This window comes from Castanea sativa, chromosome 10 (genome assembly GCF_040712315.1).
Source record: "Castanea sativa cultivar Marrone di Chiusa Pesio chromosome 10, ASM4071231v1".
NCBI classification, from domain to species: Eukaryota; Viridiplantae; Streptophyta; class Magnoliopsida; order Fagales; family Fagaceae; genus Castanea; species Castanea sativa.
In genome coordinates, this window is record NC_134022.1 from 4691471 (window position 1) to 4763559 (window position 72089).

The following is a 72089-nucleotide window of genomic DNA, read 5'->3' on the forward strand; positions in this document are numbered from 1 at the left end:
TTGAGTTGCCTTGAACCCCCAATACTCCACCTTGAAATCCCGCTTCACGCCCAACTTTGATACTTAATTATTTGATACTTCTCATTACTTCTTAATTTCTATGATCTAAATGTACACAAAATCAAAAATGAAATATTGTTTAGTTGTTTATTTTTTACGCTTGATGCTAATCTTAGTTCGGTCAAAAAAAATTATAAACTGTGTTCTATCCCCTTAATGGCGCCCACAGGTGTTGATAACTGGTGCTAAACAATAATCATTAGCAATTTCTTCCCTTTTAAAGTTAATTACCACGCGCATTACAAATAGAAAATATTATTAAGATACATATATATATATATATATATATATTTTTTTTTTTTTTTTCGATTTGGTAGAATATGAACCAATGACCAGAATACTAATGAATTTATTTTTGGTGGAAGGAATTATTCAATCCCAAATATCTCATTTGTGAAAGAGCAAATTGAGACCACAGATTAAGAAGTTAATTAAGCACCATGAATCTAAAACAAAACTATCAAAAAAGAAGAGTGCGTGAGAGAAGAAAAGGGGTTGAATTAAGTTAGTCTGGTAAAAAAATTTCACCTAACTCCGTGATGCTGATGTGGTAACACAATACCCTTTTTTTTTTTTTTTTTTTATATATAGAAGATAGAATTCTACTCTAGTCTCATCTATGTATATATATATATGTGAAACTCTCTCCTAAAGACTTAAACCTCATAGTGCAATGGAACAAGACACAATTTCTTCTCCTCAATACTCTCAAACTAAAAATTACTGTATAGCATACAAAAAAGATATATATATATATATATATACACACACGGGGGATTAGCTAAACTACGCTAGCGTTAAGCAGGGTGCTCAGGTAAAAACTCATAGACCAGCTCTTATAGATGTCTATCAATGAAAAATTGTTAGCAGCAGAACTCCAATACAAGTGGGTTAGACGAAGCGAATTTTTTTTTTTACTAACCTGAAAAAGAAATAACTCTTTATAAATATGAGTTTGTTTTTTTTTTTTTTTTTCAGAAGTATCGTTTCTCTTTGGAGCGAATATTCGTTGTCCCTGTGTGTACCTATAAGAATAAGAGCAATTCCTTCTCCAAAAAAAAAAAAAAAAAGCATTTAAGATAAGGAGAGAGAAACGAAAGAAGAAAAAACAGCAACAAGTAACAAGAAGAGAAGTGTACCCAAAGCAAAACAAAAAAGGAAAGCGAAGGCTAAGGCGCAGTTAGGAGAATAGAGAGGTTCTCCCTATTTTCCCATCTCTCCTTTTCTCTTCTTCCCTTGGGAAAAAGCAAAGAAACTCAGGAAAAAAAAATGAAGAAGGGAGAAGAGAATAGCAAAGGAGTAGATGTGGGATCCAACTCCAACTCCAACCCCAAGTTTCCGCTGAGCTTTTGGGAGGTTACGGCGGCTTCCACCGTCGTTTTGGGCTTCCTGTTTGGCTTACTTGGTGTTTATCTCACCATGCCTGCGTCTGATTATAGCTTCCTTAAACTTCCTCGTAACCTCGAGGACCTTCAAATCCTCCGGTATAATCTCTCTCTCTCTCTCTCTCTCTCTCACTATTTTCTGCAAAAATTACTACTTTTTTTTTTGGCTCGAATTCCATATAAATCAGCCAAATGGGTTCTGTTTGATTTATTAATTTTCCTGGGAAAGATAGTAGCTTTAATTGATTTTGGGTTATTGTGTATCATTTTTGAGATGGTGATAATGTTAGCATATCTGCATCTGGGTCTGATTGGCTGTATTAGGTTTTACATATAAAGGTTATAGATTTAAAGAAATATTGCTTCCCTAAGGGCTAACCCAATTGGAAAAAGAAGAAAAACGTCATGATTTTCCTTGATTTTGTAAAGTAGCTGTGGTTAAAACCTGAGTCTTAGAGAGGAAAAACAATTGGTTTATACGAAATAGATAAGGGGTTTGGTTTCTTAGTTGGATTTGTTGCAAGACTTTTACATGTTCATTGCAGATCTAGCTTGTTGACTTATGTAGGTTATTTTAGGATTGTTAACATATGTCCAATGATTAATATGTGCCTTACCAGGGAGTCCTTGGGCTGTCTCTACTCTCTGTCTAACTGGAAGAAAGAAAATAAAAACGAAGTTTAATGAAATATATGCTTTAATGTAGCACCCAAAAAAAAGAGGTCTAATCAAATGTATTGTGAGTCTTCGAGTACGATCTGCAGCAGTTTGGTGGTTTGTCATGTTTCTTTTTATTAGTGCTTGAATTGTAGGCTTGATAATCCTAGAGAGATTGTCAAGACGAAAATGGCTTGGTCATTCTTTCTTCATGCTCTCTCTCTCTCTCTCTCTCTCTCTCTCTCTCTCTCTTAAATTGTACCTGTTCAGATTCTGAATAGTGATACTTGGATTCCAAAACTTAGCAAAAACTGTTAAGAGCTTAGAGGCTGGTTGACAGATAGGTTGCTTTGCCTTGGTTGACAGATAGTTGCTTTGCCTTTGCTTATTTGCTTTCTGTTGATGTTGAATTGGATTTCATGGTAATTTGGACAGTCATTAGATATTGGCTACCAGCTGTTCTGCTAGATAAGGAACTTGACCAGCTTACCATGTTCTGACTGCAGTGGGGGAGAAAGGTTGACTGAAAAATTGGACATAACTTGGTGCTGGCCCCACCTAAGTGAGCTTTTGGAAGGCTTGGTCTGGTCCATCTACTCTTTATTTATTTACATTTTCAAGCCTTAGACTTTTCCATTACAACAAACAATGGCCTAGGATTTGACTGAAAGAAAAATTATGGAAGTCAACCGTTCTGTTGGTGTCACAAGCACCTAATAACCACTAACTGATGTGTTCTGATATATGTTACCAGATTTTTTTTATACATGTTTCTCTTTTTGTTGATCTTTGGCTTGTTCTTGTTATAAAAAATTAAAATCCCTTCGTTTGACAAAATGCTTATCCCCTGCCATAAGTGCTTTATTTACAGAGATTGTTGAATGCTTTGCTGATATAATTTTTCCTCCTCTTTTTTCCCCTCCCCTTCTTCTTTAGAGATCACCTTGAGAGTTACACGAGTGACTACACTGCACAAGTCCTGGTGGGGTACTGCGTGGTTTATATTTTCATGCAGACTTTTATGATTCCTGGGACTGTGTTTATGTCATTACTTGCTGGATCCCTTTTTGGAGTCTTCAGAGGTGTAGCTCTGGTTGTCTTCACTGCCACTGCTGGGGCTTCTTCTTGCTATTTCTTATCAAAACTGATTGGCCGGCCCATTGTCTTCTCTCTTTGGCCTGACAAGTTAAAGTTCTTTCAAGCCCAGGTGAATCTCAACACTTCCAGTAACTGTTTTTGGTTAGCTTAATTCTCAAACTGGAATAACTTATTATTGTATTTTTACTTCCAGGTGGCTAAAAGAAAACAGGGGCTATTAAACTACATGCTTTTTCTAAGACTGACTCCGACATTGCCAAATACATTTATCAATTTTGCTTCACCAATTGTTGACGTGCCTTATCATATTTTTTTCCTGGCAACTGTTATCGGCCTCATACCTGCGGCTTTTGTCACTGTCAGGGTATTCTCTCTTTTAATATTTTATAATCTTGAATATTTGGATTTATTTTTAATCTTTTGTGTGTGAAAGTTTTGTGGTCATAGAGCCAACTGAGTTTAGGACTGCCTCAGATGTGAAACTGATTCCATTGCAGCACATGAACACACTTCTATAGAGAGAACTGAGACCTTGTTGGAACCTCCAATAATGATGTAATGAGTTCTTCTGATATGATTGTGTTAGGTTGTAGACAGTGTGTTCTCTTTGTATGGTAGTTTGGAGGAATTAAAGAATCTTACTAGTAATTCAACAAATCTGGTTATTACCCACTTGTTGGAGATTTTGTTCTTATCAACTTTTTATTGTCTAATGGAGTTTGGGGGAATTCCCAGTCGACTTCAATGCAAGAAGTCAGGAGCCCAAGTACTACAAATAGTTTCAAGTATTCTGAGTTGTTGAATTAATAGCACTAATGTCACTCATATCTAAAAATCTAAAGCTTTTCTTTAGTGCCTTAATATTCCCGACTCTCTTGGTATGTGTAGGCTGGATTAGCTCTTGGAGAGTTGCAATCTGTAGGGGATCTCTATGACTTCCAATCAATTGCCACTCTGTTCTTCATTGGAGTTGTCTCTATTACCCCCACGCTGGTGAGGAACAATAACTCGTAGTATTCCACTGGCAGACCTTGATTAGTGTACATCAGCCCTTGCTCTCACAGCAGCCATTTGGGTTTCGCTACATTTCCGTACAGATTCGCTTTGTATAAAAAGCATTATATTGACAATTCTGCAGCCACTGGAGATGATTGTGTGGGAAATCTAATGCTGTGAATGAGATTTCTGCATTGTGGCATATTTACTATTGGGATTTCAGGGGCTTGGGGGAGGGGAGTGGAGGGGATGGAAGGAGCAGGGCAGGTCGGGGGATATAATGTTTAAATTCAATTTCAATGTAACATTCAATCTACATTTTTATAGATGTGTATATTATTGTTTTGAATCTGAATGCAAGTACAGGCATTCTCATGCTGTAGATTATTGCCATTGGTTTGTGTTTAGCAAAAAAAGAACAAAAAAAAGTTTAACTGGTTTGTGTTTTATTGCCAAAAAAAAAAAAAACCAAAGCTGTACTTGGAAAATATATTTGTGATGTGCTGGCGTGTCCTGTGATCAGTGACCGGTATGGAATAGATTGATTGTTTGATCAAGCTGTGTAATGCCAGGGAAATTCTGATGCCTATTGTTAGTAGGATATTTTCATTTTATTTTAATCCTTTTTTTTTTGAGGAAAAATTTTAATCTTAATCCAGGATTGAAACAAGAAATTAGCAGGTGCACATTGGCTGATTACGTTTGTTGACTAACCTAGATCAGTTGTGCCGTCATGCTTAATCCCAGTGTTTTAGCCAATTCCTTGAAGGGATTAGTTCCTATTTAGCCAGTAGAAAGAACATAATATTACATTATAGGGAAAAATACCATTTGAGTCACCACATTTTGAGGTTGTTAATTTTGATCTAGACATTTTTGTAGCAGTTCTTGTTATTTTCAACTCATAATAATTGAGTCATTATTATTTTCAACTCGCAATAATTTGGTGCCTATGGTTAACTAATAGATTGATAGTCCATAAAATATAAAGACCAAATTGATAGTAACCTCATAATGTAAGAATTTAAATGGTATTTTCACCAACATAAAATTAACAAGGAACATGACAATTTTTTTAAACAAAAAGAGAAAAAGAAAAAACCTAGTGATCTCTTTTAAGTAATTGAATACTATGGCGGGTAAAAAGCAAAAGAACAACTTTAAGTATGAGTTTACTATATGCTATCTCAATTAATTTCTTTAGAGACGAGAAGTCAAGTCTATTTTAGAATATCCAATACAGATATTAAGAAGGCTTATGTCATAGAATTAAGAGAGATATGGTATTTATTTCATTGATGTTCATTTGAAAGTTGATAAAAAAAAAAAAAAAAAAAAAAAAAAAAAAAACACACACACACACACACACACAAGTGTTGGTCCAAGAGTCTATTCTGAGCAAGATGTTACAAAACAGATGAACTCTTTTTTTTTTCTCCCCCCACTTCAGATGTTTTATCTTGCTTTATATATCCAACTTAAATACATCTAGATTTTACACTTGGAAGGTTGGGATCACACTCCTAGCATTCTTATCCCATCCGGAATATACCAGTAAGTTTTACATTAAAATCTTAGTTGTGCCACCACTGTTTATGGTCACTTCCTCATTAATGCGATCAGAGAAGTAGTTATCTTATATTTAATGCGGAGGGGATGACTTCTATTCCATTTTTTCTTCACCCTTCTAGCATTCCCATTCCGTGCCAAGTCGGTTTTCTTTCCTTTTGGTGGTTTAGCTCTGTGCCCCTTATACAACTAGTGCTCGTCCTTCCGAGGTTCGAAGTATGTCCTTGGAATCTTCATCAAGTAAGTTACCCCAATCTCTCTTCAAGTCGTGAGATCTCCGCCCTAGATTATTTTATGGATTTTAGCTCATCGAAAATAACCTTGACTGCCTATTTACCTATTTTGAATCCTTGTCCCCCACAAATATCTAAACAAATTAGAGTTAGAAATTATTCTAGGGAAGAAAAGGATTATATATATATATATATATATATTTTGTAGGGATAAAAGAACCGAGTAGGAGTATTGGGCCATGGGCCATGCCCGAGGATGCAGAGGAGCTCGAGGATGATCAAACAATAAGATAAATATGTGGGTTAATAGGCCGAGGACAATAACAAATAGCAACGAACAAGTGGTGTCTCCAGAGGAGCCAAACGTCCTCGGGGAGCATTGTGGAAGGTTGGCACCCGATCGCCTAGAGAATACCGTGTAAGAGGCAACCATACTTTTGAGGATAAACTTCAGAGAAATGGGTCAACAGTAAACTAAGAAATATCTTAGAAGAATGTTGCTACAATCACATTAAATGTTCTACACCCAAACAACTGATCACGTTTATGTGAAAATGACATTTGAATAGTGATATTTAGTCTTACAATTACACACAAAGTTTCCAGAGGGGTTCTGATGAGACAAGCATCTAGAAGATCATTTATATAATTAACAAGTGAAAGGCTAGGATCAAAAAGAAGAAGACTATATAAGGGGATGACCTTCATGAAAAATGAGGCATCTAATTTGGGAGAAAAAGAAATAACTTCTTGTACTTTGAAAAAGCTTGATTAAATATAAGAACATCTCATCCTCAGACTTGACCAATGAGAGTTACTCCTTTCAAATTGTGTCTTTTTTTCTTTTTGGCACGAATCCAATCCATTGTGGCCTAGACATGATTTACTGAGTCTTTTACCTGTGAAATCCATCCTCTAACAAATATATTGTTTTGGGCTCTTTGGACCATCATCCATTCCCATTAGGCTAAGGGTCTAAATCCAATCCTTACACACACACACACACACACACACACACACACACACACACACACATATATATATACATATATATATAATCGAATACATTTAACTTTTAGTTTTGTTCGACCACGTAATATTTTGCCATAAGTTTTTGAATCCTCGCAATTTATACATTAATATATATATTTTTATCTTATTTTATTTCTATTATATATTTAAATGCTTAATTAAAATAATGTCGCATTAACTTTTTTTTTAACGATAGATTGATAGTTTAATATACAAATACAATCATAATATCTATTAATAATAATCATAATTACATAAATACCAAATGATTTTTTTATAAGTCAGTAAATACCTATTAATAACTACCATAATTTTATATTACTAGTTCCATTAAAAACACAACTTGCTAATAAGATAAATAATTATCAAAATTTAATATTAATATATTTATTTATTTATTTAAATATCAAATTGTATATTTATACACAAGATAAAATATTTTCTTAAAAAATACACAAAATAAAAGAAAGAGAAAATTATCAAATTGTTATTTATTCACAAAATAAAAGAAATAGAAAATCATTTTTTAAATAAAATAATATTTTATAAATTGGGGCGGCAGTGAAGGGATGTTTTCTCTTGAGCTTGGTTGATCAATACTGAAAATATTTTAATTAAATTACATTTGGCCTTCTCTAGTGGTGTATTTGTCGCGTAGGGATTATGAATGGGAATGGTAAGGTAAATTCTTAAGAATTCCTGAAAATTTAATTTGTTTGATTTTTTTTTTTTAAATTATGATTTCTATGAATAATTCTAATTCTCACATTTTAAGTACAAAATGTCAATTTTCGTATATCTTATATTTATAAAAAAATATTAATATGAAATTAAAAAATATATGGAATTAATTTTTTTAAAATAAAATGTTATTTGTATCCAAATATGTCAATATGATGTTTATTGACGTTAATGGGTATTTTTTTTTTCTATTTAAAAGCTTATCAATAATGGTCAAATTATTAATTGTTTTAGTTATTGAATGGTTTTGCATAAGATTATCCTAAACAATTGAGTTTATATTTCTATTTAAAATATGATATAAATTTCAATTATTTTTTATCTTTTATTTTTATTTTTTGAGATAGATAAATAGCGCAGGAGAAGGAGGGATTCAAACTATACATATGAGATTTCTCAGAAGACATCATTAATAGTTTAATACTGGACTATAACTAAGCATTTAGTGACTTCAATGTGTTTCTCCCCCCACCCCTTTTTTTTTTCAAGATCTCAAAAATAATAATTATTATGGCTCATATATTATGTATTATTACTTCTGAGTTTTTTTTTTTGAGAGAGTTTCAACCTATGACGTCCGCTCTTAGTGATAGCTCTTTATCATCAGACCAAGACACTAATCAGTTTTTGGTGTAGACGGGGATTGAACCCCAGATCTCTTATATAAGCAACAACCAACAAAGACTTTACCAGTTGAGCTAACTGGAACCCACTATTACTTCTGAGTTGAATCAATTTGAACGTGCATTTTATAAAAATATGTTAATTTGATTTGTTTAATTAGCTTTCTTAAATATTAATACATAAATGATGATTAAATTGGTCATTAGTTGAATATATTCTGAATTTATAATGAATATACCTTTTATTTTATTAGGTTTTTGTGTATCTTATTATACAATATACGATACAAAAAATCAAAAATCAATTCACAATATGATTCACATTTTAATAACTATGTCTATATTTCATGCCATGCTTATATCATATAGCTCAATATAAATGTTCAGTGTTGTGCAACACGCTCTAACATGTAACTTACTATAAGTAAGTACATTAAAATCATTTAAATATATTGCTTTAGGTAAATATTTATTATTAATATTTCAAAAAAAATAAAAATCTATTTCAATTATAACTCTTTATTATCAAAAGTTTCAAGAATTTTAAAATATTTTTTTAAAAAATAAATATTATCTACTTTGACTTTTGATTTTGATTATATATAAAAAATTGTGGTTCTACACAAATATGTTTTCGTTACAAAATTTGGGGGTTTGTTTTTTTACTCCTGAATTTGTTGTCTTAAAAATTGTGGTTACAATAAGTGGATGTTCTCTCTCTTTTTGGCATAAATCTTTTAAGCAATACTGAACCTATTTTAATTAAATTACATCTGTTCTTCTCTAGGGTGTATTTGCTATGTACACATTAGGATAGGAATGGTAAATTCTTAAGAATTCTTAAAAATTTAATTTTTTATTTGACAGAATTTTCAAGAATTAAAATTTCAATGAATAACTTTATCTGCGTATAATATGTGAATTCTAAATTTCTAATTCTCACATTTTTTTTCACATTTTTATCCATCAGTAACAACTATTAACAACCTACCACTTAAGTTTTGTTGTAAAAATTTTGTTGACATATTACTTTTCTTTCAGATATCCTACATCTATAAGAGTTACTAATATGACATTTAAAACTAACCATTATATTCTTTCTTATAAAATTATTATAAAATTTATTTTAACAATAAAATGTTTATTTTTACCATTTAACAACTTATCAATAATAATCAAAATTTTATATAGATAAAAGGGTCAAACTATGCCATCAAAATAATAATAATAATAATGGCCAAACTATTAATTGTTTTAATTATTGAATGAGTTTGTTTAAGATTATCCAAGTAGTACCCTTTTTAAAAAAAGGTACAGTTTTATTAAGCGAAAACTTCCAGAAACTCATGACAAGGCCCGTTATAGAAGAGACAGATATGATATACTTGCTAAGATTGAGCTATACACTTGTATTTTGAGCCCCATATTTCTGAATTCTGAAAAATTTGGAGGTCAACCTTGGGAAAGAAAGCGAGAAGGATGGTTATAATAAAGGAGGAACCAGGTACGGGAAAAGTGTTAAAAAGAAGGGAAAAAAAAATCGTGATTCAAGGAACTTTAAACTTTCCATTTCAATTAAAAAGTAAAAATAAAACATTTGTAATACATAAAACATTTGTAATACACCCAAGCTGAGAGTTACATTCATGATACTCTCAAGTCATGTCTACAATACAGAAACTTTCGTTTTGTATTCCTACTTAGATTTCTTGAATTTCTTTCTCTGCTGGAAGCTCTCCGGTGTTTGGCTATCTAGCTTGCGTTTGATCCCTGCTTGTCTTGAAGAGCCACCATCCCTTCGCACTGTTTCTTTTGCCCTTCGGGCAGCAACTGCTGGTCTTTTCCGCAGCCGTTCTTTTGACTTCTCTCTCTGATTTTTAGAATTCAAATGGCCTGGCCTACTGCTTTTGTGATGGTCGCTCTTTTGTACATCAGATTTGTAAGCACGCTTGCCCTGGTAGGACAGGGGAGCCTTTGTATTTGCCCGGTTATTGCTTTTTGGAGTCCTAGGATCCATGGCCAGCCTCTTGGCAGGGGTAGTAGGAGCTTCAGCAGGTGATGAGTTTGGTCTCTTAGAAGGGGTGGAATCTTTTCTTGCATGAGAGACCCTTAGCTCTCGGTCTCGAAGCTTCCAGTTTCGTTTTTTAACAACCATATTTGCAGCTTCCTGCAAATACACATGTAATTATAATGTAATTACTAAGTAATATAATGGCTATACAAGTCCCATTATTTTTGAAAAGTAATGGCAACAAAAGACTTTAGAAATAATAACAGAACTTTGAAAGATTTCATGATCAGACTGAATATTCTGTTTACAGTATCAGAGGTTTTGCTATTTCTTAATCTGTCTTTGCCCTTAAATTGATCATAAGCCTTCCAATTACCACCCACCTTCAACCCAAAGCAATTCAACTCTCCTTCACAAGAAAATAAGGCATGCTCCCCTAGAAACATTTAGCTAAACGCCTAAATCTAATTCCAATATTCACATCTTGGCCAGATAAAAGAGAAATCAATATCGTCAACAATAAAACATGCAAGATATCATAACCATTCTATCCAAACAATTCCTTTCGCTTGATCTCCAAATATGCTTTGTCCAAAAGAGATCCTCTAAATGAAAACACAAGAGAAAGGCTATAACGCATTTCAGATGGATGCTTTAGGGTCCGTTTGGATAGAACTTATTGCTGAAAATTGAAAACTGAAAACACTGTAGCAAAATAATTTTTAAATGTATGAATAGTACTGCGAGACCCATTTTTAATAAAAAATTGTTAAAAAAATACATAAACAGTGCGCGCACAGTACACGCACAGTGCGCGCACTGCACGCTTGTCCCCCCGCAGCAGAGGAAAAAAAAAAGGCAAAACGTGGACGCAGCAAAAAAAATCTGAATCCAAACGCCCTCTTAACCTCCAAACATGTCCACAAGCAATTAGTGACACAACAAACTGTTTATAGCCTCCAGAAATTACTTTCACAAGGTAAGGAGAAATTCACAAAAAGAGTCCCTATGACTATCCCTTGAAATCGATTATAGATTACAACTCCAGTTCTCATGGTATTCATGTATAAAATGACAAACGGTGGTGCAGTTGACATAGGTGTATAGAACCAAGTGTGACTGGATATGCCAAAAGCAAACTTTGTATCATACTATTTTCGGGAAAAAAAAGCCTGCCAAAAGTATTAAATTTTTTTTTTGATAAGTACCAAAAGTATTTAAATTAATGAACATCACAAGTTTTTGACTATCTTGTACTTTCATAAAATTACTTAAGGAGAACTGAACTTCAACTAAATAGAAAGGTAGAATTCCATCTCAATTCCCACTAACATGGACTGAAACATTTCCAAACTCAATAAACATTCACAATTAGGTAAAAAATTATAAATGTAAGATAATTTGAGATCATACCCTTGTTTTGAACAAGACGTAGGCGATGCCCTTTCCGAGACTTATATGTGAATGTCTAATGACCCTAATGGCTTCAATGCAGGATCCCAGATTACCAATACCAGAAAACAACTGATAAAGTTCTTCATCCTGAAAGAAAAAATGAAGAAAGAAAAAATAACAATGTTTCCAAATTACAACAATAATGCGGAATTGGAAGTCCACACATGCAGAAATCAACACAAGCAAGTTACCTTTACATCATATGGGAGGTTACCCACGAAAATAGTTCTCTTGCTATCATAAAGTGAACCAATCTCCCCTTTCAACTTCTTACGAGGCGGGCATGCCCTGTCTACACGAATGTGATTTCCAGCAACCTAAGATCACATTAGGAAAAAAAAAAACTTTCAACTCACACACACACATATATATATAGCAACAAAAATAGAACTTAAAATAGAATCATGGCAATTGCAAAAGTTGAGATAAGAATGTACCGCAGCCATGTTATGGGACAAAGAAGCCTGGGCGGATTCCTCAGTTTTAAAAACAATGTATGCATGGACACTGCAATAATAAGCTTTGTCATAAAAAAAAATTACACTGAGAAAAAGACAATAAAATATCTAGAATAGCATTAGGAAAAAAAATCATAACAAACGTATCATTTATCAATTATTAAACGTAAAGGGATCATAAATTCTACCTAGAAGCGATCGATATAGAACAAAACATATTATTGCCTCATACATGTGAAGATAGCAATTGTATAGAGGAAGGAGAGAGGTCAAGTTTCCAAGATAAATCGAATAAATTATTTGAACATTGAACAGCAAAGAATGAAAATTTTAATATAACAAAGTAAAAGCAAAGTTAGAAAACTTATACAACCAATCCACCCAAAATCTAAATATATAACATGATTAAACGCTTATAGAGAAAAGCACATTCAAATTTCAAACAAGTTAAATGAATCAAACTTGTACAAAAACATTTATGTGATTCAAGATAATCACCAGTCAGCAGCTTCATTGATTTTCTTCGAAAGTATGGCTCCCTTTCTCGGTAATTTTGTCTGCAAAAAACATAGCCATCCATCAATACTCACCCCATACAACATGTTTGCTCAAAATCAATCAATAAAGAATAAAATGGTGATTTGAACACTCACATCCAAGACAGGCACAGACCGAATCCTCACAGACTCAATCTCTCCAAATTGTTTGAATTCCTTAATCAAGGCCTTCTTCTTTATCTTCAGTGGCAAGTTGCCAACAAACACAGTCCTCAAAAGCTTGCTTTCGTCGTCGAAACCAGTATTGGAAACCACCATATCCTCCACACTATCCACTGTTTTCCTCTTCACCCCAACCACCACTTTCTTCTTCTCCTGTTTTTCTTCCTCTTCTTTTTCTTCTTCCTCAACCGGACCGAATTTCTTCGCCTCGTACTGTCTCTCAAGCTCATCCCTTTTCCTCTTCTTCTTCTTCTTCTCCTTCAAACCCAAATCAGGGTTTTCTTCCCCTTTTGGTACACCAAAATTAGGGTTTGGGGTTACCTCTTTCTTCGATTTCTTAGCCTCCAATGGGGCCTCGGCGACCAAATCTGAATCATCATCACCATCATCATTACGATTAGGGTTTTGCGATATCTCTTCCTTCGATTCCTTGTCCCTCTTCCTCTTACTCTTCTTTGTCGTCTCCTCCTCCTCCTCCTTCAAATTAGGGTTTTGAGAAATGAGAGATTCAGCAGGAGCAAACCCTGACTGATCATGGGAGTTTCGCTTGTAGGGATTGTCGGAGGAGAAGATGGGAACGGCGGCGTCTTGGGGGTTTCCGAATAGGGATTGGAAAATGTCGGTGTCGTTTTTGGGAGATTTTGCTACTTCTTTGGATTTCTTTGGTTTTCCCATATCTCAGAGCTGTAGGCTGCAAAAGAGTTTGGAACCCTAAGGGCAATTTTAGGAGGGAGAGGGAAGACGTGTGTTAAGTCAAAAAAAACTTTGAGGCCCGGGTTGCCATTTTGAACTTCTAAGCCCATGGGCCTTATAAATATTTACTACCATATGAGCTCGGCACACACACTTTAATATTACTTATTAAAGATTTTGATTTTTTTTTTTTTATAAATTTTATGTGGTAGTATATCTATTTATGGTGTATAAATTTGTTTATCACTTGGAATACTTACTACTTAGTAGTTACTTCATTCTCAAAAAAAAAAAAAAAAAGTTAGTAGTTACTACTCTACAAGAGGATCCCTTAGGTGATAAAGTAAAACAGACATATACCATATAATTTTCAAATAAATAACAATAAAAGGAAATGAGAAAAGACAACACTTTCATAATAAATTTTAAGTGATAAGTTGTTATTAGTTATTATGAGTGGGTAAAAAAGTAATTTAAATTGTGAATTTAAATTAAAACCAATAATAACTCACCACCTATGATTTGTTATGAAAATATTGTGAACGTAATACTTCTTAAAAGAAATAGCATATCTCCACTCGAGAAGATCATGCAAATCTATCACCACCTTAAAAAGGAAGGTGATTAAGATAATTAGCTACAATCAAAAGCAAAGATTCCCAAGGTCAAAACTCATTCATCCCCCCCCCCCCCCCCCAATATATAGATGATCAGATCATATTTTCCATGGGAAAAATCCTAATGAGATCAATTGATTTGGTTGGAATTTAGAGGTGACTACAAAATTCTGAAGGTTTATATATATGAGCTCATTTGAAGCAACAAGTGTTTTATTTGGATTCATAATTGCTGTATTAGGAGTGCCTGAATAAGGGTCAGAAAACTACTTGTTTGGATGAAATTTAGATGTGACTATAAATCCTGGGAATTACAGGTCCAATTTGAAAGCAACAAGCATAAGGTTTCATGAATGTGTTCTTGACGCAAATAGAGAATAAGATACATAGACCAGTTGCAATATTGACTTGTCCTTATTGATTGCATGTGTTGTATACTGCATGCATCAGTTATGCAGAAGGGGTTCGGCTTTTGTATTGAGGCTTATTCTTAGGATTGTTCATTACTCATTAGTAGCAAAAGCTATATGTTAACCTTATGCAGTTTATAAAGGAGACAATCTTATATTCTAGTTTTTGATGATCATTGATAGTTAGAATCTTATTAAAGGGTAGGCACATGCAGTAGTACAATATCCAATTGAAAGAAGGAAAGCACGGACCCGTCAAATTGCTTGTCGTGCGCACTACAAAAAATAAGGCCTATAGTTACACGACATATGCTTGGGACACGGCAACATGCGTGTCCCATTTTTGTTTATGTATAAATATACTAAGCGCCCCAAACTTAGAAGATGTAAGGCTGTCATGTAACAGTGTTACGTACGATTGGAAGATAATGAAATATTGTTCCAAAGATTAGTATATATACCGTCTAAAATAATTATTTAAACTAACGAGTTACTTAGCGTGCGTTTGGCTAACACTTATGTTGCGTTTTGCGTTTTAAGTGCTGGGTCCCACAGCATTGTTCATGACCAAGCCAACAAATGAAAAACGCAGGAAACAAACCCACGGCAACACTGTTACATTTTAAAAATTATTTCGTTACAATATTTTTAGCAATAAGTTTTTAATTTTTAGCAAAATAAGTTGTATCCAAACAAATCCTTAGTTGAATTTATAACTACAAAGGTTAGATCATTTTATAGTTGTACTCTGGTTATGTAATGTATTATAAATCTGGTTTAAAACACTATTATTACTATTTTCGTGTATGTTCTAATAAGTATTATTGTTAACAATTAAAAAAATAAAATAAAATGAAATAAAATGAAATCATAGCTATAATTATGATGAGGAAATACTTCGGAAATGGTGTCATTACTTCACATGGGAAAAATAAAGTAATTTTTAATAATGAAATAGCCTTTAGCTAATTTCTCTAGAAAAAAAAAAAAAAAAAAAAAAACCCTTACCCAATTGTTTTTACGTAAATGATAAAATAAAACCTTAAAGTAACGTATAAGAAATATATGAAATGTGTGATTGAAAGGAAATTTTTTTTCCCTTTTAGACAATGATTGAAATGAGTTAACCTCTGATTGTGGCCCTTTTTTTCAAAGGATATGAATCAGAACTAAAAAAGTTTAAATTTACAGATCTGTGACATCAAGCCACCAAGGTTGTAGAACTTTTTATTGGCAAAAGAGGTCTTCCAGCGCCTAACTACATATTAACATGCTGAGCCCAATTAACGATTAAATTAGAGATTTAGAATTCAATTTTCGCCTACATAAAAATTAATTGGTATCTTGATCTGGTAATAAAGAGCTATTATTAGAAGCGAACGCTATAGATTAAAACTCTTTAAAAAAAATGCTAAGCCCAATTGACGAGGCATATTAAATATGATTGTGAGACATGTTTTGTAAACAGGAATGATTCTTAAGAATCTAAATTACAAATTACACTTCTAAAATTTAGGATATATAGATTTTATACCCTAAAGTTTTATAATTTAGATTTTACCATTTATAAGTTATATGTTGCTTGGATCATTACCCCTTCGTCTATTTTTGCCCACGTGTATTTGTTGATCTAATCAAATTTTGACACATAGATTTTACTATTATATATAATTAAGTAAACTTAAAATAAATTTTCTAAAACAAAAAATTACGTAAATTAGAAACAATATATATATATATATATATGTAATTTTTATTTAACTATTCTATGCAATGCATAGGTTAGTGCCTAATTAAGATATAATTTTTTTAGAGATAATTTTAACCTATGACATCTACTCTTAATAATTGTGCTTTATAAAATTGATCTGTGCAAAACAGTTGAAATATCACATTAGCATTTTTAACCAAACGATGACTCACTTGAAAATGACCAATTATGACTTGTGAATGTAGTAGAACGGTAAATGACATAGTTGGCTCAAATAAGTTAGGCTATGAAGTTTTTTTTTTTTTAACCATTCATTTTTCTCATTCATGAATGGTGTACTGCAACCATATATAGTAGATAGCACAATAACTGTGCTATGAGTTTTGTAATTCAACTGGTTGACATTTTTTTTCATGGAAATATTTAAAGTTCAAATCTCTTCTCCTATGTCGTAACTATTTTACTAAGTTCAAGCTACCTTCATAGTTGGTAAAATATGGAATGAACAAAATACAACAATGACAAATGTTGGGAAATTTAAACCCCGGTTGATAGAATTAACAAGTTTTAAACCCAAGTTGTTAATTAGATTTATTATGAATAAACCTTGTTAAAACAAACAAATATTAATACCATGTCAATATCATGCACAGTGGAATAGTAAATAAAACAAAATATGATGACCCAAGAAAACTAATGAAATAAACTAGTTTCACAGTAAAAAACCTGAGGGGAAACCTTCCAGAAAAGCAATTCACTATAGCAAAGAGAAGTTTCAGATATAGTACAAAACATTTGTCCCTAGACTCTACAATCTCCGTAAATGAACTTACAACAGAAATCTTCTACCGCTTCAGAACTTTTGAACTATTCAATATATGAACGCCACCCTTTTACACAAATCACAGTACGTGGCTAACTCCAGCAATTTGAAGATGCTTTTGGCTGCAAAGTTTTTCACTTCATCAACAATGAAAATCAAGATGTACTTGGTTACAAAACCTTAAGGCACAAAGGACGCAGTAACTTCTTGCAGAGAGAATAAGACACTAGGTCACTTTCTGCATGTGTTCTCCATGTATAACGGCCTTTAAAATAAGTCTTATATATGTCTAGGGTTGTGAAAAAAGAAACCCTACACATACATGTCAACTAGAGCCAAAAATCAAATCCAGAAATTCTGATTTCATAGATCTCGATAGATTCAACTTCTGTTGAGCTTCGTTCTTGAATCTCGATAGATACTGTTTCCGTCGAGGTATCTGTAGAGCTTTAATGAACAGCTTTTCTTCACTTGTTTCTTGGCCCAATTTTCATGACTTTAATACTTTACTTGAACTCTTATTTTTGAAGTACTAAACCCATCCTAGATCTACCCAATTACAAATAAAGTGCATTTTTTCAAAGGATTAGCCAATTACATAAAATAAGTTTTTAACGACAAAAACTTTGGAATCAAAATTAGAAATGTTAAAAACATTAACAGAAATACCCACTACTATGTTTCAGGAATCTGAGAAGTACCTAGACAAAGAAATATACAATTAGTTCTACAATAGCATTGCAGGACTGCAAGAGGGAGCTAATTTACCCATTGAAAATAATGGGGATTGTAGCCAAGCAGAAAATGCCAAACAGCTAAGTTGGTTCGAACTAACATCTAAATTAATCGTTACAATTATCAGCGACTCGAATAGCTAAAGTGTTACCTTTCCCTTCATATTAATGAATTAGAGAAGAAATTAAAGGGCCACTCCCATTTGAGGCTATCACTCCTATTCTCATATGAACTGTACGTATTGGACAAGAAAGGTATATGGCCGAGTGTAAATTAAAATTGCCGGCCTAAAAACACTTGCAGTAGAATATAGGCGGAAATGCACTTTTAGTCCATACATTTGACCCAATTTCTATTTTGGTCCCTACATTTTATTTTTACCACTTTTAGTTCCTAAACCAATTAACACATGACATTTAAGTCCTTACCGTCACCCAACTAACAGAAAATGCTGACGTGGCAAACAGAGTTTACTGTTGGGTTGACATGGCCAACAAAATAATATTTTAAAATGCCACGTTAGCATAAAATAATAATTAAAAAAGACACGTCAGCATCCACTAATCTTTTGATTTTTTAAAAATTAATTTATCAATTTAAACAAAATGAAAAATGAAAAATGAAAAAAAACAAAACAAAACAAAATTAGAACCCAAAATTAGGCGTAAACGCATCTAATTTTTTTTTTAAATTAATCAATCAAATTCAACAAATTAAAAAAGAAAACAACAGAATTAAAATTCAATACATAAATTTAGATCTGGGCTGATCTTCAATAACACGAATACAACACGAAACAAGTCCTTAAAATCATCAAAAGAATGGAGAAATCCATTTCCGCCACCGCTAATCTACACGCGGCGTTGGAATCTTTAGCAAAATTGGAAGCATTGGAGCAGAAATTCTAATTTTTTTTAATTTTTCATTTTGTTTAAATTGATAAATTAATTTAAAAAATCAAAATATTAGTGGATGCTGACGTGTCTTTTTTAATTATTATTTTATGTTGACGTGGCATTTTAAAATATTATTTTATTGGCCATATCAGCCCAACAGTAAACTCTGTTTGCCACGTCAGCATTTTCTGTTAGTTGGGTGATGGTAAGGACTTAAATGTCACGCGTTAATTGGTTTAGGAACTAAAAATAGTAAAAATAAAATGTAGGGACCAAAATAGAAATCAAGTCAAAATATAGGGACTAAAAGTGCAATTACAATATATAGAATAAATCTCCAAATACTTGCCAACATTTGTAGACAAAGCCATGGAGCTGCTTTTACTGCTAACATAAGGCCTTGCAGTTGCTGCCACTTGCACCAATTTTAGAACACGAATAGGTTTGACCAACCAATTAATATTTTTTGTTGATATTATTCAATGATAACTTCATGATCTTTAATGCTTTTACTATTGGCTTACTAGATTCCCCAGAACTAATATTTAGTTTGGAATTCAGTCAATACAAATTAAGCATTTTATTTCAAGAGAAGGAGAGGAAACCCAAGGTTAGTTTCCTCGTCCATTTCTATGTCACAGTCTGGCCTGTTTGGTGTGTGATTCCAAACAATAGTTTCCAATACTTGATATATGTCTTATTCAATTATGCTGCATATAGAGGCGGCACTAATATTGAATTTAAAAGTTCCTCACAACTTTCTTTGAAGTTATTGGGAAAAATGCCCATACACCTCCTAAACTTTCAATTAATGGCCAAAAGACCCCCTCAACTTTTTTATTGGCCAATTTACTCCTTAAACTATTCAAAACTGTCAAATCAATGCTTCAATTAGTCTCACGTTAAAACACTAACGGAATAAGCACGTGAGACTCGCGTGACTTTTAAAAACAAACTTCAATTACCCAAAACTCCAAAACTCAATTGAAAGAAGAGGGAAGAGAAACAAGTCTGGCGGTGAAAGAGTTCAGGCAGTCAGTTCAGAGCCACTGTGAGCTTTCCCCTGCCGTCTCGCCGTCCTTGTCCCTGCAGTGCCTTGGTGGTTCTTTGTGGATTTAAAGAAATGGAGAAATAGAGATTGCAAATCCACAAATTCCCACCCACCAGCCAAGCCAAACCCATCTCCAAAGCCGCCATGAAAGTCTGGTCAGTGAAGCTCAGGGAGGCCCACAATGCCTCCTCCTTCAGCAATGGTCGTGGCGACGGCTCCCTCTGCTTTGTGGCGTGGAGAAACAGAGATTGCAATACCGGGAAACTTGTAGAGCTTGACGGAGTGATCGATGGATCCAAAAGCTAGGCAAGTGGAGTTGGGGCTAATGGCGATGGTGGTGACGCCGTCGCAGTGGTGGCAGAGGATCCTGGGAGTGCTTGACAGAAGAAGAGGGTCGTGGATGGAGATAGACTCATTTTGAAAAGTTTCTAACAACTTGGTTTTGTTTCGTTTCATTTCACAATGGCTACTCTTCTGCCGATCAAATTGAAGCAATCCCAAACCAGCGCGATGGCGCAAACTCTATCGGTGGCTGCGGCGTCGTCTTCTTCTGCTTCGCACGACACTGCACGGCTACTCGTCCGCGAAACGCTGCGTATAAGCGCCAATCTCGCTTCTTCTTCACCTTCGATTCCGGCCGAGCCACTGCTTTCTCTGGCCGATTCGCCGGAGAGTCAGAGTTTGAATCGGTGGAGGCTGGGGCTGGTGGAGGAAGAGTATGTGAATTCGAGCTTGAGGCTGATTTGCTGCGAGGAAATCAACGGTCACAGATGGAACTACGTGGCTTTTTTTAAAAGAACTACGTTGTCTTATTGGATGTGCACTAGAACAGAGAGTTTGTTTTTAAAAGTCACGTGAGTCTCATGTGCTTATTCCGTTAGTGTTTTAACGTGAGACTAACTGAAGCATTGACAGTTTTGAATAGTTTAAGGAGTAAATTGGCTAATAAAAAAGTTGAGGGGGTCTTTTGGCCAGTAGTTGAAAGTTTAGGGGGTGTATGGGCATTTTTCCCGAAGTTATTTATGTCTGGCTATTTAAACTTTCTCTCTACATATAGGGCCAGGTTAAGTTCAGATAATGGTTTACCCTTCTTGTCATACCTAGATTCAATCTATTAATTCACAACTATATGATTTATGACTATGATCATGCCTAAATGAACATCTGAATTCATCTTACTGTTTTATAATTAAGGGTAAGTTGCATTTTTTTTTGTCCCTAAAATTTAGGATAAGTTCAATTTTAGTACTTCCAATTAAAAAAATGTCATATTTGGTTTGTGAAATAAATTATAAGGTGTATTGAGGGACTAAAAATCCAATTTACCTTATAATTTATTTATTTATAATACCTATGCGTTCCAAAATAAGGCTGCTGGGCCTAAGGGGAGTTTGGGCTCACAATCTATTTGTATGGTGGGCTTTTGGATTTCCTACCACGGGTGGCGCTATACTCGGCTGCCTCGTTTCTTGAGTCTCCCCCCTTTTCTCACTAACACTCCCCTTTCTTCCTTGGGGATGATTAGTATTACTTTCTCTAGTCTTTCCACTCCGGAATTGCCAACCTCTCCAACTGAGTTCCCCTTGCCTATTTATAGCAAAGGTTAGTGGAGTGATCGTCATCATTCCCCTGGTGGGTGGAATGAGAGGTCCAATACCTTCTCCCCTAGGTGGAGGTTTAATGGTGAGTAGGGAAGGTGGCAGTGGCAGTGGCATTGGAACTGGTTCCACCACTGGATTTGATGCTTGGCAGGGGCGTTCCCTAGGCAATGGAAGGGAGGTCCAATGCCATTTCGCCTAAGTGGATGTTTGGTGATGGGAGGGAGAAAACGATAATGGCGTTGGGACCAGCCCCGCTAGTAAGTTCTGTGCTCGACAGGGGCACGCCACAGGCTGCTTCGAGCACTCCGAGCTCAAACCCCTCGGACGACATGTGCGTTACCATGTGTGATCAGTGCGGGGCTCTTATACGAGTTAGTCTTCATGGGCCTTAGGGCGATTAGGCTTGATGGGGGGTGAGGCCCGTACAATACCCTATAATTAATTATGACATGCTTTGCATGTTACTATTATCCTATAATTAATAATGTGTATAGCCTTGCTTTTCTGTTAGTTAAACAATTCCGTAACACGAAAGAGAAAAGAGATATTAAACAAAGTCACCAACAAGAAGAAAAGCCTGATAAACAAATCGAAGCTAATCAAGAGGAAAAAGACATTCCAATTCTTAAAGAAATAAATTATAAGGCTGAGCCACAAGCTGAAAAAGTTATTAGAGAGAATCAAACAAATACATCAAAGAAATCATCAAAAGAAGGTTAACAAAAAAGCACAAGGCAAAGCACACAGTCCCTCAACCATTTCGTTTGGCGACTGAAAAAAGGATGTCTAGGGAAAGACGAGATTCAATGGATTTTTCTACAGCAATTGAGGAGAGAAGGACAAAAGAAAAACGGGGTTCAATTGATTTCAAGGATTCACAGCCCAAACTCTCCACTATCACTTCAAATCACAAGTACGTTCCTGAAGGGGAATAAAAATGAATGTGACGGGTCTATTTGAACAGATGTGACGGTATAAGGACGACGGATCCAAGGAGCACTAACCCACAGTGGACGAATGCAAGCAACACGTAGCAGTCATCTTTCCAGATTTGGCCCCAAAGGATTCCTAAATGAAATTGACTTGCGTCTCACGTTAGGTTTGATGTGACTTTGCTTAATCCCCACGCAAGCGTATATAAAGAGAATTATTGCGTGACACGCTTAACCCTAACCAGGAGACTCCAATAAGGAAAAGAACTCTAGAGGACATGCAAAGTCGAAGAGGTTCTATCCCAGAAGGAAAGGAATTCGTGGCCAAGGCATGGATGTTAACCCTACACTACTATAAATACCCCAAAACCCTCACAAGTCAAGGCACGCATGATTGACTCAACTCTGGCACTCTAGGGTTGTAAATAAAAAGTTCTAACTTGACATTCGGAGAGTTTTTGGTCAGCACCACACCGGTGCTCTCTATTAGGTCTTCTCTTTTCGTTTTGTAGGTATTGTTTCGATTTGGGTGTGTGCGCAGCTTATTGGTGATTTTTTGGCATCATCAATTCCAACAATTTCATTAGAAAATATTAGTAAAATAAAGAGAGGAAAAATGTTTTTACAATTTTTTTATTATTATAATTTGATAACTACAACAATGAAGAAGAAAAAAAAATCAACTAATTGGCCAAAGGAGGCAAGTTTATTTTGATTTCAATTATAATTATATACTAGTTGTAGGGATAAAAGGCCCAAATAAGGGTATTGGGCTGTGGGCTGCGCCCGAGGATGTCATAAACCCCAAAGACAAACACGTAGTAGGGCGAGCAAATAGATTACTGGGCCGAGGAAGAGGAAGATGACTGATCATAATGAACATGTGACGTAGTTCGAGGAGCAATCCCTCCTCGGTCAAATAGAGCAGAAGCCTAAAGTCCAACTACCTATCAAACACTGAGCAGTGGGCAACCATGCTTGGGTGGATAAACTTCAATGAGAGGCGAGTCACCAGAAAGATTAGAAATATCTGGAAAGAAAGCTGCTACTACCGCATTGAATGCTCTGTATCTAACCCCTTGGCCGCATTAATGTGGAAGTGATATTTGAACAGTAACTTTCATTCTTACAGCTACCCACAAAGACTTCAAGAATGTGCTGATGGGACAAGTATCAAGGTTATTAGCAATCTGATCTACATGTGGAGGGCTGAGATGAAAGGGGGGGAAGGGAGTATAAAAAGGGAGAATTTCATTACAGGAAGGGGCATCTAAGATTAAGAGAGAAAAAACACTGTGTAACTAAGAACTGGAATATTTGTGTAAGTCTAAAAGAAATATATAAGAACATATTATCATCGGACCTGACCGAGGAGTATTTTTTCTTCTTAAACTGTTTATCTTGTTCTCATACCAACTATCCCGCTATGATTCATATTTGACTCCTTAAACGTTTAGTTTCTAACACACTCTCTAACAAATTTATTGTTTTGAGCTGTTGGGCTATCATCCTAACATCTTGGGCCAGTGGATCAATTTGAGTCCTTACACTAGTATAATTGAGAAAATTTGTTACATTTAGTTTGACCCTCTTTGAGAAAATTTTATCTCCGCCAATGGGTATATATATGTATGTGTGGTTTTTAAAATAATAATAATAAATTGGGAAAACAAATTTATAAGAATTAGAAAAACAATTTGATCACTTAAAATCATTTTGTCAACATAGAGTTCGATGGTCTCCATAAAAAATAATAATGAATTAATCCTTTGGTTTCACAGTAGCAAGTTGGCTACTGAAAAATGAAGACTTTTTTTTTTAATGGAGAAAAATGAAGACATGTTGAGAAATAAGTTTGTGCTTGAGTTAATAATAGGTTTTGAAACTATAAGATTATTTGATTAATTTTAAATGGGTGGTGCATTTGGAGAGATATATATATATATATATATATATATATATATATATATATATATATATATTTATTTATTTATTATTTGATGATTTATAGAAAGTAGCCAAAAATAGAAATACTGTTATTAAAAATATTGTAGAATTTTAAAAAACTGTATATAGGCAAATAAATTAATAAGCTTTAAAAAATTAATCCAAACACATTAAGTTGAAAAGACATTGTTTTGACATAAAATTAAATTAAATTTAAAAGCTAATTTAGAACGGTTGACACAAAAATATAAGTAAATTAACTTAATTCTCTGTTGACCTGAATTATTTAGTAGACAAATCTCGATCAATTGGACATGCAACTTTCTTTAAATTGGATCTTCCAATGATACAGGCCCCACAAGGTTCAATCTTCAGCTAGTGTTGGAGAAACCTCTAAGCTGAGGCGTGCAAATTCCACTAATCACTAATGCCGGTATGAGTACTGAGTAGGATACCTAAAGCAACAACCGCTATAAACGTGTTGGTGGAAGAATAGAGGTGAGTCCTAATGCAATTCTAAACTTAGCCATTAAATCAGACTAAAACTATTGGGGTTGAATATCTCCACCTACACTAAAAATCAACTGGTGTCTTGGTCTGATAATAATGCACTACTATTAATTAGAGTGGACGTCATAAATTTTGCCTTTCAACTTAGATTCCTATAATATCTTAACTTTTTGCATGCTGCAAAAATTAGCCTAAACATTTGTAATGTATTCATATACAGAAGCAGCAAGGATAGCACATTTAAAGCAGCACCGTTGCCAAACTTTTACAATCAAAAAGATCATCCATCAAAAACTGAAACAAAGAAGGTAAGATACAGAACACTACTGTCAACAGTAATCTTTTTAAAATAAAATTGAAAAGTATGAAATTGTATGTTGGACACAGTTTAGCTGAAATATTGGTTGTAGTCTAAGTCTACAATCTTACTCAATATCTTTTTATTGGAGGTAGATTTTAACAAATCCATCATTAGATTATATTTCTTCTTATATCCTCTATGTTTGCAAAATTTCTAGAAAATTGAAGATTAATAGTTATGTCATCAATAAATTGTTTAAATTGCAATTTTTTGTAGTTTAAAATTATGTATAAAATATAAACTTATAATCAAATAATAAATAATATCCAACTGACACAAAATTTGACATGCGTATTAAAATTGTAAAGAACATGCAATTCAACAGTTAGATTTTCAAAATATTTAGTAATATTTATTTTATTGAGTAAAGTCATAATTTTAGATTACAACTAATTTTGTAGCTAAAATTTTTCCTTATATGTTTATTAATTAGAGTTTTCAGAAGGGAAAAAAAAGAAGAAGAAGCAAATTTGAAATCTACATTTAGAATTAGCATCTCGGGTTTTGTGAATGTTAAAACCATGTTAAAACTATTACTTGTTTAGTTGTATGCCTAAAATGATAAGTTGAGAACTTTGTTTGGTTTCAATTGAAAAAAATATATATATATTTGAAAGAAAAGAGCAAAATATAATTTTATACATTGGTCGACAATTGAGTTGGAGAAATAAATAACATTCAGAAGTCAAAGTTTACTTACAGAATATATTACATTTCTGCTGAAGTTCCCAAGTAGTTTTCTTTTATTCAAAATTTTTAATTTTTTAATTCAATAGTTAAAGAAGGGGATAAAATCATTTATAAAATATGAGTATACTCATATTTCACCCGCCACCGTAACCATAAATAAACAGTAGAAATCAATATTGATTGTGAAACAATTAATGATATTTACTTTATACTAATAAATATAGGGTCATGTTAGTGGGTGTCCTTAGGCAATTGTTAATAAAGCATATTATAAAAGTTTTAACCACTTTCATGAGAAATATAAAAAGATGTCAGAAAAATTAATTGTTTTATCATTTTTCATTAAAATGTTTCTAAAAATAATTCTTAAACCAATGCCCTTAGAGCATTCATTAACATTTCTCATAAATATATCACAATAATACCGTTTTGTTGTTGTAAGAGCACAATTTGTACCCGGTCCAATCACCAGATGGACTCAGGCCCAAAAAGCCTTATAGAATGAAATTTGTAGAGCGTGTGCTTGAAACCTAGGCTTTATAGATATTGGACAACAGATAGGCGAGCTAGATTGCCACTATCTACACAATCAATAAATAAGAATAACAGAAATTCTCCTCGGACATAAGTCGAGGATGGTTTGTATTGTCTTTCTTTCTTCGAATGATAGACTCCAGTTAAAAATGAGGTGTACAGTGTTTTCTTTCTCTCTTTTTCTCTCTTTCTTTCCCCATCCCCCCCCCTCTCTGTTCTCTTATATCCATCTTCCTCTTCCACATGTAGCACAAATCACCTAATTAGATACTTGTCCCATCCACCACCTTCTTGAAGTCTTCAGACAATAGTTGGAAGGTTGAACATTTACTGTTCAGATGTCATTTCCCCATTAATGTGGCCAGAGAAGTAGGTGCAGGGTCTTCAATGCGATGGTAGCAGCCTTTTCCCTTAATATTTCTCATATGTTTCCCCTCTCTATAACCGTGTGGAACTTATCTTTACCCAACAAGCTTTCCAGAATCCTCTCCCCAAACATCATGACGTGTCATACGATCTTCATTTGACTTAGTCGAGGAGATGCCTCTCCTCGGACGACCTCACCAATCTTTCTAGCAAGAGTTGGCTTGTGGGCCTCAAAGGCTCTGCTCGAATAGGCTCACACCTCCAAATCAGGCCTAAGGCCCAAATGCGTGTTTTGACCACTTTACCCCCATAATAGCCCCTCAAAACTTCGTTTTTCTTCCCACCTGGGGAGGAAAGTGAAGTTTTGACACAACGCCACAACCTTCACACGCCTTTAAATCAGCACGCGTGAAAACATCAACTCGCCTCTTTTAAACCGCCACTAACGCTTCGAAATCCACCAGGCACGCATTAATTGCTGTAGGTAATGCCTTGTCCCCCACATCCAATGGTGAGACACACATCCAACAGCTCGGGTCTTTTACTCAGATTTGGGCGGGTTAACTCCCACTCAATGCCGCTTCCCATACGCCAAAACATCTAGGAAACCGAGTTTCAACCTCTCACTTCAGAAATCAATCAAATCTCAAAAGTTCATATTCTCTTTCCTTTCAAGAAGCTCGCGAAGAACCATCTACCTATTTCCCATAAGTTCTCAATCTTTTAAGTTCATTTCTCCTCGGCTACTGTTCTCGGCCATTAATTATATCCCTTCCTTCTCCAAATCTCTATTCTTACCATCGCCAAATGGGTAGATTCAAGTGTCTGGTAGATATTGATGTCGGTATGGAGGGTTTTAGGGCCAAATACCATATTCCCTAAGACGTAGGTTTGAGGTATTGTTCCCCTGAAGCTATAGCCAATGATAGGAAAGAAGGAGAAGTTGTCATCCCCATCATCGCCTTTTTGGAGGGTGGGATGACACTTCCCATGAAAAATGTAACCAGTGAATACCTCCGTAACCATAGGCTATGCCCAGATCAATGCACACCCGACATGTTTAGAGTTTTAGGTTGTGTCAATACTCTAAATGAGCAAATAGGTCTGAATCTCACATGGCACGACGTCATCTATATGTACAAGTGTCATAAACTTAAAGATGTAGGGTATTACCTCAAATCTAGGTCTAGTATTGTGAGACTCATATCTTGCCTTCCCAAATCCAATAAAGGTATAAAGGACGACTACCTTATTATTTCTGGAATATGGTACGACGGTCCTTATTTTCCAGTCGAATGGGGAGACCCAGGTGTGACTCCATAGGAATTAGATTCCATAACCTGTGACTTGGTTCTATTAATTTTATCATTTCTAGTTACATTGCATGTTATCACTTTTGTTATTTGGTATTCATCACTGATCTAACCATGCTTGTATTCTCGGATGTTTTTGCAGACAAATAGCACGTACGAACCCGTCTAAGCCTTTGCAACGTCGCGGACCTCAATCGCGTTCTACGATCCGAGGTGTTTGTAAGCGCAGACCTGCAAGTGAGGGCAGCCCACCTCATATTGGGATACGACCCTCTATCAGAGGACTTCCAAGATATCGGCAACGCTATCATTACGGGTGACAAGAGACGCAGAAGGATAGACGTCTCAAGACCTGGCTTTCTTTCTGCCCATGAACTACTGGACGATCCCTTGGTCATCCTCTACGTCCGCCCAATCACAGCAGTTCCTCTTTCGGTACACTCTCAGGCAACAGCTATCTAAGAAGAGTCAACATCTTCACAACAATCATTCGAAAAGTAAATAGATCAGTTCCGACTTGAGGAAGCTGAGAGACCCCTAGAGAGCCACGTTGTCACCATTTCGGATGAAGAAAACGAATCTTCTGAGAGTTCAGGTGTAAAGGGCTTAGTGACTGCGCAAGCCGACATTAGCGCCGAGGAAGAAGAAATGTCCAGCCTAAGAACGCTGATGACTAGGAGGGGCACACGAGCTCCCAAAAAGGACGCAATTGGATCTCAACCTCCTCCGAAGCTGCCACCACATCCTTCTCCTTCCAACCCTAAAATTCACGCCCCAGACCCCAAAAGGAAAATGAAAAACAAGGCCGAGGAGGCAGAAATAGCGAAACAGAAGAAACTAAAGCAGCAACAACAACAAAAAGTCGCCAAGGGTGGAATGTGCGCTCACTTTGTAGAAAAGGGGGGAAAGCCATGACCTGGCCGAGGTGTACTGCACGCAGGCTAACTAGTCTCCTGTGCTAGAACTAGATGGGGCTCCAATTCTTAGCCACTCCAGCATAAGGGAGTTCCAGCGAGGACATGGCCACCACCTCGCCAATGCACTGGAATAGCCCCTTCTTTTAACAAAGGATATGGAGGCTTTGGAGAATATGACTCAACCCCACATTTTCATCTCCTTAAAAAGAGACTTGGCTCTAGCATGCATCCTCCAATTACTTCTATCTCATTATTTCATTATATTTTCGTACAAAGTCTTTCATATGTATTTCTATGTTGTTTCAGTCATAATATGCTTGTTCAATATTTCAATGCAGGCCATTGTTGTCGAGAAATGGGTAGAGGATTCTCGAAAACAGGCTACAGCTAAGCTTCAGGTTAGAGTCGAGACCGAGAAGGCCTTAGGTCTTGCTGTGGCAGACAACAAGGATCTGGCCAAAAAATTGGCCGACGAGAAGAGAGAGAGGAACAGTGCCGAGGCCGACCTCAAAACTACTAAGGCTCAAGTGGAGGGGGAGCGCAAACTTCTGCGCCAAAAAGAAGAGGATTTGTCCAAGGCTCAACAAGAAAATTCAAACTTAAAAAAGGAACTTACTCAAGCCAAGGAAGAGGCTCAGATCCTTAGGGAAATCATGGAGGCTGCCAAGAAGGCTTTTTACAATGAAGGGGTTGAAGTAATAGAAACCCGGCTGACTGAGGAGCTAGCAGAGTTGTGTAGGGAGTACTGTCAACAAGTTTGGATAGAAGCCTTAAACATGACAGGAGTTCCCACAACTTCTGAATGGAGGAAACCCGAGAACATTTGGATTCCACAAGACATCCGAGTGTTTGAAGACCTTCCTCCCGTCACAACTACCTTCAAGACAGCGTCTTCGATGCAGCCATCTCCAATTCAAGAACCTATTCCACCTCCTAAAGAACTTATAGGTTCCGATAAAGAGAGGGAACAAGGTGACAAGGCTGAGGATCACCTGAGAGAGAATGCTGAACAAGATGCTCCTCCACAAGTCCAAGCCCCATCCGAAGCTGAGCCCAAGCATACAAAGGAGGAGGGCAACATGAAAGAGGCTGCTAGGAAGTCCGAGCAAAACCCTCCACCTAAACTTAAGGCATAGGCTATCTAGAACCTTTTTTCTTCTTCTTTTTTTTGTTTTTTGTTTTTGTTTCAGGACTCTTGTTTTGATCCTTTTATTCTAGGATTTAACTTTCAATGTACCCAACGACAGTATTAAACGACAAGTTCAAAAGATTGCTCTATATTGCATTGCCAATTTTCTTTATTGAAGTATTTACCTCTTTTACCTTAATGCAAATTACATGCGTAGCACAATTGACTTAATACCCCAACGTACAGAGAAATCTTCTTAATGTCTCAGCCAATACTAATAATTTGACATGAAACTATTCTAACTTTATCAACTTAAATTATCTAGACTCATAAACCATGTATTGAAATGGTAATATCTAAAGTGCAACAGCATACAGTTGAATATGTATGGATATATCTAAACTCAAGACAGGAGAAGATAGTCTAAGACTTGATTTGATGTTTAACTTGGACATAAAGCAAACCAGTAAACTTATTATGATATATGGCCCAAGAATCAAGGCTTATTCAAATCTCTGTCAGATACTTAGAAGAATAAAGTGAAATGTTAATTTTCCCAAGGTGGATGGTTTGAGGACCAGACGTAACCAAAATTTTGTTTAACACTTAATAAAATATCAATTTTTACGAGGTATGTGATCTGAGGAGCCATGCATGACCAAGTTTCTGTTTGATACTTATAAGAATGAACGGTAATATTAATTTCCCCAAAGTAGATGGCCCGAGGACTAGACATAACTAAGGTTCTGTTTAACACTTAATAAAATATCAATTTCCACGAGGTATGTGGTCCGAGGAGCCATGCATGACCAAGTTTCTGTTTGATACTTATAAGAATGAATGGTAATGTTAATTTCCCCAAAGTAGATGGCCTGAGGACCAGACGTAACTAAGGTTCTGTTTAACACTTAATAAAAGATCAATTTTCACGAGGTATGTGGTCCGAGGAGCCATGCATGACCAAGTTTCTATTTGATACTTATAAGAATGAACGGTAATGTCAATTTTCCCAAAGTAGATGGCCCGAGGACCAAACGTAACTAAGGTTCTGTTTAACACTTAATAAAATATCAATTTCCACGAGGTATGTGGTCCGAGGAGCCATGCATGACTAAGTTTCTATTTGATACTTATAAGAATGAATGGTAATGTTAATTTCCCCAAAGTAGATGGCCCGAGGACCAGATGTAACTAAGGTTCTGTTTAACACTTAATAAAATATCAATTTTCACGAGGTATGTGGTCCGAGGAGCCATGCATGACCAAGTTTTTGTTTGATACTTATAAAAATGAACGGAATCATAACACAATAATAATATAACAAAGAATGGCAAAAGAGTCTTTCATTAATAATAGTACATTCGTAGGTTATTTACATTCCATGGACGTTGTACAACTTTTTCATCTAAGTCTACTAGACGATATACCTCTATGCCTGCGACAGAAATGATTCGATATGGTCCCTCCCAGGTAGGTCCTAGCTTTCCCCATGATGGGTTCTTGGCATTATCCAAGACCTTCCTCAATACTAAGTCTCCAGGTGCAAGCGGCCTTAACTTCACATGAGCATCATACCCCCGTTTGAGCTTATGTTGATAATAGGCTAGTTGAACCATTGCATTCTCCCTTCATTCCTCAACTAGGTCCAGACTTTTCTCTAGCAAGCCATTGTTATTATTCGGGCTGAAAGAGCTTGTCCTTAACGTCAGATACCCGGTTTCCAAAGGGATCACGGTCTTGGCCCCATAAGTCATGGAGAATGGTGTTTTTCCTGTGGATCTTCGTGATGTAGTCCAATATGTCCACAAAACATGTAGCAATTCTTCCACCCATCTTCCATTTGCATCATCTAGCCTCTTCTTGAGTCCACTTACTATAACTTTATTAACAACCTCGACCTGCCCATTTCCCTAAGGATAAGCTAGAGTGGAGTATCTATTCATGATACCTAGGTCGCCATAGTATTTTCTGAAAGCTTTGCTATCAAACTGCAAGCCATTATCTTAAGTATGTGAAGTATCCCAAATCTAGTGACAATGTTCTTCCAAACAAACTTCTTTGCGTCCACGTCCCTAATGTTTGACAAAGGCTCAGCTTCAACCCACTTGGTAAAATAATCAGTTCCTACAAGCAACCACTTTTTATTTCCTACAGCCTTTGGGAAATGTCCTACAATATCCAATCCCCATTAAGCAAAGGGCCAAGGACTAGATAAAGGGTTGAGTACACCACTGGGCTAATGGATGTTAGGAGCAAATCTCTGGCATTGGTCGCACTTTTTCGCATAATCCTAAGCCTCTCTCTGCATGTTGGGCCACCAATGCCCTTGGGTCAGAGCTCTATGAGCTAAAGACCTTCCTCATGTATGACTTCCACAAACCCTTTCATGCAATTCCTCCAACAGTAACTCTGTTGCTTTAGGGTGTACGCATAGTAAGTATGGCCCAGAAAATGAGTGTTTATATAACTTCTGATCCTCGGTCAACCAGAATTGGGGCGCCTTTCTACGAACTTTATCAGCCTCAGATCTCTCCTTGGGCAGGACATCGCTCTTAAGAAAAGATATTATGGGGTCCATTCAACTAGGTCCGAACCTAACTTGATGAATATGGACAGTATCAACAGACGTCCGAGCAGGTTTCAATAAGTCTTCCACGAGGATGACCCTAGGCAGACCTTAAGCTAAGGATGTTGTAAATGTGGCTAACGAATCCGCATGCGTGTTTCCACTCCTAGAAACATGCGTCGGGACAAAAGAATCAAATTTGGATCGTAAGTATCTAACCTTGTTCAGATATTCTTGCATTCTTGGATCTCTAGCCTTTAATGTCCCTATCACTTGGCCCACGACTAACTGAGAGTCTGAGAACATTTGGATTGATTTTCCCCCCATTTTCTGAACCAGATCCATCGCAACTAATACAGCTTCATACTCAGCCTCATTATTAATGGTCGAGAACCCCAATCTTAATGATTTCTCAAAAATAATTCCTTTAGGGGATACCAAAACTAGCCCCACACTAGATCCTCTCTGATTTGCTACTCCGTTAACATATGCCTTCCACATCGGAAGTTCCTTGCACGAGATCATGCCAACTGATTTTCCATCCATGTGCAACCCCTTTGTACTTTCTTCAAATGAAGGTTCAGCGAACTCTGCCACTAAGTTGACAAGGACTTCACCCTTGATAGAGGTGTGAGGCATATACCTGATGTCAAAAGCCCCCAAGATGGTCCCCCATTTTGCTATCCTCCCTAAGCAATCAGCCTTTCGCAATACCGACATGAGTGGGAGCTGGGTTAAAACGACAACTGTGCGGGATTGGAAATAGTGAGGAAGCTTACGCGTAGCATGTACTACGGCCAAAATCGCTTTCTCCAACGGCAAATAACGCACTTCAGCTTCATGTAGAGATTTGCTTACATAGTAAACTGGTCTCTGTATACCACATCATCCCGTATTAAAACCAAGCTGACGGCGTGAGTAGCCACCGCTATATACGCAAACAGGATTTCATCCACTTTTGTCCGAGACATGATGGGTGGCCAAGACAGATACTCTTTAAGTTGTTGAAAGGTTAAGGCACATTCCTCAGTCCATTCAAATCCCTTCCACTTATTCAGTAATTGGAAGAATGGTCCACACCTATCAGCCTATCGAGAAATGAACCTGTTGAGAGCAGCAGTCATCCCCGTTAGCTTCTGAACTTCCTTTGGATTCCGAGGAGGTTACAAGCTGTTAATTACCTTAATTTGTGCCAGATTTACTTCTATTCCTCTATGAGTCACCATGTAGCCTAGGAATTTACTAGAGCCTACACCAAAAGAGCATTTAGAGGCGTTAAGGCGCAACTTATACTTCTTGAGCGTTTAGAAGGTGTCATCCAAATCTTTCACGTGCATGGACACGATCTTGCTTTTCACCACCATGTCATCCACATACACTTCAATAGTCTTTCCTAGCTGCGACTCGAACATCCTGGTCATCATCTTTTGATAGGTAGCCCCTGTATTTTTAAAACCAAAAGACATCACCTTATAATGGTAATTCCCTGTAGGAGTAATGAAGGTTGTCTTCTCTTGATCACCCTGGGCCAAAGGTATTTGGTGATAGCCTTGGAAAGCATCCAAAAAACTCATCCGAGGATGTCTGACTGTAGCATCCACCAACTGATCTATGCGAGGCATCGAAAATGAATTCTTAAGACAAGCCTTTTTAAGATCAGTGAAGTCCACACATACTCTCCACTTTCCATTCTTCTTCTTCACCACTACTGTGTGCGCTAACTACTCCAGATAAAAAACTTCTTTAATTGCCCTAGCCCTTTTAAGCTTGAGAACCTCTTCCTTGACAGCTTCAGCGTGCTCTTTAGAAGAACGCCGAAGGGGTTGCCTCCTCGGAACAACAACAGGATTGACGCTTAAATTATGACAAATGAAGCTTGGATCAACCTCAGGGGCCTCATAGGGATCCCAGGCAAATACGTCAATATTGTTTTTCAAAAACATAACCAATTCCATCTTCTCTTGATGTGGTAGCCGAACACCAACCTGAAAGAACTTTTCGGGATCGTCACCTATAAGAAAATTTTCTAACTCTTCGCATGTTGCCTCCTTTGTTGTCACCACACTAGGCGCATCCAGAGGCATTAATTGCTATAAGTTTGCCGTAGCCGAGGTTGAGGACTCTGGTTCACCCTGATGCAGTATTGCAGCCGATATGCATTGTCTTGCTACTGTTTGACTCCCAAGAATTTCTTCAATCAGTCCCCCCGATGGGAACTTCACCTTGACATATAGGGTTGAGGAAACAGCACCCAGGGCATACAGCCAAGGCCTTGCAACGATGGTCGTGTATAGGGAATAAGCATCAACCACAATGAAATCCACATCAACTGTTTCCGGACCTGACTGCACAGGCAAGCGAATTTGTCCCTTTGGTATGACAGTTTTTCCTTCAAAACTTATTAGTGGTGAATCATAGGCGGTAAGATCTTCGAGCTTTAAATTAAGCCCCTTGAACAAATCAGGGTACATGATGTCCGCACCACTACCTTGATCAACCACCACTCTTCTTACATCATAGCCCCCTATCCTCAGCTTAACCACCAGAGCATCGTCATGGGGTTAAATGGTCCCCAACTTGTCTTCATCCAAAAATCCCAAAATAGGCGAAACACTTCCTTTAATTCTCTTTGCTTCGAGCCAGATTCCTCGGCAAGAACATGGGACACAGACATCACCCTAGTAGGACAGGAGCCAATCCTTCCAAGGGCAGTGAAAATGACTTTAATCGTCCCCAGGGGAGGCTAGGGTGAGTTATTTCTTTGATTGATCGAACTTGAATGGCTTCCTTGTCCATTGGGCTGATACAAATATTGCTTCAATTTTCCTTCACTAACTAGCTGCTTCAAATGGTTCCAAAGTGTTTTGCAATTCTCGGTGATGTGACCTACATCCTGATGATAGTGGCAAATGAGATTCTAGTTCCACTTCATAGGATCTCCAGCCATCTTACTGGGTCATTTGAAGTATGGTTCCCTTCGAATTTTCTCCAGTAATTAATGTACCGATTCTCGAAACACGATGCTGACTACCTGAGGAGTGGCTGAACCAGATTGCCCAGCGAAATCTTTCCTCACCCTATTGTTATTATACCAATCCAACCTGAAATCCCTCCTCTCTTGAGGGATAACCTTCACCTTCCCCTTCCCTTGTTGTTGATCCTCCTTGACTCTTTTGTACTCGTCAATACGATCCATGAGCCGACGTACACTACGTACACTCCGCACTGGCTTTTTGGTTAGAGATTTTCTCAAGTCATGATCAGTTAGAAGGCCCACCTTAAAAGTGTTAGTCGCCACCTCATCAAAATCTCCATCGATTTCATTAAACATCTCCCAGTATCTATCAAAATACGTCTTTAAGGTCTCTCCCTCCCTCATAGCCATGGACAACAATGAGTCCAAGGGCCGGGGAACCCTACTGTAGGTAATGAATCGAGAGCCAAATGCCTTAGTGAGCTTCATGAAAGAATCGATAGAACCCGCCTTCAGGCCATTAAACCATCTCATCGCTATAGGTCCTAAGCTTGAAGGGAAAACTTTGCACATTAAAGTTTCATTTTTAGAGTGCACCGCCATCCTCTGATTGAAGTGACTAACGTGCTCTACTGGGTCTGTTCTGCCATTATAGATAGTGAACGTGGGCTGAGCGTGGGCTTATACACCAGATGGACTCAGGCCCAAAGAGCCTTATACAATGAAATTTGTAGAGCGTGTGCTTGAAACCTAGGCTTTATGGATATTGGACAACAAATAGGCGAGCTAGATTGCCACTATCTACACAATCAATAAATAAGAATAACATAAATTCTCCTCAGACATAAGTCAAGGATGGTTTGTATTGCCTTTCTTTCTTCGAATAATAGACTCCAGTTAAAAATGAGGTGTACAGTTTTTTCTTTCTCTCTTTTTCTCTCTTTCTTCCCCCCCCCCCCTCTCTCATGCCTCGTTCGTTCTCTTATATCCATCTTCCTCTTCCACATGTAGCACGAATCACCTAATTAGATACTTGTTACATCCACTACCTTCTTGAAGTCTTCAAACAATAGCTGGAAAACTGAACATTTACTGTTCAGATGTCATTTCCCCATTAATGCGGCCAGAGAGGTAGATGTAGGGTCTTTAATGCGGTGGTAGCAACCTTTTTCCTTGATATTTCTCATACGTTCCCCCTCTCTATAGCCGTGAGGAACACATCTTTACCCAACAAGCTTTCCAGAATCCTCTCCCCAAACATCATGACGTGTCATACGATCTTCATTTGACTTAGCTAAGGAGATGCCTCTCCTCGGACGATCTCACCAATCTTTCTAGCAAGAGTTAGCTTGTGGGCCTCAAAGGCTCTGCTTGGACAGGCTCACACCTCCAAATCAGGCCCAAGGCCCAAATGCGTGTTTTGACCATTTTACCCCCACAGTTGTATAATCCATGCATTGCATGGGCATTTGACCTAGAAGAAAATTAAAGTATCTAATATTTGTGTGTGTGTGCGTAAAAAACTTTATTGTTTTGTTAACTTCTTATAATGTTGCCATTTAAAATTTTGAAAATTCACATTTTCTTTGCACCATCATTATAAATTTATAATATATTTTTATTTGGTTTATAGAGTTACAAATCATGTTTTTTTACAAATTGTTTAAGAGATTAAATTTAATAAGGACGGGGTGTGAACCCTTTGGTTTACACTAGCCAATAAGTACATGCCACATCAGATTTTTACTTAAACTCATGGTAAAATCAATACATGCTACTTCACCTAATAACGTCTCAACAAACAAATAATCAAAACCTATTTCAAGTTTCCCTAAAATCTCATATCACTTTTCAGCTCATGCGTCTCCAACCCATCCTCGTCCGGACCAACATTTGCCGCCGCACTACCTCACCGGAACTCCGTTTGCCACTGTGCTATCTCGCCAGACCTTCGTCCGCCGCCGCACTACCTCGCCAAACCTAGATGATTTGTTCTTATTCTCAAAATTTTTTGGGTTTTGCAATATTTAGATTGATTTTGCCGTTGCTATATTTTGATATCTTCATGGTTTGGGCATGTTGCTCTTTTGAAATAAGGACAAATATGGGTTTGATCCTAGTAGGGACGATTTTTTTTTTTTTGATTCATGCTATTTTGGTTTTCCAACTTCATTATTTGAGTTCTTCCATTCTTTGGCTGCGTTAAGGCATATATGGAAATTCAAATTGATAGACATAGGTTAAGGATTGACCTCTTGAGAAATTGCTTACTAGCTGTTTGTCAAAATGCCTAACAGAAATAATTTTGTGACACGAAGACTTTGACAGTGTATTTTTGGGATTAAACCTACAATATATTTTCTAGTTTAATATCAGTAAAAAAAAAAAAAAAAGGCTAGTAAAGAAGCCAAATTTCTTAAATTGTTGAGATGACAATGAGCATGCCTCTTACCACACTTGTCTAGCTAGTTGAGCAGCTTATCCTTTTGTGAGTCTTTTATGGAGCTTGGATTAAGAGTATTTAGGACAAGGACTCAAGATAGTTGGCCACGACTGGCCTCAGGTTTATTGATTAATTGGAGCCATTGGTTAAGATCCAAAGTTGAAGGATTGGCCATATAATCTTTCCAAACTCATTGAAAAGTTGTACTAGCATTTTTAGCATGTGCAATGATCTCTTTGTAAATTATAACATCATGTTTACTGTGGGTAATGCAATAGAGTTATATGTTGATAACTGACAGAGGTTGAAAATTCTGGAAATTTTCCCTTTCATCTCTTGTCCTTGGAAACCCAAATTCTATGGATAAGTAACATAGAATACATTATTTGTTATTTTCCCACTCAACAATATGTGGCTCATTCTGTTTTAATTTTTTGGTAATTTAGGTAATTTTATGAACAACACACAAAGAGTCTAAAGACTCATGTCAGGACATTACACTCTTTGTTACAACTCACTAGCCAATCTAATGAACAAGACTCAAAGGAGACAATACCAAACAAGGGAAAGACTACAAGCAGAGACAAGCTTGATCACTACTTAGATTAAGACAAAACAGTTGTGGTTGAGCAGGGTGTTCAAATGAACCTTGCCATTGTTGTTTGTTCTGAACTTCTAAGAAGAAGAATGCAATTAAGGATAGCCCTTTGAATGAGAATCTTGATACTATTAAAGGCGGTGTCAATAGTGTTAAGGATCTACGTTTATTACAATCTTGTGTAGCCTCCTTGTTGTATGTTCCATTTTAGATTGCTTCCTTGTATTAGCAATGAAAAATTATGTTGCTAAAAAAATCATTGAAAATTTCTGTTCTGTTTGTTGCTAAGATTGTCTTCTTCATTAATTTTTTCTTCTTGTTTACACCTGTTATGACTCTAAACTAAAAAGACCATCTTCTCAAGTATGAGATTCCAAATATTTTTATATTTAAATTTAGAACCCAAAAGCAGTCCCAGTTGTTTCAAAGGCAGATTAGATACCCAAAAGCATCGGTGGATTGAATCTGAGCCAATGCTTCCGCTTCTAGTTCAGCTGCATTGTTCTATGCTTTCTATTTTTTTGCCTTAGATGGCCATTGTATCTTATATCTAGTGAAACTAAATTGTTGACTATGTCGGAATGCTTAAACCAATAAGACAGTCTACTGAATTTTCAATGTTAAAGGCGCTACATATGCTGAGATCTTGTCCTGCATTTTGTGATTCTTCCCTTGGGAAATCAGCATATACATTAATTAGCATTTCGGCAAAGTAAAGAAATTAATGTTTGGCTGTGTTTCCATTTCAGTTTTCACACCAGAGTAGTTGGCAGAGAAGTATAGCAACACTACATTCCTTCTTTACTGTTTGGTTTTGATCTTAGTTGTTGCCTTAATTTTTCAGGAAGGTGTAATATAAAACCTGTCACAATTGAATACAATGTAACTTTAGAATTTTGAATACATCTCAAAAAGCTTTTAATACATGTCTTCCATGTAATATAAAACCTGTCACAATTTTTCTAAAAGTTTCTAATCTAAAATGCATTCATGTGAAAGAAAACCAATCAAATTCAAAATATCGGAAGCTAATTCTCTCCACCACAATTAAAATAGTATATAACCAGAAACTGTTGTTAGGTAATCCATTTTCTTTGAACAAAATCTTGTCTGTACTTCACTTCTCTTGGAATTGTTGGTGATTGACATCTAACAATCTTGTGTAAAAGAACGTATAACCAAATTAAAAACATATTAGAATGAACACAATTAAAAAGAAAAAGAACAAAAGAAGAAGATAATTTATACTTTTGTGATAATTAAACAATAAATGGTTATACCATAAAAGATGAAGAGTGGGGACCTTGAGGCATAGAAGTTGACGTTGTAAGAGGATACCGCATAGATGGCAAAGACTCCTAAGGATGTTTTACAAATAAAAGGAATGAATAAATATTGATTATAAAATCCAATTGAAAAAATATATTAATAATAAAATCAAATACATCTTGTACCTATACAGAACTGATGGATGGACAAGTTCTTCTAACATGGCCCGTTTCCTTGCAAATGCTGCATTTTCTTTTCTTTGCTGGTTGGTTTTCTTTTGGATTCTTTTGTCTTAAAGATTTAGGTCTTCCCTTAGATAGAACATACGGAGGGTCTTGTAAAGCACCTGGAAGATTTGATAATACTTGGCTGTTTAGTATAGTATTATCAGAACTTACTAAATCATCAACATCATGCAGGGCTAGAAGCTCCACATGAACCTTTTGTAGAGCAAGGTCAAGATGTTCATATTTCTTCATTGACTGTGACCCTACTTCTGCAACTTCCAAAAAATGAAGCAATAAACTATTTCTCATCAAAGTGGAAGAAATTCATGGCAAAAATTTGTGGCTCCACCTATATAACATCACTAGATATGTCATGTATAATATTATTCTTGACCTTGATTGTCTATCTTTCTAAAATATAATACGGAGGAAGAAAGTCCACAAGAGATTTTTTCACAAAAATGGTTAGTATGTGCCTACAAAGAATTCCAACAAATTCAAACATATGGCATGTACAAATAGCTTTTTTCTCAGAAATTTCAAATAACACTTCATAAATTGGACTTTCTTTCCCATGAGGTGCCACTTTATATATTTTCTTCACTCCTTCTTCACGATATTTGGATGCCTTGTATTTTTTATTGCAAAGTAACTCTTCTTGAAATTTTATAAACATCTTTCTTGTATAAACTTTTGCCGCCTCTCCTTCCATCTTGTAACATGTTTTCAAAATTAGCATTGAATTTTTTGTCTTTACATCTTGCTATTTCTCTTTCAAATAACGCACATTTAAGGCTTTCTCATATTGATGCACAAAGTCACTTATCATTGTACTTGAACGAACATAACCTTTAAAGAATTTATTCATGCTTTCACTCCTTTGAGTTGTAGACATCCCAGCACAAAAACTCCTACGTAAATAAGCTGGAATCCATTTTTCACGCCGCATATAATGATTTATCATCCAATCGTTATCCCCCAACCCATTCTTCTCTACAAGCTCACTCCATTCTAACTCAAACTCTTCAATAGTGATTGTATCATGAATGCAATGGTGAAATTCTCCTTGAAAAAGTGGATATTTATTATAGATATGAGCCAATTTTTCTGGAACTTTCTGTAAAATATGTCACATACATAATCTATGAATTGTATTCGGTAATATCTCTGCAATTGCCTTACCCAAGCCTTGTCATCATCTATGATAATTGTAGAAGGAGCACGTCCAAGCATTGCCTCAAGCCAAGTCTGCAACAACCATGTCTAAGATTCTTCTGTTCCATTCACAAGCATAGCACATCCAAACATAACAGATTGGTGATGGTGTTTAACGCCAGTAAAAGGAACAAAAGGCATCCCATAGCAATTTGTTCAGTAAGTAGCGTCAAAAGTAATGACATCTCCAAAATGTTGGTATGCAGTTTTTGATCTAGCATCTGCCCAAAAGCAATTTCCCAGGCGCCCTTGTTCATCAACTTGAATTGCATATACAAAACCTGGATTTTTTAATTGACACTCAGTAAAATGGCTATACATTCTTTGTGCATCTCCATCTTGAAGTAATTTTCTTCTTTTACTACCCAAATAATTTTGAACATCAACCGCAACAACCAACATTATAGTCACCACCAGATTCGTTACTCAACACTGACATTATCTTCCTCGTAGGTACACCTGACTTATTGAGTGTATCTATAAGATTTTTTTGGCACGTGATATCACTCTATGTCCACGAAGCAAACTTGTACTCTTAGGAGTAGGAAGTTCATGATTATGATTGTCCACAAACTTAGTTACAATCCATGCTTCTTCTTTTTTCTTTAAACTCATCATTGCTTTGCATCCCATTCTAGTTTTTGCAGGTTTTGGACCTTTTCTTTCTTTATTTTCATAACTTTTATGATGAAACCCTTCCCTCCAACAAACGTATTCCACTCCAACCAATGATTTATCTTCTTTGGATGACCGTTTATGATTTATTCGAATGCTAAAACCCTTTCGCCTTGCATATGCTTTATAACATGCATGAGCATCTTCTGAGTCATTGAATACCATATCAAGACATGGTTCCAAAGGTCATTTAGATGCAAAAGATTGATTCAAATCATTTGTAGGCAAGTCTACATCATTTTGATCTTCTACTATTTCCGGCTCAACATGCACTAAGTCTTCTACCAAATCATCACAAAGAGAGATTATTTCAGATTCTTCATTGCTCACACTCATATTTGCAATTTGAGTAAATATTTATTTTCAATGTAACCTAGAAAAAAAAAAGAGAAGAAAAATTCATAAAAACAGTTGAAGAGACATTCAAGATTTGTTCAATTACAAAATGAAAATCTAAAACATAATAAACTTTCCCAATTTCGGAAACCAATTTTATTACAAAACCAAAATCTAATTGGAAACTTTTAGGCTCATAATAAAATTATCAAAGCTGACTTGGTCCCTTACAGGAGGCACTTATTCAATGTACATATCAAAACTGACTTAATCCCTTACAAACTGATTAATGCTACTGGACACTTACTTGTTTCTGATTCATTTGTTATTTTACATGGTTGTAACTAATACTATTTCTTGGTACAAACTGATACTAATTGAATTACATCATTAAGCCTATTCAATTACACATTGGAAATTCATATTGATGAAGTTGGACACTTAAACAATGTTGATGCATTTGTTACTTCATCAGATACTTTTTACATTAAAGAGACAATTAACAAAAAGAGAATAAAATAAGGATGGATCCACATCGTGGCCAACTATCTTGAGTCCATGTCCTAAATACTTTTAATCTAAGCTCCATAAAAGACTCACAAGAGAATAAGCTGCTCAACTAGCTAGACAAGTTTGGTCAGAGGCATGCTCATTGTCATCTCAACAATTCAAGAAATTTGTCTTCTTTACTAGCCTATTTTTTGATTGATATTAAACCATAAAATATATTACAGGTTTAATCCTTAACCTATGTCTATCAATTTGAATTTCCATATATGCCTTAACGCAACCAAAGAATGGAAGAACTCAAATAATGAAGTTGGAAAACCAAAATAGCATGAACCAAAACAAACAAACAAAAAAAAAAATCGTCCCTAATAGGATCAAACCCATATTTGTCCTTATTTCAAAAGAGTAACATACCCGAACTGCGAAGATATCAAAATATAGCAACGGCCAAATCAATCTAAATATAGCAAAACCCAAAAAATTTTGAGAATAAGAACAAATCACCTAGGTCCGGCGAGGTAGTGTAGTGGCGGACGGAGGTCTGGCGAGATAGCGCAATGGCAAACAGAGGTCCGGTGAGGTAGTGCGGCAGCAAACGGAGGTCCGGTGAGGTAGTGCGGCGGCAAACATTGGTCCGAGCGAGGATGGGCTAGAGACTCATGAGCTTAAAAGTGATATGAGATTTTAGGAAAACGTGAAATAGGTTTTAATTATTTGTTTGTTGAGCCGTTATTAGGTGAAGTAGCATGTATTGATTTTACCATAAGTTTAAGTAAAAATCTGATGTGGCATGTACTTATTGGCTGGTGTAAACCAAAGGGATTACACCCCGTCCTTATTAAATTTAATCTCATTCTTTAAATATATTTTTATACTCCCTTCGTCCCAATTTGTTTGTATTAATTGAAAAGTCAAAATTTTTAAGAGAACATCATTTATTGTCTTGTCTGCCTTATAAAAATGTATAAGTTTACAAAACTACCCTTAAATAAATTTATCAGTTTTTTTAAAGAGTTATTCTTAACGAGACAACTGAAAAGGTGCCCCAATTACATTGATTTTTAAAAATATTTGTTAGTTTTCTTTTCAAATAATTTTGAAAATAAAGTAGGGTATAATAGGAACATTAGTAAACTAATAACTTTTATTTTTAGAAATAAGACAATATTTTGGGACATCCCAAAATAGAATAGAGGACAAACAAACTGGGACGGATGGAGTATTTATTAATTAAACATTATATATATATATATATATAAATTGTTGAACTTTTCCATGCTACAAGTCAGTGACTAGTTTCTATTTTTATTTTTATTTTTTTTGGAGCTCATAGTTTATCAAAATTGTGATTATTGCTAACTGGTGACTTGCAGATCCCCATCACACGTCCTAAATCTCCATTGCTTGGCCAACAAAGTAAATTTATCTCTAATGGGGAAAGCAGCAATTTAGAAAATAAGGAACATAAGGCTTCAAAGACGATAAGTATCCGTGCAAAGGAGACCATAAACAAAATACTAGAAAGTTCTCGGAAGGTTGTGATCCCCCAAAACAGAAGATGAAAGGTGCCTTTGGACTTTGGAGTGCATGAAGATTATTTATACCATGTATGGCCATCAATCCTTTCTTTCTATATCTACTTGTAAATTTGTTCTTAAGAGCTAGGGTTTATGCTCGACTATGATTACAATTAAATTGCATGAACTTTATTGTGTACTTGGCTTGAAAATTATTAAAAATGTGGCAACCATTCAAAATCTATTAAGTTCTTATGGCATCCAATAGGACCAATACTCAACATTCTTTTCTTTCTACTATGACTTGGAAAATTATATAAGCGAAGGCCATGCTCAAGGTGCTTCTTTGTACTTTACAAATCGGAGGAATTAGAGAGCATATATATAGCTGGGCTCGCCAAATTAAGCCCAAGGATCACAAATTTTCCTTATCAATGGATCAAGCCGACAACCCCAAGCACAACAACATGTTTGGGCTGAACCATCACATGGGGATGATAAAAGGGCCTCATGAAAATAATCTCAAGACCCATCAACATGGGCAGCAAAACCTCAAATCAATTTGATGATATTGGCCCATTAAGGCCCACAGAAAAATGTCAACAACCTACCTACATTCCAAGCCTAGAACCGAAGAAATTCTAGAAACTCAAAGACATACAGTGATCAGTGATGCAAGAACAAGAAGAAAAAGAAAGAGTTTTTGTAACGCGAAAAAATCATAAACAATAAAAGTCTATTCAATCTGAATAATCTATAAAATAATATATATTAAATAAAAGTAACCAACAACCTAAAATCTTATCATAAATGTCAGAGTTCTAATGCATCAAAAACATAACATCCTCAAAATAATTTTCTAGTACAATATTTAATGCCATAAAAATAATAATAAAATCTTCAATTCCACAAAATAATTTGTAACTGTTGCCTTCCAAAAATCTCTACTCCAATAATCCCTCTAATGTATTTGTAAGGGAAAATAAATGAGGGTGAGATAACTCAATAAGTGAAATTCACTAATATTGGGGTGTGGGAACAAACCTTTCAAATAAATAATTCTTACAACAAATTCATAACTTGTAACTCATCAATATCTTATCATCAAATATTTCATATTAAAAAAAATATGTTTTTATTGTGAGCCATCATAATACATATATCAATACCATCATATAAACAATTTCCTAGACTTTTCTTATGGTCAACGTTTACGTCTCGTTGACTGGGTTGTGTTGCCCCTTTTTAGGACTAGAATCTTCTTTTCATCTCTTTTCTTAAAGATGGCTCATTTGGAACCTAAAAATGCACTCCCTTACTAAAGAACTTCATTTTTGAATCCTCAATAGTATACTCCCTTGTTAAGGAGTTATCAAATGTACACTGTCCCCTTTCATGGAACCGTCTCTTGCTAAGGACTAGTTGCAGTATGACTTTTCTTTGCTAAGGACTAAATACAATACTGAGCTTTTAATCACGACTTGTCATAGGTTTTCAAAACATATTCAAGATGCTTATAAAAATAATCCATTCAAGATGCTTACAAAAATAATCCATTCAAGATGCTCACAAAAAAACAAGCCATTCATAATTCTAAAAAATATAAGGATATATTCACACATACAAGTTTAAATAAGTTTAGGTTGTCCCACAAGTTTTTCATAAAACGAATAGTCAATGTGCACATTAAGCATTTATAAAATACCAATTTATATATAGAATATCAACATATTTCTTTGATATAAAATAGTTTAATAATCAACATTATTTGGGAAAACCCCCAAAATTAGTAAACACTCGCAAAAATATGAAACCAACCTCCCTTGAATCACAACAAATCAGTAGAATTAGAATCTAGCAACACCAAAGATAGGTCCATTAATACACAATTTCCCACTTAAAATCAGTCTTTACACTTAAATAGTTTAATCTATCATCATTAAAGCCTACGGAGATGTTAGATTCTCTGTGCCACTCTGATTACGGTATTGAGGTTGTCTTATAATTCAAAGGCGTAAATGCACTTTTAGTCCTTACATTTTGACTTTTTTTCCATTTTAGTCTTTGTATTTTATTTTTACCACTTTTAATCCCTAAACTAACGCGAGACATTTAAATTCTTTCCGTCACCCAACTAACGGGGAAAGCTGATGTGGCTGACGGAGACAATAAAATAATGATTTTTTTTACACATGGTCCTAAACCCAGTCACGTGTATGTCACGTGAGGAACTTACCAACCAATCTAGAGCGCAATTCCTCAATAAAATCCCCAAATCATACCTTAATCCCTAGATTAGCCTCTTTGTCTCTCTCGAACCATTAGCCTCTCTCTCAAATCATCTCTACCACTTGAAGCCACCATCATCATCAACCATCTCTCAAGATCTTCAACCATTTCGAAACTACAAAAACTAGAAACTGAAAAACCACTCCTCTGTTTTTCTCTCTATGAACTCTGATCAAAGAAAGCGAAAATGCTGGTTGTTTTTGACAAATCTGTGGCCAAAAGTCCGGAGGCTCTTTAGAGTCCTCAATCGGAATCGGTTTCGGCCTTGAAAGATGGGTTTTTGGCCAACCACTTTGGCTCTCTCCACCCTGGCTCTGTCACTGTTAACCTCGCGTCTTCGGGCCTCATTGCCTACTCGCTCCAAAATAAGATCCCACTCCTACCCAGGTATTCTACATTTCATAGACTCCATTTCTCATACGCACCAAGAAACTGAAAATATGGTATATCCATTTTGTGTTTTTTCTTGGTCTTATGATTTTGGGTTGATCTAATCTTGGTGATTCTTGGGTCTGTTTGGTTTTTGGCGAGATATGGTAGGAAAAAAGAAAGGAAAGTTGGGGTTTTTATCATAGGATCTTGGATTTTTTGTTGGGTTTGTTTTACTTTGTTTGGTTTATCATTAAAAAAATGCAGTTATTGTCAGTAGTTACAAAATGAAAATTACCTTTTTTGACAGTTGTTTGGTGATCTTTAGACTATTGTTTTATTTTGAGAGATGGTTGATGATGATTGTGGCTTCAAGTGGCAGAAATGGTTTGAGAGAGAGGTCGATGGTTCGAGAGAGACAAAAAGGCTGATCTAAGGATTAAGGTATGATTTGGGGATTTTTCTGAGGAATTGCGTGCCAAATTGGTTGGTAAGTTCCTCACATGACATACACGTGACTGGGTTTGAGGTCATGTGTAAAGAAAATCATTACTTTATTGTCTTCGTCAGCCACATCAGCTTTCCCCGTTAGTTGGGTAACGGAAAGGACTTAAATGTCCCGCGTTAATTGGTTTAGGGACTAAAAGTGGTAAAAATAAAATATAAGGACTAAAATGAAAAAAAGTCAAAATGTAAGAACTGAAAGTGCATTTACGCCTAATTCAAACTATATGTAGGGCCTAGTTTTGCTCAAATTTATTTTCCCTCTTTACTGCCCAATTTCATTCCTAGTTAGTGGATGTTTTCTTTGCTAATATAGAAATACAATGAAAGCATTATTTTGATGTCATTGGAAAGGGTATAAGAAATATCTAGATATTTTCTTTGTTGGAAATTTCTTGTTTTAAGAAGGCATCACAACCTGCTAGTGGTTGAAAGGTCAAGACCATATTTGACGATGAGAATAGGGGAAAATAAAAAGGCTATATGCATCATTCTTACTCCAATATAATAGCAATTATAATTCATCTTCTCCATTAATATAAGGATAGGTGGAGATTAACAGGTCAAACATATGCCTAGAAGTCCTTTTTCTTTTAATATATTGATAGGTTAGGTTTTATAAAGTGATGCCTATTATATTATTAGCTACTAAAGTAATTTCAAGCACAGCTCTTTTATGCAAACGTGGGATAAGTTTAGCCATTGAATATTCAACTCCCTAAATTTAGAGCTAAAGGAAACCATACCTGCTGCAGTCTCACGTTCAGCCGCAAAGCAGAAAAAAATAAGTTGTTCAATCGTGTGTTGCGGCTGAAACAAAAGAAAATCCTTTTTATATAGATTTATATATATATATATATATATATATATATATATATATATATATCTAAAGAGGTAAAAGGCTAGGATTTTTAAAAGCTTATCAAGGCCTATATATTTATACCTATGTCATCTGACTTGGGCCTTTTTTGTCATAACAATAATCAGATTTAAATATCTTTTGCCATAACAATTATCATATTTAAATATCTTAGGCCCAAACCAATTAAATCCATTTAATTGTGGGTCTCTTTTTTAATTTACGTATAAAAATTAAATTGGCATCAAAATTATGGGGTGTTAAAGTTTTATTGGTGAAGAAATAGAGAGAAGAGAGAGTGCTTCAATAATTTCTTGCATAAAAGCTCAAATAATCAATACAAAATGCATATATAGATCCAGACTGACTAAAGCTTGGATTAAGCTCTAACCTATGGCAAACTATGAGCCTAAAATCTGTTCACATTATGGGCCAAATAATGCTGCAAAATATGCTCAAAGTCAAAGTCTGTTACTATTACTGAAAGAGAAAAGATATTTTAACAATATTTTCACAATATTTTTACAATAAATGCTAAGTGGCAGGTGGTTATTGATTGTTATTGTTGAAGCAAAAAAGTAATCTTAGTATTAGGTTCAAATTTGAATCAATAACAACTAACCACCTATAATTTGTTGTAAAAATATTATAAAAATATTGTGTACATAGTACCTCTCATTACTGAAATATTACTTCTTTTTAAAGGAGGAACGTTGCCCAATAAAAGGGAAAGTTATCCAAAGTTCCAAATATTAATATAATGGAGAGGAACCCACAACAACAACTAGGGGAGAAGATTAAGTATCCTTTTGGATATGGATGAAAACCAGCGACTCTGTATTTTGTGTTTTTTTTTTTTTTAGAAGCGTGTTTCATGAGTTTTAGTGGGTCTCGTGCAATATTCATAGGATCCACAAATTTCTTTTTTCAACAAAATTTTCGTTAAAAATGAGTCCTACGGCACTATTCACACATTTAAAAATTATTTTGTTACAGTGTTTTTAATTTTCAGTTTTCAGTAAAATAAGCGGTATCCAAACACATCACAAATTAATTCCAAACTAATAAACGCAGTATACTTGCACAGTGTGTGTTTAGGATGAGCTGAATTTTTTAGTTTATCTCTATTTTCAACTTATTTTTGTTACTATTTATAGGTTTTATTGCGCTTTTTGATGCTTTTTATGGATTCCGATGTACTATTCGGCTTTTTTAAAAACATTTTTTCCACACTTTCAGCAAAATATTTTCAGTTTCAGCAAAATAAAGTTGTTCTAAATGGACACTTAAAACACTTTAAACACTCATGTGCATATCCTAGAACCTTCAGCTACATTTAGCAAGTGTACAAATCATGTTTTGGAGTCCTTAACGACACAAGCTGGAGTGTTGCTTTCTCCTTCAACTCATTACCTCCTATTTTCCATATTTCTTGTGGCTATCTAATTTCTTCGAGTTGTGGAAGCTATTTGTGCAAGCTTTGCAGTTGTGTCTTCATACTTCCTATCATGAATTCTTAAAGCTTGATTTATTGCATATTCCTCATGATTTGCTTTGGCTAAGAGAGAAATATGAGTTGCGTGTAACTAAGATAAGTTTCAAATACCTTACTCTCTTTATATAATGGGTTCTATTTAGTTCAACTAGTAAATTATTTTGTTGTTAAATGAGATTTGAGATTCTAATTCCGCCTATGGCGTCTATACCAAAAATCAACTCGTGTCTTGGTCTGATGAAAATAACAATTTTGAAGGAATAGATGCCATGAATTTAAATTCAACTCTCTTTATATAATTCTACACATCTTTATACGATGTTGTTTAATTATTACATTTATTGCATGGATTTAATGCTATATATCAACTTGGGCATAGACGACTATATTCGTTAAATATCACCATATATATGCAGTTGTTTGGGGATTCAGATCCTCTAGAGTTCCTAGGGTACTCTACCAAGTAGAGTTCATTAAATCCTAACCACTCTTTAATGATTTAATGGTCTAGATTTTGCCATGTCAGCATTTCATTAACAATCATCTTAATTGTTTTGTTTACAACATTATTTTATTATTTCAAAAATATTATTAATGAAATGCTGACATGGCAAAATCTAGACCATTAAATCATTAAAGAGTGGTTAGGATTTAATGAACTCTACTGGTAGAGTACCCTAAGAACTGTAGAGGATCTGAATCCGTTGTTTGGTCTGACAAATTTCACATTTATTTGTAAATGTCTTGTGATTTGAATTGCCTACACATGAGAATACACTTGTACTCATTAATTTGATCTTTATATATATATATATATATATATTTTTTTTTTTTTATATATATATATATATTTTGCTGCACATCTTCTTATGATGCTTCTTACTGCATCTATTGGCATAAATTTAATTCTAAGTGTATTAATTAACTCCGATGTTGAGAAATTTATATTTATTAGCCTTGCTAAATATATTTCATTATTTCAATTTCACATATCTTATAGCCCAACATATCTTCTCCAATTTATTTCATAAATTAAAATTACTTACACATGAGAAAATTATTATTCTCATTAATATATTATTTTTGTCACTCATTATATTATAGTGACTAACGTAACTAGTGATCGATCCATTGGCATAAGTACCAAACTTGATTACACCAAAAAGAACCCGAAACCATATATAATATCCCCTAACTTATCAAAACACAAAGCGAATCAAAATTACAAAGAGACCCCTAAGGGCCCAAACAACCATCCAATTACTAATTAGCCCAGATACTATTGGCACCCAAGTTTGTTAGCAGATTTACTGGCCCTATCACGGGAGCAATTTCGTCTACTAGGAATATATTGGTAAAGCCGCCTGCTGTGGCCTTCGATTTGTAAAGAGTGGACCGCCCAAATATTTTCTCAAGTCAATATCATGGTTTGGGGATTTCATGCATTGCATGCCGTATTGCACAAAAAGAGAAAGTCAGGTCGTTGCTCTTGGACATATATAAAAAAGTCAAACAATTCCTACTCAACTAGTTGTGCAATTAAAGGAAGTGGGCGAAATTGATTAATGGGTTGTGCGGTGCCCGTTAACCCTTTTTTTTTTCGGCAAAATTTGTCCTTTTTTTTTGGTGCAGTTTATGTCCTTTTTTTTAGTTTTATAGATACTAATTGATGCTTTTTTGACTTTTTTTGACAATTTTTTGTCTATTTTGCACTTAACAATCACCGCTTGTTAACATTCGCCTTGATTAATTACATAATGTATTCACACATACATTTCATAACGTAGAAGACAAATCAGAAATGGATAAAAGTGATAAAGTCAGTCAGTCAGACCTCATCTAGAGACAAGAGCTTCCAGTTGGATTCGTACATACATACTACAAACACTATACTATATGCGACATAATATCATGTTAAATATCGACAATGGCAACTGGTAAACATCCTCAAAAACCAGCAACCAGACCCGGTGACCGTCACGATCCACTTATATATCTTTGCTTTCTTCATTTTCATCCTCCTCCTCCTCCGCTTCCCACATAAACTGCGCATATGATCCCAAAACCATGCTACATATTTCAAAGTAGTAAAATTTAAATTAGTGTCACAATCCATTGAGATAATAAACTTTCTTTACCTAAAATAACCTAACTAGATCCGTTAACATAATTTTTCTTTTAAGGATAAAAGTTAAAGGCGTTAATTAAAAAATTTCTAAAACAGTTCATTAACAAATCTATAGACCAAATACGCAAAAGAATGGGGTTGTAAAGTGTAAACTGTAAACCCAAACAACCCAGGTTCAACCCTAATTAGGGTTTTATCAAAACTCAAACGATGCATGGATTTTGGACACAAAGATCCATGCAATAAGGGTATATTTTGTAGGCATTTTAAATGAAATTGAAAATATATTTTTACTAGAGTTGTTTTTAAGATTTAGGAGTATTTTTAAACGATAAAAATGTCCGGTCGAAACAGGGAAGCACAGTATACTTCTGGAGTAGTATAGATAAAAACAGACCTAACTAATTAATACAAACAAAAACAAGCAGTAAGTACCGTACCAGTCATTAGGGGAGGCATAAACAGCTTGATCGAAGTAAGATTTGGCTCTATCTCCATCTCTCTGTGTCTCCCATATAAGTCTTGCGTACAGAGACAATAATTCTCCATCTCCAGGACACGCTAATATAGCTCTTCCATAATACTCTTCCGCTCTCACTGTATCTTTCTCCACCTATATATATTCATTTCCACAATCACAATTAAATCACTTTTTTTTTTTTTTACTAATGTAGCAATATATATATTCTTGAAGTAAGCAAGTACCTCGTGCAGGAATTTAGCGTAGTTTCGAAGGAAAAGTGAATCACCAGGATTCGACTTGATCATTTCTAAATAATAAGCTCCCATCTTGCTCTTCTCCTCGCCGTTTCCGATTCCGCTATCTCCGCCACCGGTTTTCCTTCCTTTACCGAATCCGCCTCCGCCAGAGAACTCTAACTCCTCCACCGGAATTCCAATTTCCGGCCACACTCCGGCGCCGTTAGTCTTTAAACCCGGCGATCCGAGTTCGCTATCCGATACGTACTCTTCCTCGGGTATTATAGACGGAAATGTCCGAGATCCGACTCCGCTCAGTTTGGATAACCCGGATTCGGATCGGATCATGTCGGTTTCCGAAAACGCCCTCCGCATCCCCGTAGCCGGAGCGTCTCTCCGGCGATTGTTGTCCAAATTGAGAGAAACTCTCGGGGAAGTGACGGGGCTCTTCTCGCCGGTGAATACGCCGGAAAGGGAGTCGTTCCGGTAGAGTGTGACTGGGGGCGATCCGGGCGGTAGTACCGGGACCGAACCGGTTCTGATCAGAACAGCTTTCATTACTGAATTGAATTGTAAACTAAACGCTTTTCTTTTTTGGCTTTTGTGAATATGTTTCTCACTTTCGCTGAAACGCTGAGGTTTAAGAAATATATATAGGTCATCGTGTACCGTTGGATGTACTGACGATGTTGACTTGTGGGACGATAGAGATTGAGACACGTTTTGATGGAGCACGTGAGCGTGGCTAAGGGAGAGGCACGCCCAGTGGGGTCGGCTTTGGTGAGCTTTTTGTGGGAAAAAGTAGCGTCGAGAAGTAGAAGTAAAGAGAAACAGGGAACACTCACGAGCTGAGCGTGATGAGATAACCTGATCATGCCACATGGAGGATTGTGGATCCCATGGACCTCTGTCTTTTTAACCTATTTTTCGAAATTTTGTGGGGAAGAAAAAATTTATAGTGGTTTAAGGTTTAATTGCAATTTGTTGTGGGTTTCAGTTAACTCAACTGGTAAAATTTTTAATGGTTGAATAAAAGATCTGAGATTCAATCTCCTCCTATACCAAAAACCAATTAGTGTCTTGGTTTGATGATGAAGAACTACCATTAGGAGCGGACGTCATAGGTTGAAACTTACTAAAAAAAACAATTGCAATTTGTCTCCTAAATTTTGATGTCAATTTTAATTGACACTAAATTATGAAATTAACGAATTAATTAAGAATTTGGTTTATCTTTAGTAGTACGTAGTAGTGAGTTTTAATATTAATTTTTATTTAATTAGTGAGTTGAAAAAGTATTGAATATAAGCCAAACTCAATAAATAATATCTATCTCTCACGGATTGATTTGTAATACACCATATTTCTCCTATTGTTAAAATTTTCTTGCAATTTTTAAACTTTTAATGAAAAATTTTGAAATAGAGAATTGTTCAAATATTAAATCTCTCCTATATTGAGTTTTTGAATTACTGCATTTCTCATTAAAACAAAATTAAAAAGACAAAAAATTAGAAATGCAAATATTCATTTTTTGCCCATTATCAAACAATTAATTGTTTAATTTTACAGTTCAGTGAGGGAATTAAATTTAATCCTATAATTTGAAGGGACAAAATATAATTGACCCAAATATATATATATATGTGTGTGTGTGTGTGTTCAAATAATTCACCTCCTAGGCTTTTTTTTATTAGGGTTTTGTCTTACTCTTAATGGATTGCATTGTTAAAATAATTAACTCTTTATTTATTAGCATGAATATTTGAGAATCTAGCATGTGTATGTGTTGGGTATGTTGCCCCAGATGGCCCATGGGATTGGGAACGTGTAAAAGTAATTCAAGATCTATTTAGATACCGCTTATTGCTGAAAATTGAAAACTAAAAACACTGCAACAAAATTATTTTTAAATTTGTGAATAGTACTATGGGACTCACTTTTAAAGTTATTTTTGCTAAATTTCGTACTTGCGGATCCCATGAGCAATGCACCAGACCCACAGGAAAAAATGCAAAGGCATTGCCAAACGCAAACGTTGCTATCCAAACTTAAGCTCAGTGTGCTTTCACAATACAAAGCTTGTTAATGACAAAAATATTAGACCATCATTTACTGACTGATATTATAGGAGATAATCATCATTCCATTGCTTGAATGACCTAATAGTAACATTTATTTTTAAATTATTGTGTATAAAATTTGCATATAATTGCACCTCATTAATTTTCCTCTTTTCAATAATCGCAACTTGTAAGGAAAAGGACCTCCTCCATTAGGCTTTAACACTACTAATATTAATAGTAATTGAAAGTGATTGAATTGATTAGCACTAACTTGGATATTAAAGTTTCACAAAATTTAAATTATACAATGATGGGACTGACGAAACCACCTTCCTTGGGCGACCTCATGAAACAACTTCGTCCACTTGCAAAGCGGCATGGACAAGGGCAGGCAAGTCATTAATAAGAAGATTCAATACCCTAGAATAGTTACTGGCTAGCTATCAGTCCATTGGAGCCTCATCAAGACTTACATTAATATGCCCTAAGGTGTTACAAGAAGAGCATTAAAACCACAATCAAGGCCCCAACAGCTAAAAACCACAAAGCTATATATACACACTCATTAAAGGCACAAAAGGTACGAAATTCTTAGGGGTGAAAAAATTGGACATGACTCACGAACCTGACACGACACGACACGAAATTAGCAAGTTATGGGTTGAGGCTTAATGGGTTAGTGTCATATTCGGGTTGACACGATGAACCCGTTTGATAAACGGGTTGGGTTAGGGTTCAACCTATGAAACCCGTTTGATCCGTCTGACCCGTTTAATTAAATGAAATTTTACCAATATACCATTCAAACTATAGATATATAAACTTATTAGTTGTTGTAGTTTATTTTTTTTGACGTATTGTGATTGATTATTTATGATATTGAGATATGTTTTAGTTTTGAATGATTATTTGTAATATAATTACTCATTAGTTCTGAATTTTATATTTAAAATATTTATTTGCTTGTTTTTTCATAAATGTTTTTCTTCATTTTGATAAAATCAGATAAACAGGTCAACACGACTGACCCGTTTAATAAATGGGTCATGTTAGGGTTGAGGAATCTTGACCCGTTTAATAAACATGTCGGGTTAGTGTTGACCCATATAGTCGGATACGTATGAGTTGACACAACACGAACCCGACACGCGAACACGAATTGCCACCCTCGATTATTCTTACCCAAGGAAATACTTTTATGCTTCTCATTTTCTCTTAAAAGATTTTCACATACTAACTTTGGCATCAGAGACGTTGTGGCAGACGCCACACCGGTGACCATCACAAAAAAACCTTAAACCCATTTTGCAAGAGTAGTTACGAGGGTCCAACATCATCTGGACAAACCCACTTGACTGACAACATAGACTTCATCATACAAAATGTTTATGGGTTGCTAAACAAGAATAAAATAAAATCATAACATCCATTATGAATGAGTTGGGAGTGGAGGGAGGAAGAAGGATTATTTTATGTTCATTCAGCAAAAACAAAAACAAAAAAAACCTAGGACGAACCCATTGGTGAGGAAGAAGTATTATTTTATGTTCAAAATTTCAAGGGCAAAACTTAGGTATAATACTTAGGTATTGTTCCTTATATTCCTCTCTTGAGATTTAGTCATATGGATTTTTTCTTATGGGATGGAAGTATATTTTTTAATAAAGTAGTCACATGGCTGAATCTTAAGAGAGGAATTTAAGGCACAACACCTAAGTATTATACCTAATTTTAAATAAACAGGTTGGTTTTGTCTTACTCTTAATGGATTGTGTGGGGGCAGAAGGGTCAAGATATGTTCTTGGGCCATGGGATTGATCTGAGGGTATTAACTTGTTTGAGGAGGGTTTAGTGGTAATAACTATATCGAATTTAAAAGCCCACAAGCAAACTATTGCGAAAGAAGTTGGTGGAAATAGTCCGAGGAAGGGGATCTCCTTGGCTATATGAAGTAAAGACTATGCTATGCGCCATGATGTTTATAAAGAAATTCTAGGAGGTTTGGTGGATGAAGATGTGTTCCACAAGGATACAGAAAGAAAGAGTTAATGAGAAATATCTTAGAAAAAAATGCTACCACCACATTAAAAACTCTGCACCTACCTCTTTGGCCGCATTAATGAAAAAATGACCTTTGAACAGTAGTGATCAGCCTTACAACTATTATTTGAAGACTTCAAGAGGGTGTGGGATGGGACAAATATCTAGATGGGTGATCTAAGCCATACGTGGGAGATGGAAAGAAGAAGGAAGATGATATAAAAGGAAAAGAAAGGCATTCAAGTAGGGGGATCGGAGAAAAAAGAGAAAAATACTATACACACCACCTTCAATTGTAATCTATTTTTAAAATAAGGAAAAGTAATACAAGTGATCCTTGGCTTACGTCCGAGGAAAGTTTATATTACATAATCAGTTTGTCACACGTAAATTGGGGATCTAGCTCATCATTTTTGTTATCTAATATCCATAGAACCTAGGTTTCAAGCCCACACTTTACAAATTTCATTGTATAGGGCTTTTTGGGCCTACACCCTTCGTACGGTTGGGTTCGGGTGTGAATTGTGACCTTACAAATTGCATTGTTAAAATAATTAACACTTTATTTATTAGCAAGAATATTTGAGAATCTAGCATGTGTATGTGTGGGGTATGTTGCCTCAGATGGCCCATGGGATTGGGAACGGGAATGCGTAAAAGAAATTCAGGGTCTGATTAGATATAACTTATTATAAAATTGAAAACTGAAAATACTGTAGTAAAATAATTTTTAAATGTGTTAATAGTATTGTAGGACCCAATTTTAAAGATATTTTTGTTAAATTTTGTACTTGCAGGTTCCGTAAACAGTACATAGGATCCACAGAAAAAACGCAAACGCTCTACTCAACGCAAACGCTGCTATCCAAACTTACGCTCAATGTGCTTTCACAATACAAAGCTTGTTAATGACAAAAATATTAGACCATCATTTACTAACTGATATTATAGGAGATAATCATCATTCCGTGGCTTGAATGACTTGATAGTGACATTTATTTTTAAATTATTGTGTATGAAATTTGTATATAACTGTACCTCATTAATTTTTCTCTTTTCAATAATTGCAACTTGTAAGGAAAAGGACCTCCTCCATTAGGCTTTAACACTACTAAAATTAATAGTAATTGAAAGTGATTGAATTGATTAGCACCAACTTGGATATAAAAGTTTCACAAAATTTATATTATACAAAATGTTTATGGGTTGCTGAACAAGAATAAAATAAAATCATAACATCCATTATGAATGAGTTGGGAGTGGAGGGAGGAAGAATGATTATTTTATGTTCATTCAGCAAAAAAAAAAAAAAAAAAGTATTATTTTATGTTCAAAATTTCAAGGGCAAGACTTAGGTATAATACTTAGGTGTAGTTTCTTAGATTCTCCTCTTAAGATTTAGCCATGTAGATTTTTTCTCATGGAATGGAAGTATTTAGTTAAGTAGCCACATTGCTGAATCTTAAGAGGGGAACCTAAGGAACAACACCTAAAATATTGTACCTATAATTTGTCCAAATTTCAAATACTTACTTATTTCTACTTGATTGGATATTGAGTGAGTCTACTTTGCTGCAAAACTAGACTATTATTTAACACACTATAGTTTATCCAAACAAAAGAATGGACTAAAAAGGCACATGGGAGCTTTAAGTTTAACTTAGAAAGAAATGATAGTATAGAATTAATACGAGTCATGCTACAGTCACAAACTATTTTACAATATTTTTACAAATTATTGATGTGAAAAATTCTTATTAGTTATTATATGGATCTATCACTTGCATCACATTTATGTTTATCAATGATTATTTAAAAATTACTGAAACTACATCAGTAATTTATAAAAATGTTGTAAAATAGTTTGTGTTTATAGCATTATTCTATTAATATTTCTAACTAGAAACAACAATTAAATAAAACTTGACTCAAATTTTTCTGATCTAAAATAAGACTCAAATGTTTTAGAAATACTCACTTTGCATGTCCAAAGCATTTCTTTTAGGGTTTATATAGATACCGCTTATTGTTGAAAACAAAAAACACTGAAACAAAATAATTTTTAAATGTGCGAAAAATACTGTGAGACTCAGTTTTAAAGTTGTTTTTGCTGAATTTCGTACTTGCAGGTGCTGTAAACAATGCACAAGACTAAAAAAAAAAAAGGAAACACATTGCTATCCAAACTTACGCTTATTTGTATCAAACAAAAATTATGTATCAAGTTAAAAAGAAAAAGCAAAAAAAAAAAAAAAAGGAAAATTGATGGAAATGGAATCAATACGTATTGCATAAAAATCTCTTCTTCTTTTTTATTTTTTATTTTTATTATTATATATCTAACAGTTGTGTGTGTCTATATATATATATATATATATATATATATATATATATATATATATATATATATATATATATATATTATATATTAATTATTGACGTCCAAACAAACAATATAAAAAATGAGGCATTCTTTCTTATCTTAAACATATTTAATAAGGTAAATTAAATGAATGAATAAATAAAACCCACGTACCCAAAACCAGGGCTACACTGAAAATGAGGTGCCGGAGCAAATGGTTTTGCTCGTTTCGATGTTCCCATGCTGTTTCTATACTTGCCAAGGAAATTACAACAATTTGGTCCCATGCATCATTGTTTTGGGAAAATAACAGTGTTATGGTTTTTGCTTTATATAACAAAAAAGATAATTATTGATTTGTAACGCGTAATATTTATGTAAGATTTACCTTATAAATTAATAAAGGGTCATGTTAACGAATATTTTTAAGATAATCATTAACAAATTATAATAAGAAAATTTTAACGTAATTTTTATGAAAAATATAAAAAGCTGCTAATAACATTTATCGTTTTATCATTTTTTTAATAAAATATTTATAAAAATAGTCTCTAAACTAATGCCCATATGCTATAAATATATACAATATTATACATATTTTAATTAGTTCATAACGCAAAGAAAAGTACAATTTAAAATAATTATTTTTCATAATAAAATATCATGTTAATAAGAAAGTTTTAACACCGCTTTTATGAAAAATATAAAAACTGCTAACAACATTTATTGTTTTACTATCATTTTTCCAATAAAATATTTATAAAAATAGTCTCTAAACTAATGCCCATATTTTATAAAAATATACAATTGTATACAGATTTTATTTAGTTCATAACACAAAGAAAAGTACAATTTAAATTAATAATTTTTCATAGAAAAGGTTCCCCAAGTCCCAAAATTAAGGTCCATCTCCTTTGCCTCTTCTTCCACTTATGCTTTGCATTATTCGTACATTGTACTGGCTCTCAAGTGACAAGTCTCAACCTTACTGCCTTCTCAAAAAAAAAGTCTCAACCTGATTCACGTGATACCACGTGTGGACTCTTAAATGGAATCCACGTGGAGAGTTCGGCACATGCTTTCACATGTGCGAAATTTTCACTTCACGCCATGTGGCATAAATTCTACGAATGACACTTGGATTATGAACTGCCTCAAATAACACCTCTTTCAATGTTTTTCAGAAAGCCTTCATTCACAGGAATCAAATAAAATGAGAGGAGAACAGTCAAACTGACTCGAACACCATACATCAATTGATGATGATGAGCAACTAGAAAAAGAGATCAAGATGGAGAGGCAAAATTTGCAATGAGCTAGGAAATAAAAAAGTTTTGATTCCTCCAAATATCAAGAGTGGTTTTTTTTTGTCTCTCTCTACACAACTTTGGATTTTATGTAATAAATATTAGATTTCAGTAATGGATTTATTTGAAAAACTACTTACTATTATTTTTAATTTTGTTAGAAAAAGAAATAAAGAATTTGTTAAAATAATTAACACTTTATTTATTAGCATGAATATTTGAGAATTTAGCATGTGTATGTGTGGGGTATGTTGCACCAGATGGCCCATGGGATTGGAAACGCGTAAAAGCAATTCAGGGTCTGTTTGGATACCACTTATTGTTGAAAACTGAAAACACTATAGCAAAATAATTTTTAAATGTATGAATAGTACTGTGGGACCCAATTTTAAAGTTATTTTTGCTAAATTTCGTATTTGCAGATCCCATAAACAATGCATGGGACCCACAGAAAAAATGCAAAGGCATTGCTAAACGCAAACGCTGCTATCCAAACTTACGCTCAGTGTGCTTTCACAATACAAAGCTTGTTAATGACAAGAATATTAGACCGTCATTTAATTACTAACTGATATTATAGGAGATAATCATCATTCTATGACTTGAATGACCTGATAGTAATATTGATATTTAAATACCACCGCATATCTTTGGTACGATGGTCACTCCACAAGTATAAGTGTTTGTGGGGTGTGAGGTGTGAGGGGCAAGGGCCAGGATTCAAGTCTCCAGAGGGAGTTTCACACACATATACATTTAGATTAGGTTAGAGTATAAATTTTATCTTGTATAAAAAATAATATTTATTTTTAAATTATTGTGTATGAAATTTGTATATAGCTGCACCTCATTAATTTTTCTCTTTTTAGTAATTGCAACTTGTAAGGAAAAGGACCTCCTCGATTAGGCTTTAACACTACTAAAATTAATAGTAATTGAAAGTGATTGAATTGATTAGCACTAACTTGGATATTAAAGTTTCACAAAATTTATATTATACAATATGTTTATTGGTTGCTAAACAAGAATAAAATAAAATCATAACATCCGTTATGAATGAGTTGGGAGTGGAGGGAGGAAGAAGGATTATTTTATGTTCATTCAGCAAAAAAAAAAAAAAAAAGGGGGGACGAATTCGCTGGTGAGGAAGAAATATTATTTTATGTTCAAAATTTCAAGGGAAAAACTTAGGTACAATACTTAGGTGTTATTCATTAAATTCCTCTCTTGAGATTTAGCCATATGGATATTTTCTTATGGGATGGAAGTGTATTTTTTAGTTAAATAGCCACATGACTGAATCCTAAGAGAAAAACTTAAGAAACAACACCTAAAATACTGTACCTAAAGTTTGTTCAAATTTCAAATACTTACTTATTTCTACTTTATTGGATATTGACTGAGAGTCTACTTTGCTGCAAAGCTAGACGATTATTTAACACACTAGTTTATGCAAACAAAAGAAATGGACTAAAAAGGCAAATGGGAGCTTTAAGCTTAACTTAGAAAGAAATTATCATAAAGAATTAATAGATAGTGTAAGTGCACAATTGCACCTGGACCCAAAGACGATTATGAGCTTAGGCCCAATGAGCCTTAAACAATGAAATTTATAGAGTGTGGGCTTGAAATCTAAGTTAGAGGTACTGAGAACTTGACAACAGGCTGAAGAACACAAATACTTGTAAATAACAAATGATAATTGCAAATAGACCTCCTCGGACGTAAGCCGAGGACTACCTTTGTATAATTTCTCTTTCTTTCTTAAAGATTACAATTCTTAATTTTCTTCTTTTTCACTGACCGATCTCCTCTTTTTTGGCCTTCACCCCCCTTAAATACTTCTTCCCCTGATGCTTTATCCACGTGTTGCTCAAATCCTCTCTCCTCTAGATATTTCTTCTCTTAGTGCCCTTGAATAGTAACCAGAAGTTTTAGTTCTACTGTTCAGGGGTCACTTCCCCATTAATGCGGCCAGGGAAGTAAGTGCAGAGTCTTTAATGTGGAAGTAGCAGCCTTTGCTTATGATATTTTCCTAATACCGGTGTATCTAAAAGGTTCAGGGGTTCCCCCTTTTTACCAACAGTCTTTCGGAATTCTTCCCTGACCTTCATAGTGAACCTCCAAGTTCTCTTGTATCTGTCCGAGGAGAAACTAACCCTCGGACATGTCCTCGGACCCTTGGCGTATGGGCCGATTCGCAGTACTAATAAATTCTTAACTGAAGAACAGATCGGCCCTCCCTGCCAGAGCCCAAGGGCCTAAATGCCCGCCTGGGTCCTTTTACTCCCCACAGATAGTAGTCACAAATTATTTTATAATACTTTTACAAATTATTTAACAGTTGTGTGTGGCTATATATATTTTGCTATATTAATTATTGACGTCCAAACAAACAATGTAAAAATATTGAGGCATTCTTTATTGTCTTAAACATATCTAATTAGGTAAATTAAATGAATGGATAAATAAAACCCACGTACCCAAAACCAGGGGCTACACTGAAAATGAGGTGCCGGAGGCTAATGGTTTTGGTCGTTTCAATGTTCCCATGCTGTTTCTATACTAGCCAATGAAATTACAACTATTTGGTCCCATGCATCATTGTTTTGGGACTAAAATAACAGTCTTATGGTTTTTGCTTTATATAACAAAAAAAAAGATAATTATTGATTTGCATTGAGTAATATTTATGTAGTTTATAAAAATAAAAATAGAGTAATATTTACTTAAGATTTACAATATAGATTAATAAAGGGTCATATTAATGGGTATACTTAGAACAATCTTTTATAAATCATAATAAGAAAGTTTTAACACCACTTTTATGGAAAATATAAAAAATTACTAACAGCATTTATCATTTTATCATTTTTTCAATAAAATATTTATAAATATAGTCTCTAAACTAATGCTCATATTTTATAAATATATACAATATTATACATATTTTATTTAGTTCATAACACAAAGAAAAGTACAATTTAAATTAATAATTTTTCATAGAAAATGTTCCCGAAGTCCCAAAATTAAGGTCCATCTCCTTTGCCTCTTCTCAGTGGCAGCACCTCCTTATGACCAGGGTGGTCCTGAAAAAAAAGAAAATAGTAATTTAAAATTTTATATTTATTTACCTTTTAAAAAAAATTTGGGACCACCTTGAATTTTTTTTATACCAATAAAATTAAATTTTGGTCCATAATTTGAGCAACTTAACAATATATTGGGGTCTTTCAAGTAAAAAGGAAAAACTCAAAAAAATTGATTTAAAAAAAAAATTATAATAAAACTACTGCAGGCTAGGCAGTGATTTGATTTCTTCGACTAAGCACATTGCCCAATACAACACAATTTTCAACTTTTTATTATTTTTTATTACAGTATTATTTTTCCTCACCAAACATATATTACTTACTTCTCATTTTTAATTATTTTTTCTTGTTTATTCTTAACCACACACGTCTTCTATCTCCTCGATTTTTATATTTCATACTTTTAAATTTTATCACATCTTCATCTGCACTTTTACATCTACGTTTTGCCTTCTTCGTTCGTAACTTCTATGTCTTCTACCAGTACCAGTACAACAGTGCCCATTCTCAAGTTTTAAGTCTCAAATTTTGAGTCTCAAATTTCTCAATACTATATTTTTTTAGCTGTATAGATACATTTGTTAATTTCTTTTCTTTTCATTTTTTTTTTTCATTTTGAGGTTTTTTGATTTACAGAATGCAAATTTGTTTTGGTTCTAAGAACACTTTTTTTTTTAAGCACAAACTTCATGTCGGCCGAATCTTAAATTTCGCCGGTATTTATCGAAACACCCGAAATTTTTTTCAAATTGGAATAGGGTGGGTTACTGTTCCGGCTGTTACGGCCGGAACGAAATGGAATTAATAACATTGAATCAAACCTAAGAGCACTCACAACAGTGAAGCTAAATAGCTATTTTAATTTCACCAAAACACAAAAACCTATACTATAGCAGTGGAGCTAAAGGTAAAATTTTTACCTTCATTGCTACAGTGCACAACTATGTATGGCTATGCACTGTAGCTGAGAGCTAATTTTTTTTTTTTTTTTAATTCTCCAGCCGGATTAAAATATTATTTTTTTTCCTTTTTTTTTTTTTTTTCTTTTTCTTTTCTTCTCAGACCTCTCACAATCTCTCAACTTTCAGACCTCTCACAACACTGCCCCCCTGACCCATGCCGCCATAGACCGAGTTCCGACCATGGCAACCCCCACCACCACCACCACCACCACCACATCAGTCACAAATCCAACCATACCTACACTCATCAAACCCACCACCACCAATATCAGTCACCACCTCCACCACCATGGCAACCCCCACCACCACCACATTAGTCACAAACCCAACCACACCCACACTCATCAAACCCACCACTACCAGGAAAAAAAAAGAAAAGAAGAAGAACCAAACATCGGCAAAACCCATGGCCAAAACATCACCAAAACCCACAACCAAAATCCATCACTAAGAGAGTCACAACCGATGAACCTAACCGAACTAAGCGGACTTGAGAGACCCACGAGCTAGAGGAGAAAGCCGGACTTGAGAGACCAACGATAGATCCACCCACGGAGAGAAGACGGAAGTTTGGTGTATGATGGTGGTGGGTTGCAATGGCCTGTGATGGTGGTGGGTTGCAGTGGCCTGTGACAGTGGTCTGGCCATGGTGGCTTGGTGATGGTGTTCCACCGTGGGTTTTGGGTTTGAAGGGGAGAGAGCAAAACAAAAGAGAGAAGGAAGAGAGAGAGACTGAAATGAAATAATGAGAAAGAGAGAAGAAAAATCAACCAATAATTTGTATATATATAATTTGGTTTTTAAAAAAATAATGCTGTTATACTAGACAATAATAGGCTATCATGATGATTGAGAAATTTTTTAGTCAAAAGATAAATTTGTATATATATAATTTGGAGTTAAAACAAAATATTATTGTTACACTAGATGATTATTTGCTATCATGATGATTGAAAAATTGTTTTAGTAAAAAAAAATGTATAAGTACAATTTGGGGTTAAAAAAAATCACTTGTTAATACTAAATGATTATTTGCTATCATGTGGTGATGGCGGTGGCGGTGGCGTTGGCAGTGGAAGAGTCGGTGGTGGTAGTAGTAGTGGCAACGGTAGCGATTGCAGTGGCGGTGGAAAAGTCGGTAGCGGCGGCGGTAGTGGCAGCAATAGCGGTTCCAGGTGGTTGTGATTGTTGTTTATTGTAGTGGATATATTATTTTATTGTGATATTTATATTATTTTATTGTGTTTGTAAGGACACAATTCAAATTCCCAATCTACGACTGGAAGGAAATGGGCTTGAAAAACCTATTTTTTACAATAAATTTATAGAAGATGGGTTTGTAATCTAGATTTCAAGGATGGTTTAGATAACAAGGAAAAGAACGGGCTTTGGGCCCAATGGCACGAAATAAAGAGTTATTTGCAAGAGTAAGACTGAAAGTTCCTCCTCGGACACAATCTGAGGATAGTTTATAATAGTATTTCCTAAGGTTGGATACAATTATTGATTATCATATACTATTGGCCATTTTTCTTACTGAAAAAGCCTCTCTTTTCTTCGTAGGTCTTCCCCTTTATTTATACTTCATCTTCTTCTCTTCATCATCTTCCACCCGATGGTTGCAATGCTGGTTTAGGATACTTGTCCCATCAATTTTTCCCTAAAGTCCGCTGGGGTCAGGGACCAAGTTCCAAACTTAATGCTCAGATCCCATCTTTCTATCTATGCAATCAGTATATCAATTACAGAGCTTTTAATGTATGGGCGGTGGTAGCAACTTTACCTTAGATATTCCACCGCTCTTTCTATTGTCCTCCACGTGTACTGTGTATTCCCGTAGTCATAGGATTCTTTATAACATAACCCGGGGACACTAAACCTCTCTTCCTATGTCCTCGGCTTAACAATCCGAGGACAAATCTACTCCTTGGACGTGATTGGTCATTCGTTTATCATATCTTTACTTGACATTTCTTTATGAGATACATTCAGATACCCCAAGATCATTTTGATATCTTCGGATTTGGGTTTCTAGCCCAAAAGACTTCGTTGGGCCATCCTTGGTAAATTACTGGGCCCAATGCCCCTACAGTGTTAAAATCTAAAATAGATCTACTGTTGCAACATGTTTTGTAAAGTAAGTAGGTAAAATAAATAAAGTAACTTTTTGTGGTGCCAAATAGTTAAATTTATAACTTCATTGTTATGGATGCTCTAATTACCTCAAGGCTAAAATGAAATAAAATTGTATAATTTATACTTTTTAAAAAATTTCCTGAACAAAATTCTTGAAGCCCCACTAACTCCTCTTCCGCTTATGCTTTGCATTATTCGTTCTCAAGTGAGGTCTCAACCTTACTGCATTCCCCGAAAAAAAAGAAAAAAAAAAAAAGAAAGTCTCAACCCGATTCACGTGATACCACGTGTGGACACTTAAATGGAATCCACGTGAAGAGTTCGGCACAAGCTTCCACATGTGCGAAATTTTCACTTCACGCCATGTGGCATAAATTCTATGAATGACACTTGGATTATGAACTGCCTCAGAACACCTCTTTCAATGTTTTTCAGACTGCCTTCATTCACAGGAATCAAATAAAAATGAGAGAACAGTCAAACTGACTCCAACACCATACATCAATTGATGATGATGAGCAACTAAAAAAAGAGATCAAGATGGAGAAGCAAAATTTGCAATGAGCTAGGAAATTAAAAAAAGTTTTGATTCCTCCAAATATCAAGATTGGTTTTATTTTTATTTTTATTTTGGCAAAAAGTGATGGCCATTGTCTCTCTCTACACAACTTTGGATTTTATGTAGTAGATATTAGATTTTAGTAATGAATTTATTTGAAAAACTACTTATTATTATTATTTTAATTTTGTTAGAAAAAGAAATAAAGAATTTGTTCACCTTCTATTCATTTAGGAGATTGAAAATTTTGGAAGTGTCGCAAATAGAGTAAAACACATAAACAAAGTGCACAACAATCTAAGATGATAATTTTTATGGACCAAGAGTATGTTTGGTATCAGAAATGTAATAGATTTTGTAATGCAATAACTATTCACTAGGAACGAATAACCATTCGGTTATTTGATTGTGTTTTTATTACAAATAATAATCATTTATTATCAAAATGAGGAATAACTATTTCCTACCAAAATGATTGTAATAACTATTCCTTAACCTGCATAATAAATACAAAAATAAAATTCCTAAAGGACCTCAATTATAACTATTTCATAACCTGTATAATAAGTACAAAAATAAAATTCCTAAAGGACCCCAACCCCAATAACTCTCTCTCTCTCTCTCTCATGAATCAATTCACAATTTTTTTTTACTTTTTCTTTTTGGCTTGTTGTTCTTCTCCTTGTTAAAATTTTTTTTCCCACTATTATTCTCACTGTTGGTTCTACATTCAAAGCTCAATAATGTGAAAAGAGTCAAAAGAGCTCATTGTGCTACAAGGGCAGCACTGCCTTAAGGCCAACGTGGTCCCAAGAACACCCTGACCTGAAATTTTTTTTATATATAATAATTTAAAAAAAAATTATTTGTTTACTCTTCAAAAAAAATTTGGGAACACCCTCAATTTTTTTATGGCAATAAAATTAAATTTTGCTCTATAATTTGTTCTATATTCAGTGGATGAATGATTGCTTAGTTGTGTATATTAAAAGAGATGTAACTTGTAGCATTGATAATGCGACTATCATGCAACAATTTCAAAATACGAAAACTCGTAAAAGACAATTATAAACTTTATGTATTTGCATGTTTTTTTGTTGTTGTTGTTGTCAATTTATGAATTTCTCTTTTTATTAGATTGTATAATTTATGTTTCTTAAGGAACACTCTGAAAAAAATTCCTGGAGCCGCCAGTATTGTGCTAGCATGTTCTTTGTTATGATTAGGTATTAAAATGTTGAAAATTATAAATTGTATTTAGTTTTTATATTGTTTGTGTTTATAAATTGGTATCTATATGTTGTGATAAAAAAAACTATATTACTGTGAGATGATATTATCAATTTTTATATTTATTAAGATTAATCTATAAAAATAATACTAATCAATTAATTACATATATTTCAATTTATGTTACTAGATTTTTTATCTATTAAGATTAATCTATACAAATAATACTGATCAATTAATCGCATACGTTTTTTAATTTATAAATGGATCAATATCAAGCCATAGTGTAAAATATATATCTTTTTAAAAATGATATTTTATGAAATTTGACAAAAAGATAATGACATTTCACTATCTTAACGTAAATTGAAACTTCCATCACAATATTATCACCAAACATATGAATAGGAATAGTTATATGTCATGAATAGGAATAGTTATATGTCATTATTATATCATGTATTTGCCATGGTGGTCAGGTGCCAATATCACAAGACAAGAGTTAACTTTACCAAAGCCTAGCTGATCCTTCTAATTAGAAGAGTCAGATAAAGACTCGGGCACGGAGTCTTCCTTCTTCAGCGTAATATTCTTAACCAGCTCTGCGCTTACGCCTTCTTCTCTGCTATTTCCTCTTTCTTTTTCAACCTTGCCTTCAATTCTTCACTTTTAAATTCAAAATGGGTTAAATTTTGTTGTTGATCATAGATATTGCAAAAGATTTAAAGTTTCGATTTATTTATTTATTATTATTATAATTTATTACCAACTAGTAATATAATTTTTTTTATGGGACATATAATAAATTGTTTTGGAAGCTCATAATAGTACGTAACATAAGGAAACTATTTTAAGAAAAGAAAAGTCACCACCGCACGCCTTTGGTGAGATGGTCACTTCACAAGTATAATTGTTTGTGGGGTGTGGGGGGCAAGGGTCAAAGTTCAAGTCTCCAGGACAGAGTTTCACACATATATACACTTAGATTAAGCTAGAATAGAATTCTATCTTGTATAAAAATAAAATAAAAAAAAATAAAAAAAAAGAAAAGAAAAAAAGTTAGTTAATTTTTTTATGAGGAAAATTCACTTAATTTTATAATAAGAATACATCAAAAGTCACATTTGTAAATAACTCACCATTAAAAGAAAACTTTGTATGGGTTCCAGTTAGCTTAAATGGTAATGTTTTTGATGGTTGTATAAGAGATTTGGGGTTCATCTCCGCCTACATAAAAAAATTGATTGATGTCTTGGTCTGATGATAAAGAGCGCTCATCAAGAGCGGACTCTATAAGATGAAACTCTCTCCAACAAAAAAAAAAAAACTTTGTTTTGGGAAAATGTTAATACCATATGACATTTGGCCTTGTTAAACATTCAATCAATTCATTACTAACATCACTTTCTCAACAAAAAAAAAATCATTACTAACATCTAAGGACATATGTCTCACCAAGATCGAATTTGTTTATCCTATTTCAAATTAAATGTCACATTTTTCTCCAAAAACAAAAAAATAAATGTCACGTGATAATATGAAAAAAATCAATTTGTTTCTTATATGTTTTCTTCTCCGAAGACAAAAGGTGTTTTTAATAGTAACTTCAGCATATATTTAACTATATCGTGACTATTAGCTCATACTTCTCACGTGTTTATTTGAAATTAATAGCAGCCTTATGAGAATACTTAAGTTTTGTGAAAAATCACATGTTAATATAAAAATTATTATGAAAGCTCGTGACCTCTATCAAAGAAATTACATAAACTGCTAAACTAGCTAGAAGTCAACTAGCTTTAAAATGTTCAAAATTATTTGAAAAAGAGATAGATAAAAAAAAAGGAGGATAAATCAATTTATAGATTATGTGTTTGGCAAAGATTATTTTTGCCAACTTATTTTATTATTCAACTTATTTTTGTTACTATTCATGAGTCACATTACACTTTTTGGTACTATTCATAGATCCCTGTACTATTTCAACTAACTTTTATATTTCTCTACAATACTTTCAGTAAAAAGTTCTTAGTTTCAGCAAAATAAGTGGATCTTATACGAACTCTTAGTTGTATACAAGGCCAAAGGTTTCAGTCTAACCATCAAGGCCGGCTCCATGACCAGCCCAGGTAGAGTTCAATATTATTTATATATATATATATATATATATATATTTTTTTTTTTGGATCCCTACAATAAAGATTTTGAACACCCTTGCCTTAAATTTTATGTTAAGCTCAATTGAAATAAGTTTGAATATGATCCTTAGTTTTTATGTTTTCTTAGTTTTTCTCTATGTCAAATCAAGTAGTTTGATAAGTGCTCTACACATTTCTAAGTCCAAGAATTATTTTACTGCTTACTCCAATTCAAAGAGAGTGACTGAGTTTTTTACTCGCCTATCCCCCACCAACAAATTCCCAACAAATTCCGGGTTCTGACATTATTGACCCCCTAGAAAAAAAATCCTAGAACTACCACTGCTAACTATCATTTAGAATTTAACTTGAAAATGAGAAAATTCCTAAAATGGTAGCACATCCATGGCTAAGAAATTTATCAGATTTTTTTTTTTTGGTGGTGGTGATATATTTGTTTATCCTTATTCTCATTGATCATGTTGATGACGTTCGTGAAAGATATTCTACTTGCCTTGAAAAACAATTTGAAGGATGCAACCAAGCGAAAAAGCTTGAGATTTGAGAAGTCAATGGCATATGAACTTTGTATTTTTGTAAGTTTTAAACATTGCGAGGCTTAGGGGTATGGAGACCCATTGTATCACATATAGTGCTTAGAAAGCCAAATCACCATGCCACAAAGAATTTAAGGAGCATCAAATGATGGATATTCTTGCATATTGTTTACTTGAATGGTACTAAAAGCATTTCAAAAACAACTGAGACGCAATTAATATGCAAACTCTTGGATCTATGGTACCATATACTTGTGAGGAATCAATACCATTTTGTAGATCAAAATCACTCTCATTAAACACATCCCCAAACATGGGTCTAAGATTATGGCCTTAGCTTCATGGAATCATGTTGACTACACTAGATCTTTACACTCAATCCCCAAACTTTCATTATTTGGAGTTCTTGATAACGTGTGTGTGTGTGGACACCCCATTTTACACTCCTTGCGACTCAAGCCTCTGTTTTTGATAACCTAGAGGGTCTATTCCAGTGAAATGCCTTGCTAGCTAACTAGGAGAAACATTAAACTAGAAGGAACTTTTGCACTAAAAAAAACCACCCCAGATGAATCATAGCCTTAATGGCTCTCCACCATTGCGTATACACTATACAGAAGCGGAAAGAGGTGGTGAATATATAGATCCATGCTCCAAATCTACTAAGTTGCCATCCTAATATAATTAAGGAGCC

At 34.7% G+C, this 72089-nt stretch overlaps 4 protein-coding genes and 1 pseudogene across 4 annotated transcripts; 1 reads left to right on the forward strand and 4 right to left on the reverse strand.

Moving 5' to 3' along the window:
• Positions 1 to 1135: 1135 nt before the first annotated feature.
• LOC142613782 (putative membrane protein At4g09580) lies at positions 1136 to 4749 on the forward strand. Its single transcript, XM_075786281.1, has 4 exons — positions 1136 to 1544; positions 3039 to 3309; positions 3394 to 3564; positions 4089 to 4749. Exons 1-4 carry the CDS (start codon positions 1330 to 1332, stop codon positions 4212 to 4214), a joined length of 783 nt encoding a protein of 260 aa, XP_075642396.1. The 5' UTR covers positions 1136 to 1329; the 3' UTR covers positions 4215 to 4749.
• Positions 4750 to 9940: 5191 nt separating this feature from the next.
• Positions 9941 to 13787, reverse strand: LOC142613379 (uncharacterized). Its single transcript, XM_075785711.1, has 6 exons — positions 12972 to 13787; positions 12817 to 12875; positions 12298 to 12367; positions 12052 to 12177; positions 11819 to 11947; positions 9941 to 10561 (listed from the first exon to the last, which is right to left on the reverse strand). Exons 1-6 carry the CDS (start codon positions 13710 to 13712, stop codon positions 10091 to 10093), a joined length of 1596 nt encoding a protein of 531 aa, XP_075641826.1. The 5' UTR covers positions 13713 to 13787; the 3' UTR covers positions 9941 to 10090.
• A 19163-nt stretch (positions 13788 to 32950) lies between these two features.
• Positions 32951 to 34923, reverse strand: LOC142611898 (uncharacterized). Its single transcript, XM_075784050.1, has 3 exons — positions 34825 to 34923; positions 33278 to 33712; positions 32951 to 33169 (listed from the first exon to the last, which is right to left on the reverse strand). The coding sequence occupies exons 1-3, from the start codon at positions 34921 to 34923 to the stop codon at positions 32951 to 32953; spliced, it is 753 nt and encodes a 250-aa protein (XP_075640165.1).
• Positions 34924 to 40753: 5830 nt separating this feature from the next.
• LOC142611900 (protein FAR1-RELATED SEQUENCE 5-like) lies at positions 40754 to 42405 on the reverse strand (annotated as a pseudogene).
• A 9441-nt stretch (positions 42406 to 51846) lies between these two features.
• On the reverse strand, positions 51847 to 53564 carry LOC142612696 (uncharacterized). The gene is made up of 3 exons (XM_075784838.1): positions 52953 to 53564; positions 52688 to 52860; positions 51847 to 52189 (listed from the first exon to the last, which is right to left on the reverse strand). Exons 1-3 carry the CDS (start codon positions 53502 to 53504, stop codon positions 52108 to 52110), a joined length of 807 nt encoding a protein of 268 aa, XP_075640953.1. The 5' UTR covers positions 53505 to 53564; the 3' UTR covers positions 51847 to 52107.
• Between the last annotated feature and the right edge of the window lie 18525 nt (positions 53565 to 72089).

Excerpts from the sequence above, each read along its gene's own strand:
- LOC142613782 (XM_075786281.1), top strand. The coding sequence starts at position 1,330 with ATGAAGAAGGGAGAAGAGAATAGCAAAGGAGTAGATGTGGGATCCAAC. Across the intron at positions 3,310-3,393 it reads TAAAGTTCTTTCAAGCCCAG|GTGGCTAAAAGAAAACAGGG; the intron begins GTGAATCTCAAC and ends TTTTACTTCCAG. Across the intron at positions 3,565-4,088 it reads CGGCTTTTGTCACTGTCAGG|GCTGGATTAGCTCTTGGAGA; the intron begins GTATTCTCTCTT and ends TGGTATGTGTAG.
- LOC142613379 (XM_075785711.1), bottom strand. The coding sequence starts at position 13,712 with ATGGGAAAACCAAAGAAATCCAAAGAAGTAGCAAAATCTCCCAAAAAC. Across the intron at positions 12,368-12,816 it reads ATCAATGAAGCTGCTGACTG|TGTCCATGCATACATTGTTT; the intron begins GTGATTATCTTG and ends TTATTATTGCAG. Across the intron at positions 12,178-12,297 it reads TGTCCCATAACATGGCTGCG|GTTGCTGGAAATCACATTCG; the intron begins GTACATTCTTAT and ends ATGTGATCTTAG.
- LOC142611898 (XM_075784050.1), bottom strand. The coding sequence starts at position 34,923 with ATGCCTCTGGATGCGCCTAGTGTGGTGACAACAAAGGAGGCAACATGC. Across the intron at positions 33,713-34,824 it reads ATCCCGAAAAGTTCTTTCAG|AGACCAGTTTACTATGTAAG; the intron begins GTTGGTGTTCGG and ends TGTGGTATACAG. Across the intron at positions 33,170-33,277 it reads CTAGTGTGGGGCTAGTTTTG|AAAATGGGGGGAAAATCAAT; the intron begins GTATCCCCTAAA and ends GATCTGGTTCAG.
- LOC142612696 (XM_075784838.1), bottom strand. The coding sequence starts at position 53,504 with ATGAAAGCTGTTCTGATCAGAACCGGTTCGGTCCCGGTACTACCGCCC. Across the intron at positions 52,861-52,952 it reads ACGCTAAATTCCTGCACGAG|GTGGAGAAAGATACAGTGAG; the intron begins GTACTTGCTTAC and ends GAATATATATAG. Across the intron at positions 52,190-52,687 it reads TATGCCTCCCCTAATGACTG|CATGGTTTTGGGATCATATG; the intron begins GTACGGTACTTA and ends TGAAATATGTAG.